This window comes from Xiphophorus couchianus, chromosome 22 (genome assembly GCF_001444195.1).
Source record: "Xiphophorus couchianus chromosome 22, X_couchianus-1.0, whole genome shotgun sequence".
NCBI lineage: Eukaryota > Metazoa > Chordata > Actinopteri > Cyprinodontiformes > Poeciliidae > Xiphophorus > Xiphophorus couchianus.
Genome location: NC_040249.1, coordinates 19,451,787 through 19,523,875, shown reverse-complemented (window position 1 = coordinate 19,523,875; position 72,089 = coordinate 19,451,787). Strand labels below are relative to the sequence as shown.

The 72,089-nt window shown below is 38.1% G+C and overlaps 2 long non-coding RNA genes across 2 annotated transcripts; both read right to left on the bottom strand.

The window, feature by feature from the left end:
* Positions 1-42,779: 42,779 nt before the first annotated feature.
* LOC114138589 (uncharacterized) lies at positions 42,780-43,314 on the bottom strand. The gene is made up of 3 exons (XR_003594240.1): positions 43,239-43,314; positions 42,992-43,059; positions 42,780-42,898 (listed from the first exon to the last, which is right to left on the bottom strand). It is a non-coding gene; the product is annotated as an uncharacterized LOC114138589 (long non-coding RNA).
* An 11,278-nt stretch (positions 43,315-54,592) lies between these two features.
* LOC114138588 (uncharacterized) lies at positions 54,593-71,489 on the bottom strand. The gene is made up of 3 exons (XR_003594239.1): positions 71,046-71,489; positions 67,273-67,278; positions 54,593-54,603 (listed from the first exon to the last, which is right to left on the bottom strand). It is a non-coding gene; the product is annotated as an uncharacterized LOC114138588 (long non-coding RNA).
* Between the last annotated feature and the right edge of the window lie 600 nt (positions 71,490-72,089).

Below are 72,089 nucleotides of genomic sequence, written 5' to 3'. Positions count from 1 at the left end.
ATGAGACGACTAAGAGGCAAGGTTAATGAAAGGGCACAGCACTTTGGGGCCGTGGTAATCCACTGAAACCCTCTCTTCATGACTCTAATGCCCAGTCCACTCACATACACACACACACAAAGAGAGGGAGAGACAACGCCATGAGGCTGCCTCTGGAACATCCTCGGCTTAGCAAAAACAATGGGTATTAATTTAAAAAAGTGAGTGAGAAAAAAGCTGGTGGAAAAAGCTGGTTGATTACCAAGCGTGAGATAGAGAGTCCACCAGCTCCTAGTGCATTAAATAAATTTAATCTGCCTGGTGATGTCCACTCACTGAAGAGGTCAGAAAATGAAGAGGGCAGAAAATGCTCATTTTCAGTGCACATATGGGACCTAACTTCATACAACATTCTAGGACACCTGGCACCTTGTTTGACTTTTATTGAAGACCAATTCATTCAAACACTGCAAGCACAGTAATTATGAGGATGCAGCATTTCAGATATAACCCCTACATAAAGAAAAGAGGTTTGCAGCTGTTTTTGTATATGTTGTGTTTTTAGTATTTAAACATAGCATACATAGACAAATGTTGCTTTTTCTTTACAGCTCCATATATGTGCACATACAAGCAATTCTTAAGCCTTACCACACCTGCATCAAGATAATCTCTAATTTCATTACCCAAATTAAATAAATAACAAATAAATGTAGTAATAAATGTTTTCAAATGGATCTCCCTGGAGTTTAGGGAAAAAATAAAGAAGGCAGTTGTTAAACTTCGTGTCTAAAACACATATTCAATACTGAATTCATATATTTAATGTCAACAGAAGGAAGGAAGCATGAATAGATATATGATGGACTGATAATGGCTGGAATCAGTTTCCAACAAAATATAAGTAACAGAGCATCTTTCTGTGCACATAAACCTAATGGTAAAGATATACCTGTACAAAAATGAAAACAAAGTATTTTTTCCAAAAACAGCAAAAAGCACCTCAGAGGCAGTTTTTCATTATATATTTTTAAAACTAAAGATTAATTTAGTCATTTAAATTACAGCAAACTGCTGCGCTACTAAACTTTGCTACTGGACCTTAGCTGATGTATTGATTGCTTTATATGGCTATATAAGCCAATTTATTCATCATTCATTGGTCAAATAAAAGACTATTTTGTTCACACAAACTGCTGACTTTGGATTCTTGCCTGGACTGTCAGGAACCAAAAATCCAACAGAAATTTAAACATTTACAGAATTTCTTGCTTCCTTAAAGTCCTCACCACTTAAATTGCCTGTTCTGCACTGAACATATATAACTTACAGCCCCAACACCTGAACTCAATTCATCTTGCCACTTTTAGTTCCGATCCTCTTTTGTCCAGAAAACTTCTCCATTTACTTAGCCAAAGATCCTCGGTCGAGTGAACCATTTCAGCTCGGTTGAGATATTAATGAGTTTACAAGGACCTTCCCGATCTAATTATGTCGAGCAACTGCTGCCTCTTACTGGGCCATGGCTCCCTGGGGAGAACACAAATCTACCAGGCAAGCAAAACTTGCCTACTTTTGACAAAACACTCGACAAGCGAGGATGCAAATAATGTTGAGCATTCTTCATAAACACCACTGGAACGTCACAGGCGAGATTAATATCACCGCCTTCCGACGCCACCCCAAATTTAACCTGAAAAATACCCAACTTTGGCTTTAAGACAAGGGCTATTAGTGAAGGGAGGGTTGCTGAAGCTCAGGGAGGAAGCTAAGCACCCTTGAGAGGAGACGGTGAAAAAGAAGAGAGAGAAGTGTTGTAAACAGCGTGAATGTGATTGGATGTGACCTTTGTGCCGGCTGAACTATTTAACATGTTCGTGAAAGTTTCTCCACCTTGCTGACATTTGAACAATGCTGATGTCAGTGGAGTCTAAAAACACTGAAGGAGACAATCTTACAATCAGCATAAATTAACATAAAAGACTAAGCTTTTCCTTCTTGATGTTTGATAGAGATAAAGGCTCATTAACCTGGCCTTTTTAAAAAGACTAGTAATTCCATATACAAATGGAATTAAACTATAGAAGATTAATTATTCATTTTCTATCTAAGTTTTAATATATTTGCTTACTACAGTATATTCCATTTGTTTAAAGCATGAAACATATCAGGTTTTTCAAAGAAGACTGAATATACAATGGTCTAACAAAAGTTTGCACTTACCAGTTAAAAATCCAGATTTCATCATTTCAAAATGTATTTCACAACTTCACATCCTCAAACTAATATTTTATCAAAGTAACTTTTGTTTAGCATTTTCTTTTCCTAAAAGGTGCATCTAAATCTCTGACAGCCCACAGATTTTTTCTTGCTAGGCCATTCAAAATCTGACTGAGATGCAGAAAAATCAAATCTTTAGTACATTCATGCCTTGCAGTAAAACTATTCTGATATGGAACAAATTAACCAGGCCATGATACTTCCATCACTATGTTTCTCTTTGGTCTTTTGTGATTGTAATTGGGATTTGTGTCCAACACACAATATTATCTCCAAGAAGTCTGGCTTCATCAGACCATAACACACTCTCTTACAAGGTCTATGGAGATTTCTGATGTTTTAGGTTGAACACAAGCAGTACTAACGAGACATTCCAGCAATTTCTTCTGTTTTGCTGTTGGTTTCTCAGGCTTCCTGAGCAGTTCTTATTTTTGTCTTGTCATCAGATTTAGAGAAATCTCCAGTTTGTGACTGTTGTTTCATATGATTATTTTCCCTTTGTCATGATATAAAGTATGTAGTGTTATTAAAGACTGAATGATGAATTTGAATCAGACGATGCTTGGAAAAACCATAAGTTTAAAGATGAGCACAATATTGTGAAGAGGATATTAATGCTTTGGTGCTTATAAATTTTCCTTTTAACAGATTGATTTTCTTAAATTGCAAAAGATATGTCATTTTAAGGATAGAAAAAGTTATTCATTAGACTCATTATTTTATCTTCATAAAAATATAAGTTTAGGAGAGGTTTGTACACCTTTAAGAAAAACCCTATAAACATAATTCTTACTTAAAAAAAAGAAACAATGTATATGTTAATTCTGAATTCAAAGCTTGGTGTTCTGTATTGTACACTACTGTCATCCATAAACTACTAAATCCTATTTGTGATTCATTTTGCTGCTCTTGACACTCTCCACACGAGAGCGTCTTTCATCATTCTGACTCAGTCCCACTTTTATCCTCTTCCTGCCTTCTAGTTCTAGAAACCCAAATTTATAGAGTTCTATATTTATTCCTAACTGAAAACAGTCTGAAGCAAACACATTCATATGTTGTCTACATTTACCAACTATAGTTTAAAAAAATGCCCTTACATTAACTAGTAAGGCTAGCCAAACCTGAAAATATGTTGTAGTTTTGTCTACTTTTCAGATGCAGCACCATCAGAATGAGAGCTTGGACATTCAAATCCTCTGTATATGTTTATTATAAATGTGGTACCTTATTTTATCTACTAGTTATTCAATAACTAGTAGATCAAATAAAAATATTCTGCAGGAGGACAAACTTTGTAGCAAAAAAACTCAAAGATGCATAAATGCAGACAGATTATTGTAAACTGTCATCCTCATTAACTGATCTTTGCTCCTTTGTTGTGGCCTCATAATGTTCATATGTATATATATATGAATAATATATGTAATAATTAAACTATATTTAGCATTATGAATGAAAGTAAGGACATTTCTCACATTGATGGACATATTTAACTGAAATAAAATGCTGCAGGCACAACTGCAGCAGCCGTGCAGGGTCAAAATTTAAGTGCTCGGTTTATTACTTAAACTCTAAGTAATAAACAGATACTTCCCTCCTCTGCTCTGTCTTCAAAAGCTACTCTTTTTTTTTGTTCAACTCCAGTTCATAAGAATTAGCATTTATAGTGTTGCAGAAAAGTTTTCCTTTGAACCTTTTCACATTGGCTCATGTCACAGCTTTGTGTCACAGGATTTTATGTGGTAGACCAACACAAAACATCTTTAAGCAGAAGGAAAAATAAACAAGTTTTTATTTTTTATGAATAAATAATGATATAATTTTGGAAGATGCTAAAGATCAGTTCCATTCCAGTGATGGTAGGAGATAAAAGTTTGCACAGAGATATAAAGTGATGCATATTTTCCAGAGTGTGTCCATTTTCCCAAAAGTCAACTATCATTGAAATGCAGCTCAGAGGACCAAATGACATCACCTCCACATACGCTATGCAAATATCCAGCAGGATCCATTACACAGCAGGAGAGATAAGTACGTCCAGAACAGAGCAAGGCCCACTCACACTCACAGCTAACCTCTTGTACGATTTATTTTCGTACATACACACACAGACGCACACAAACGGTAGGCATAAGTTTGCTTGCTCACATATACACACACATTTATCTCTCTTGCTGTAATACAGAAATAAGACACTTGACATCGCGATGACTGCAGTGGCTCTGTGCGTGCTGGAGGTGATGGAGTATAATGGCCTTTTAAATCCGTATTCCCACAGAGACACAGACGGAGCAAAAGAGACAGAGGTTAGCATTAAGCCAACTCTGACTTCATCTGCACTTATAGGTTGCTTTTTCATCCACCCCAAGATAAACACTGGATCTGTGTGTTCTGCTTTTTATCTGTGGAAATGTATTTTAAAAACAATAAGTAGCATTTCAGTGACACAATTTTTTTGTACGTTTTTCAGATTGCCAGGAAGAATATGAACTACCATTGGGCTTGTACTCAGCTAGATGTTCAGCAACACTCATCAGGTTACTGATGTCTTGTCCTGAACCAGTCTAGCAAGAGCAAACAGATTGGTGCAAAAGCAAAACTGCAAGAACTGGAGGTACTAAAGGAACCATCCAAAGCAACGGGCAGTGTATCATAGATGTGAAGAAAGCAGCAAAGACGGGGTGAAGTGAAGATGATAGTCCGATATCAGAAAAATAACAAAAAGAATGCGTCACATTTCACTGGCCATTTCCTGTCTGAATGCAATGAATAAAGTTCACTAGTGCCACAAAATCTAAAAATACCAGAACGTTTTAAGTAACAGTTTGAGCAGAATCCAAAAATTAAAAAAAGAAAAGACACAAAATTAACCATCTTGCTTTGCCAGTTCAGACATAAATCCTGTAGATAATCTTTGGGGTGAACTGGAGAGAAGAGAGATCAGGACTCTGAGTGTTTCAAACAGATTGTGCAAAGAGGAAAAGTCAAAGATCCCTTTCTCTGTGTGGTCCAACCTAGAGAAATTTTATAGAATAGTATTAATATAAACTTTTGATAATCAGGGGTTCTACAAGGTATTTAAAGCAGTGGTGCTGGTAAATATGGTACTACTGATGTAAAATATAATTATGTCATGATTTGATTTTTTTCCCTCTCAAAGCAAAGTGTGCCCAAATTAAATGCCGTGTTTTTCTAAAATTGTCCAGTGTGGCATTATGCTTCTGCAATAAAATATGAACTCACTTTAAGAACTTTTGACACATCTTTGCACAGTGTGCCAATAATTACAGTGGATGCAGTAAATCAGAAGATTGAGGTTTAGACAACAGTATCACAACATAATGTGACAAACACTGAAATTGAAAAAGCTCTGGCAAAAGCTCCATCTTCCAACCCCTCACACCCATCTTCTGAGATATAAATAAAGAAAAAGGGATGAGAAAGGGGTCAGCACTGGCCACTTTGTTTTTTTCCCCCTCAACATTCAGTAATAGATGTTTTTAAAGTTTAAGTGCTGCCAGAGGGCTGCGAGCCCTGCTGTTCATTAAGCCAGCCGCTGCCACGGAGCAGCATTTACATCAGCGCTGCTCTAAATGCCGGCTCTGTCTGAGCAATTACATCTGCTTTACAGGCTCTGGTTTACAGTCAAGAAGAGCAGAAGAAGAGGAAGAAAGGAGCAAGGAAGAGATGAGATGCCAATTTTAAAAATATTAAGTGTACAGAAACGGATCTACACAGACACAAAACACTGACTCTGAAAAAGCCATTTACAATCAGTTGATTCTGTTTCCACGGCAGGAGGGGGAGGACGGACGGCCCGCGGCGACATATGTATTCCATCATGGATGTCACAACAACACGTTTCATCTGCTAAATACGCGCTACCAGACAACAAATCCAGCAGAACGCTAAGAGCAAAACAAATTTGTTTACAGACAAAGTGACGTCTCACAGAGACATCCAGAGGTAGACAGTTGATAACAGGGACAGATAATACTTGTGCTGCTAAGAACCCGTCTTTCACTCGTAATCCCTTTGGGAACTATTGATAAGCCAGGGAATGGGACATCGAGGACTTTCACTATGCAAATAGGCGCTGTTTCTTTTTCTTTATGTGCAGAATGGTTCATGTTTTATGTATTCGTGTGAGGCGGTCTTTCATTTCGAGTTTGGTAACAGTTTGACATGATTGTGGATTCAAAAATTACAGCAGAGATCATCGTTGTGCAGTGCTCAGACAAAACAGCAAGGAAACTTGATCATTTTGTTATTCTTCAGTGACATAAAGAAAAGCCTTGCATCATCCTATCATCAAGGCTGGTTTTACAAATAACCTGCACAAAGCACATTAGAAGTTTTTGTACTGGTAGCATTCTCTTCCAATCTGAGAGTAAACTCATATTTTTAGTAAATGTAGTGATTTAGTACAAAATTTTAAAAAATATGAGTAGAATTAGGAACCTCTTTAGGTTGTTTGGTGCTTTTCAGTAGCGCCAAACAAACACCAGGCATTTAATCAGTAGTATGAATTGGTGAATCTTAAAATCCCAAGAACTGATGTGATTGCTTTCAAGAAGAAGAGTTATCATCTAGACTAGGTTTCCAAACTTTTTGTTTTTTGAATCAAAATAGTCAAGTCAAATGTACCCAGGTTGCCAATAAAAAGATTTTTAAAGAAACTAAAAGCACAAGTGTATATGTATCCAGCATTTTCTATTGTGAGAAGATCTACATTTTTCAGTAATAATTTTCCCCTGGTTAGAAATAAAGGTCTGTATCAACCACCTGTCCTGGGTAAACCAAATCTGCAACCTTCTTGAATGAAATTAGAGTCCGCATAAAATTCATCCACGGCCTGGAAATGGTCCCTGAGCCGAATTTTGGACACCCCTGATGTGGATATTGCTGAAACACTGTCAATATGGAAAGAATGTTAAGAAAATACAACAATTTTTATACTTGATGTCCACATGGAAACATCCTTTAATGTTTAAAGGATGTTACAGAAGGCTGTTACAGAAACAGATTCCAGAGAAACAAAAAATTCAAAATCCCACCCTTGCATTTCTGTGTAGATAACCACTGAGTCACCTTTTGAAAACACTAATGCCATAATCTGCTGAGCAAGCTTTATACAAACGCTCCATCCCCTCTTCTCTCTATGCATTTCAGGAGTAGCACTGGAGCACCACATAAAGGTTTGGCATAGTTATTGCTACTTCTTGTCTTTTGTTGTCGTTTCACGCATGTAAAGTGGGGTAGAAAATGTAATAATATTCAATACAGGATTTGAACATGTTGACTATATGAAAAATGAGAGATAATGGGATACTCTTTAGGGCACATCTATACATTGTTGTTGTATATTGTTGTCTCCTCCTTTTTCCTTTAACTTTTGCCCTACACTTTTTGTAGTAGTTTTAATGGTTACAAAATTAAAATTTATTATCAATATTTAAATAGTACTGCCATACTTAATTGATAACATTTACAAAATTATTGACTATATCTGGTCATGCCACTATTAAAAACATTGTTGTTGTTTTTTCTTAATTATCCATCAAACTAATTGTCTCATGCATATTTTCCTTGTGTGGCAGGGTGCATTTTGAAACCAGTAAGGATCCGCCTGCCATATGGGAATGTTGTTGCCATGGGAGAGCATATGATCTGCAACAGTGTTTAGGTGGGCGGTTCATGTCAAAGTAACATCCGCGTGAATGCCAGGGACTGAAGTTTCCTACCAGAACATAGCAATGTAATTAGATGGTCAGTGTTATTTACAGTAGTTCACTTGTCAGTGGTGTAATTAATGGGGTGGAGTCATCAGATTCAAGCACGAAACAAATCAAATCTGTTCTTTGTTCTAAGATAGCTACAGCTCCAATAATGAGAAACAATAGCTTGGCTTAACTGGGTGATTAAAATCCCACTGGCCAATACTTGCAAAAGTATTCATGCCCTATTAACATTTTCCCATTTTGACACATTTCACCAACAAACATCAGTGTATTTTGTGACAAACGTAAGCAAAGTAGCACATACATGGAGGAAGAATTAAATTTTTGTCATATCTTTTAAAAACAAAAATCTGAAAAGTGTGGTGTGCCTTTGTGTTCAACCCCAGTAAGACAATACTTCTTAAAACTAAATCCTTATTCAATTACAGCTGCAAGTCTTTTGATGCATTTCTTTGACAACCTTTTCTTTAAATTTATGTTTAGGCTTTAACTGGACCATTTTAACATCTAAATAAGCTTTGATCTGTACTAATTTTCCTTCCACGTTACCATTATGCCCTTTACATAAAAGCCACATAAAATATGATCAAGTTTGGAGTTTTGGGTCAAAATGTTCAAAAAAGTAAAGAAAAAATCCTGTAATTATGATACCAGATGTTAAATAAAAGATAAGTGATTATATTAATAATATTATTAGGTGATGACATGTAGGAACTGCGCTCAATCCAAAACAATTGCTGTCTCATGTAAGATAGCATAACTTAAAACTGATCCAATGTAACTGATGGTGTGTTTTTTTTGTCAGGAAATAGTAGCTTTAGGGTTCCTACTCCAAAACATTGTAACACTATAGAAATTTACTGCAGTATAAAACTCATTTGTCCGTGGTGCTTCGACTTGGCTGTGAGCCTGAGCACATTTGAAAACCCATTTGGAGACGGTTTCCGAACTAAAATAGTACAATGCTTAGGAAAAAAAATCCTATTTAGCCGGAGTTTGTTTTTGCGAGCATAGCGTCATGCTAAAAAGCCTATTTTCACCAAGAACGGCCACCCTATCAGAAACTCTGCAGGGGAGCCACATTAGAGGTAATGTCATCCACAGTTTAGCCCTGCGCTCCTCATTCCCCCATCTCTCCCCTAATGAACTCCCACTGAATTACCAGTTCAGCAGCACCCTGCCTTTTTATGATTCTATTTGTTTATCTGTCTCTAATTTCCTCCCTCGTCTTCCTCTGCCACCCGGGCATGCACCGGCTCTTTAATTTTATTGGCCATCGTTAGGGAGCGGCGAGTCGAGCCGTTCGCCTCGTCAGATAAACCAGCCGCTCGAACCCACCTCCACCTCGTTTGGTGAGCTTAGCATTAGCAGATTAGGTTGCTCATCAGTCACAGGAAGAGAGGCCCCCACCGTGACAGCCGCAGCCAAATCGCATAAACATCTCTGGAAGGCATTGGGCCATAATTGAAAGCACAATAATTTCCCCACCATTAATACATCTCTCATATCTCAGCTTACGCTTTAGATGTCCACATTATCTGTTGCACTTTTCTGTTAATGTCTTCGGTCCTCAGCAGTAACTTTTACAAGAAATGGAATTCGGAGGAATAAGTGAGCAATTGAGTAAAATATCAAAACCACCAGTTTACTGAAAGAATATGAAGAAAACAACTCTGAATTGTGTCTATCTGTGACAGCTGGCCAGTGGTCACCACTGATTGGGGTATTTCAGGTTCAGTTTGAAAACTTTTTAAATATTAATTTTCAAATCACCTCTAACAGATTCAACAGTTTTATCATAAAACTAGGAATTAATTAAGATAAGAGTTGCAGCTGTACAACAGAAAACATTAACTTTTGTAAAGAAATAAAGCAGACAAATGTATAACTAATTAATACATAACTAATCTGTCTTTGGGCTCTTTTTAGTTAAATTAGTTTTTTTTTTTTTTAAATGAAAAAGACTCATTAATGTTTCTTAACATCCTTTAAAATTCTCCTATTCCAGGGTTTTTCAGTTGCACAACACATGAAAGCTCAGGAATAAGCAGGCTGGAATGAAGCCAGCTGAAAAAGTTTTGATATAAAAAAACTGTATCTCATTCTCAGAATTTTGTGCCAGAACCATGTCAGTCACTCAGAGTTCTCATGACAAGCGACGAAAGTAGATATAATTGGTTAAAAGAGAGAGAGAATATATATATATATCTATATGCAAAAGCAGACTCAAATTAAATGCTCCTTAAGGTAACTTAAATTCGCATGAATAATATATGGTCATTAAAATGATGGCTTGTGAACACAATACAAAGGGATTTATTTTGGGTTATTAGATTAAAAGGGGCATCAACTCTCCCCAGATTATCTGATGAAGGTAAGGATCCCCATGTCATGATACTGCCACCACCATGTGTCACTATGAAAATGAAATATGAGTGTCAAGAAATTTCAGAGGAAATAATAGCAATCGACAGCAGAAGTAAAATAGTAAGTATATGGCATAAATGACAGTCATTTAGATGTTGTCAATTAAAACCAAATAAGAATAAAAAATGTACATGTGTAATAAGTAGTGGCTAAAATCACAGAATATTTCTCTTAATTTCTAGCGTTGTTTTTTTAACCAATCAAGTTAGAATGAGCAACATAAAAAGATCAAAGGTCTCTCCCCTTTCAGATAAGCCATTTTTCTAATGAGGCATGGCAGAGCATCTAACACGTAAAGCGATCAGAAATCAGCTGTGAAACCAGTTCCTCTCCTGTATCGGCACCATGTTTTCCTGTCTTCTGCTCTGTGGCCAACTTACTTATTGTGTGAAGTTATCTACAGCCTCCATGCTTCAATGTGATCACAAACACACACAGCAGAGAAAACTGAAATCTCACAGTTGCCTTCATCCCTTGAATGTTGCTATGGTTTTGCAGACTAGCGACCTGCATGTGTGTCTGTGTGAATGCAGATCATTTGTACACATGGTTACCTGTAATTCTTTACCTTCAGGAGCCGGCAAACACTCAGGGATAAGTGCTTAAAGTGCTCGCCAAACAACGGACACATCGGCTCTGGTAGGAGAATCGGTGTGTTTGTGTGGATGCATTGTGAGCGTGTGTGCAAATGGTAAAATAACCAAAAAAGAAAAATCCAGTCCCAGATCTTAAGAGATGGCAAAGAAGAGAAGTGGTAACTTACAGTTAATGCATTTTCTTTTCTTTTTTCCAGACTGGGATATTTTTTTTCCCTAAACTAACCAAGAACTTACCAAAAAAAATTATAAACATTTTTCTGATTCAGGAAGCTTTGACATGCAGCTCAATTAAAGAAGTGTTTTCTTTTTGTTAGAACTGTGGACTTTCCTATATGGCTAAATATTGATAAACAAAAACTGAATAGGTAGGAGGAATGGTGTTTGTGAACATAATTTTTTAAGCTTGCCACATTTTCAAGTGCGTTTTGGTTTGGACTTTGACTGGGCATTTCAAAATCATGAATTTGTTTTGATCTAAATCATTAATCTAAATCACTAAAAGTACTATTTGAATATTATAACATATTGTAATTTTCTGAGATACTGGCTTATGGATTTTTATTAACTTTAAATCAAGATTACAAAATATATTAAGCATATATGTTTGATGAATCCATATATGAATATATGAACTACTAAAATAAATCAAGTTTTGGATAATATTCAGTTATCATGAGATGCACTTGTACATAAGGTTTGCTGACAGCTGTATTCTGTACTTCTTGTTCATTTCCCCTCAGTGTGAGTGAGCTTTTCAGCATAAATTATGTCTGCACATTTATGTATTTGGTTGCATGTTTTATTTTGGTTGTGCTTTTTCACTGTTTGTTACTGTGTTGTTTTGTGTGCGGCACATGTGTGCGTGCCCATGCTCAAAGAGGCACACCGCCCCGCGGATGTCACTCAGAATGCATTATAACCATTAATGAAAAAGTTAATGGGGCATTTTCTTACATATCAATTTACATTTGACTATTTGGGCGCACAAATGATGTCTGGGCGGTCGCGACCAACGCCATTCGGCATCAAAACAGAGGTCTAATGTGTTTTTGTGGACATCAAATGTTGTGAATAATGATGCGTCCACTGAATGCAAATCAGATGCTACTTGATAGGCTCTGATCAACAGTGCCTGCATGGAAACTTTCACCCACAGACACAATAAAAAAGAGGAAATGGAGAGATCTGCCATCAGGAAGACAAAACATTTCTTTGCTGCGTTACACCTTTCAGATATGATGTAAAGCCATATTTACTATCTTGCATGAACGCAGCACACAAAAATGCAAAACAAGCCGATAAGTATGTGTGAACCAGTATCATAAACCAGAGGTAGAGCACTTCGAAAACACAAACAAGGAGTCACAAGCCCCAAAATTTCTGATTAATGATATGCTTCCTATAATCAACTACCCAATGTTGCATCAGAATCATATAGCGTCAGTATTTCTGTGAAAAGCCTGTAGACATTGTACTACGTTTTTCATAGCAACTGAAAATTGCTATGACAAGGTAAGAAAAAATTCCTTAGTTTTTGTTCTTGATTACCTAGAGCTAAGTTGCTGATATTTTCTCCCCGTCTTCTGAAAAGTATATAAACGTGTATATTTCTCATGACATATGATATATGATATCACATGATAAATATAAAAACTGCAGGATTTATTTTTACCACAAGGTATAACCAGATCCCAATTGGTGGTGACAATCGACTAGTTTGATGACTGTCTACCTCTAATAGAAGAGTGAATGACACTGTTGTATTCACTGCAGTTCTTCTCTTGCGCACCATATGTGCTAAATTATTGAAATGTAGATTCAAGGAATCTTTCTAAAAAGTGTCCATGTTGTTTCTATTCCAGTTTGATGTTTGTGTTGGTCAGTTTTTGCATTTTAAGGTCCTGTTTGCAAAGATGTCCAAGTTTCTCTTATACCAAGTGAGTAATATTTTCTTTTGTGCTCAAATTGTCTTTAGACAAAAAAGCTTAAATATGATGCCTGCAAGACCCTGTGTAGTTCCCCTGGCTGAGGTCAACTGATATTAATAATATGCCCGTATTTCAAAGATTAAAAGTTTTTATTAGACTTAGTAATTGGTATCTTCTCTTACCCTTTAGCAAGGAATCAATAAATTTGGATTATAGTGTCTGGCAGAGTCAACAAAGATTCACTTTTCTTGTAATAGCTACCATATTTTTATTCTAAGTGTTTTTGGTTTAGAAAGAGTTCAAGTTGTCATGAAGTCTAACAAGTATTTTCAGGTAGTTGTAAAAAATATTTACCCACAGAATCATTCTGCAACAAAATTCAGTTTAACTCGAGCAAGAATCCTTGATTCTGATGTCTAGTTGATGCGTGATTAAACAACTATCACCATTTAGTGTAATTACAATTTTTTAACTTAAAATACAAAGATACATTTGGGTATGCATGTTGTTTTGTGTATACACATTTCCTAATCTTCTGTCCCCAAACTGTGACTAGATAAACCGAGAAGAAGAACATTAAGTCAGTTAACTTCAAGCAAGACAAATGACCATTTCTTGATTATCCATGTTCTGTTTGTGACATACTGCAGTTCAGTCCACTATTTTTCAAAGATGGCCATGTTAACTTTAAACCCAAATAGTTTTGAAATCATCTCACTTTCATGATTTTTAAAACTTCATATTGCTGGTTATTTCTCCAAAATGTGGATAGTAGCTGATGCTTCACACAAACAATTGCAAATGTAAGCCACCCTGCAGTTTCTCTTTTTGCCTCTCATTGCACCGCTCCCACTCACTTCTTCCAAGCTCACTCCACTTTCATTATTACATTCCTTCACTTGTCGCCCCCCACCTCTCCTAATCCTGTTACTAGCGAGTGGGCAAGAGAGATGGGCAATAACCCAGCACGCCACTTTTTGACTTAGCGCTACCTGCTATGCTAATATCATTAATCAATGGAGCTCAGATTGTCTTTGCTGCGATTCAGAGGATCTAAGGGTCCCAGCGGTGCACAGGTACTTTTTCTTTTCTTTTTTTCCGCCCTCTCCCCTTTTCTTCTTGTTGCTTTTTCTCTGCCATTAAAAAAAGCTCATTTGTGAAGGCCCCCAAGATGGCTGACTTAATGATGGCCACAGAAGTTTTTCCAACAAATTTCATGGGGCATGATCCAAAGATAATAGCTTTTCAGCCCCAATGACAATCCAATTACCGTGCCAATCAAAGCCCTCGGCATGCTGTCTAATTATGATCAAATCTGGCTGTCAGCTCAAACACTAAAACAGCAGCTTTAAGTCTAACAAATCACAGTTTAGAGCTGCGGCCCTGTCTGTTTGTCCAAATGTAGGATTTAACTTTCAGTTTGACAAAAGAGAAAAAGAGAGGTTGAAATGTTTTGTGAGAGTCCACTAATGTGATATTTGACTCACAGCTTTCCATAATCTTATGAATAACATTTTTAATAGATGTCTTTGTACATTCATTACTGGGAATATAAAGTAAAGAGATCCCATCCTCAAAAGAGAAAGGAAAAAAAAATAACACATTAAAAGTATGTCTGTTCCTGCTTCACATGCACAGATGGATACATAACATGTAAAAATAGACACATAAGACCGTAACAGTCGCTCACACTTTCCAACAAACAAAAAGGCGGCATCAATAACACAAATGATTAAACATTCATGGCCTTTTCAGTGGAACATCTGCTGTGTATGGGCTCTAGCCTCAGGGACTGGGCTGAATCAAGGGGATTTCTCCCTGAGAAGCTCAAGAAAGCAATAAGATGGGGGTAGCAGGAGATTTACATGCGCTTTCCTCACACACGCGTGGACACACAATCGTACGCATGCCTGCACAAGCGTACGCACAGACTGAATGCAATACCTCATGTAGAGCAGCTCAGATAAGCAGGTTTTTGCAGAGAATGATGGAAAAATTCACATCTCTCACCAACATCTGAACACACATAGATACATATGGCAACTGTGTGCTTTTAATGTCTAAAGAGAGACCTCTAACAATTCCTCCCATAATTTCCAAAGCTTTAAACTTTGAATTTCCCTGTTTCCTGAACACTTATTTTAAATCACTGGTGTCTTTGACACATAAAGGCTTATCTGAATCTATGCTACCTATTCAGTCTGTTTGATTCAGTGACATCTTGTGGCACCTGTTCCAGATTGCAATTGAGTACAGCGCACATTCCAGTGCTACACCTATTGGCACCTCTTCTATTTCCTACAGAATACAGAAAACTTTACATTTTTATGTTTATAAAAATTTCTGGGATCCCAGTTTCTCTTCTTAGCTGCTATTCAAAATGAGAAAGAAAAGACAACGTAACAGTTCAGCAGGTATGTGCTCATAAATCTCCTCCCATCAGTTGCAACAAGGTTCAAGGTACCACATGGAGTTAACTCTTCCTGAGCCAGTAACCTCCATCGAAACTCGTAGAGCGCTCTAAATTATTTCATTCATAAACTTGTCTATATCCAGATTTCATTAGTAGCGCATTAGCTTCAGTTTTATGCTTTATGTTTATTACAGGCCTGACATGGTCTATAAATAACAAGTTAAACAGGGAAGAACACTAAGAATGGCATTGGCTCTAAAATGCTAAAGGGATTGGTCATTACTGCTGACAACCGCTAATAGACAACCCTCTGGGTCAGTGTCTGCAGCAGCTAAATCACATGCAGTCATTCCCAGCCATCCAGAGACAAAGATTATGGTAAAATCTCTCTCAATTAAAAGACAAGTGTTGATGACGCAATCTTGTTCATTTCTAATCAGTTGCAATTTGAAATAAAAAAAGCAGCTATTTTACCGCATTCCTAACATTCATATGTATTTCATTTTTGTGATTGTAGTAAAGATAAATCATAATGGCTTCCTTTGGGGCATATGGCTTACATGTATGAACGGAGAAATAAATAAATACATTTTCCCCTAAAAATCATCAAAGTACATACCATCAGAGTCTTCTGTCCTCTTTACATGTGGGGATTTACTGCCATAATCTGATGATCTGTCCATCCGGCCTCCAGAGAGGGTTTTCTGTTCAAAAAATACACACAAAACATTTTTAGTTTGCAACAAACTAAAAGTTGAAGCAAAGATTAGGTATTATGTGAATATAGATTTATCGTCATAACACAACGACACTACAATGAATTTTGCAGAGACATATCGTTGCTGACTCCTGTAGTACTCGGAAAATACAAAAAATTACTGTGATTATGTGAATATGTAAATATGTGTCACTAGTGGAGCTAAAAATAAACTGTGCAAATAATATGATGGATTAAATATATTTGACCTTTTGCACGGGAGCTGCAATGGAAATTTCGTTGAATTCTGTTCAATGACAATAAATGCTATCTATCTATCTATCTATCTATCTATCTATCTATCTATCTATCTATCTAAAGATGGATTGGGGTGGAAACAATACATATTGCACAGACTGAAGGTATGTAAAGTTTGGAAGATAATATTTTGAATTGTGAAACATAGAAAAAATGTCAGGTCTGAACCCCCTGATGAAATGCTGAGTTCATCTATTTATATCAATAAACTGAAATGAATTCAGCAGATCAAGTAAAGATTTTGTCAGAGGGTTGTTGCAGGAACATAGTATTCCAGGGATGCTGGTAAGAGTTTTCAGAACCTAGTTTAATCAAAGGAAGTGTCAGTATTCTCAGCACAAAGTTAATTATTTCCTGGTGCTGTTTAGCCTCCATCAAGATTGCCCATGGTCACCAGCCTATTTAAATATGGAAAGGATCTCCTGATGTGGTCAGAGAGAAGCAAGTGTCAGATTTGGGAATCTCAATTTTTGGTATCTTTAGGACATGATTGTGAAGTTGCTGACATGACAGCCAAGGTTTTTCACTGGACAAATGTGGACTGTTCGCTGAAGCTCCTTATCTTCTAAAAACAGAGATCACAAATCTTAATCCATTTCCCTATAGATGTGAACATTTGTGATAGTTGCAAAATAGTTTGCAGATGGCCCTATAACCCTTCCCTGATTGATGGGCAGCAACAGATGTTTCTCTATATGCTGATGTCTTTCCTTCTCATCATAATGTTAAGCAGCAAACTGCTGAAACACTTGCTTTCAAAGAGACAGTCACACTTGCTAGTTACTCAGCTGCATTTTTTTAGTTGCACCTGACTTTTAATCTTAATTCCTATAAAAGATTAATTTTATATGGCTCTAAATGTTGACCAGGTATTTTTAAAATGTTCCCTGGCATTAATGAACTGAATGATAAACAAATGGTTCTTTCAGTAGCATTTGGCTAACACCTCACTGTAATTTCATGCTGTGCTGCTTATAATCATATTTCATATAAAATTCTGATACCATAAAGCAGCAGAATGTCATGGATTGGGATAGCAACGCAACTAAGCTTTCTATATTTTGACACATGATGTGTATAATGGGCAGATTAGGAGCTTTCCATTTCAGCTTTCTCTGTGTCTCAGCCATCTGACACACGAAAAAACACCTTTTAATAACGTCACAATCACAAAGGTGAGGAGGCCAAATCCACTCCCACACACACATAAATCTTCCTTTAACACATAACATTTGTACACAGTCACCAATGCTTTTGTAATTTAAGCAACATTTAGATTCAGCTTATGACTGAACATGAGTAATCACTAAACAAGCACATCTTCCCCATACACACATGGTGGCAAAAAGCTTGTCATTACAGTAATGTGGTAAACGCTATGTGCTTGATAATGTAGCAAATGATAATCAGATTCCAATGCAGGTCCACCTCTGTGAATATGACCGTTACAATCACAAAGCACTAAAATAGTCTGAAACTGTAACCCTGGAGATATTTAGCCTTTAGTGGTATTCAGAAGAAATTTTCAGAATAATTATTTCCACCGGTAAATGTGAACAGATTAACAGTGATAAAGTGGTAGATAACCTTTGAGCACTGACTTTGGACACCACGGAAGTAAACCATGATGTGAAACTTGCATTTTACACAAATTGAATGAGATACAAGTTGCAATAAGTACAAAGTAACTGTTTTTACTCAGACTGCCCTAAGGTTTTATATGTTAGGGAGCCATATTGGATTTTGAAGTCAGAGTTGGTGACAACCCTCGGCTTGAATTACACATAACTTTCCATTAGTTTTTCAGTTATCAAATTTGGAAATTTGAAATGATAAAACATGTGAAGCTCAGTTACTTTTTGAAAATCCTGCCTTTCTTAAGGTTTAGTATATTCTACATAAATGATGGAATCTCTTATAGAATTAAGGTATTTCAATCAAGTTATTTGTAAGAAAGGTTGTATGGCATGCATTGTAGGTGTGTTTATGTTTAGTTTTATTCAGATGCCCTTTAAAAAAAAAAAAAAATCTCTATGTGTTTTTCCAAGAGACAAACATGTTATTTTGTGGCTGATTGTTTCAGATCTAAAATAAAAACCAACCTACCCAAATTGTGCACGGGTTTACCATTAGCATGCCCTACTCCTTTTACAAATCCACCTTCTTTATTATATTCTCATTAACAGAAAAGGAAACCAGTGGTTAAGAAATGTACATTTTAACTTGTAAGATTTCTGGGGGCTGCTATCATTATCAATGTCATTTGATAAAAGTCACTATAGCTGCACAAATGTCAGGTGTAAGCACAAACAAGCAGTCCATTTATTAAAAGAATGAATTATTTCAGGCAATGAACTTGTTCTCTTCACTAAATCTACTCAAATAAAAAATAAAAGAAGTTGTTTTAAAGGGCCGACTACATCTACAGTGTTGAACTAACAATTTGAAATAAATGGCAAAATGCTGTTGAAGTGCTCTAAGCAGCAATTACATGGAGATTTACCATGTCTGAGTATATGATAGCACCACCGGACCACTGGTGCTGTTTCTCATCTTCATCTACCAGTGCAATTACATCATGTTATTGTGTTGTCTGTTGTTTGTTGATGGGAATAAAGTGGAATATTTCTGTGTGACCACCCACACAACCTGTTAAATTGCTCTTGAGTGAGTCAATGAAACTGAACGGACTCAAATTTCATTGTTTTTTGTATGTATGTGATAATAGCTTTAGTGGTGAGCCGAGTATTTTCTCAACAACAAGAAGCCCCTCGGATCTGTCGGCTCAATTCAATGGCCTGATTGTCTGAAGGGTCCACCGGGGAATACACGGCTCTTCTTTCATATCTTTCTCAATATTTCACACTAAAGTTCATATGCTTCGCTTTAACGAGATCCCCCCTCTCGATTTGATTTAAATGGAAAGCTGATGTAATCAAATATGTATTGTAAAGCATATTTGTTGCTGATTAAAAACATGGCTAAGTTTTTTTTTGTTGAAATCATTCTTTTCTTCTTTGTAAAGTTTAATACTGTATGTTTGCTCCCACCCTAAATGTGATTGGTTTCAATACTGCTAATAATTAAACAACTGTATGAGAGTTTAAGATAGGACAACATTTAAACAGAAAGAAAAAGAGACAAATCAGGAAGAACCTGGACATGAACACAAAATTAATGCAGTTTCAACTAAATCCAAATGTGACCTAAAACTTCACGAGGTATAAACACTTTTGCAGGGCAGAATTTACAACTTTTACCTGCTACAAGGGGGGAAAAAGTAATCTAACCATAAAAAAAAATGTTATGATTATTTTTGAGTTCATGGTTCATAACAGTTTTTCACTAATACGTTTCTAACTTTCTGCACTAACTAGCTGTGCTCCAATTTGTACGTAAACAGCTGGGATCTTTCCTTTTCTATTCTCCTTTAAACTTGTTTAGACAAGTTTAAAGACATCATGAAAGTTTTCATGATATTTAGACATCATGGGGTGAAAGAAGAACTGCAGCCCTGGCAGCTTCTCGCTTCTTGATTTTTATTTTAATCAGCTAGCATTCATTATTCTTCTTTCATATCAGTTTCAAAAGATGCAACTTTTGTCTTTATCATTTTGCAGAAAAAAATACTCTAAATAGCTGAGTTCAAAAATTTGACTGTATTGCGAAGACAATATTTAAAACAAAAGAAAACTTTAACTGCCAAGTCACACATATACTTTTAAATATGTAGTTTGAGCCACTGTAAGGAATGTTATAAGAATTCAAATGAATGGTTTTCCTAACCTCAGCCAACAAACAAAAATCTGTCTGCGAATGAATATATAAAATATAACTTCATTTAGAAAATTTTAAGTTATTGATTTACATTTGCATACTTTTGCATCGACAAAAAGTTCAATTTAATTTCATTATTTTCGCAAAAAAAGGAAAAGAAAATCAAATATTTGCCTTTGAGGTTCCTGTCAATTTATCCATTCCTCTAAATCACACTTCACTTTACCAGGAGTTGAACTGTGGGCCTTTTGTCTCTTTTTAGACATTTTTTAAATTGGATAAGGGCCATTAAGAGAAACGGCACCAATCAGCCTTTAACGTCATTCATCTTTTTCAAACACGGCCGCGTTCAAACAAAACCCTACTCAGGTTGTAAAATGGTCGAGATGTCAATTAGAAAAAAAAAAATCATCACTGGGTTTATTACTCAAATTAACAGTTCCTCTCAAGCATTTAAATAATTGTTGGTGTTCGCTGTTAAAAGGGAGCAGATTTTTTTTTCCTTTTCTTTCAGCCTTACTAGTCAGACACATCTCCCTTCGGACTCTGACGGAGTGATTTTGGAGGTATTATATTCATGAGGGGTTCCAGTAATTGGATTAAATTGGTTCCAGAATGTAGCAATTTATATTATAATATCCCATTACTTCTAATACTGTTCTTAATTAATTAGCCTGTTTTTTTTTCTTCCTTTTTCTTGGTTGGAGTTCCTGATAAGTTAAGTTGGCTCAGGAGAAGGTTGGTCTTATGGTGACAGCTTGCAGTTCGCCATCAGTCACACACACCTGGACAAAGACGACAGAGTCATGACCCTTTATTGTAATGTGGGGGTTGGATGAAGATTTGGACTCAAACTCACCTCTGACGGTGGTATTGCTTTAGGATTTATGTCTTTAAAAAATAAATTACAGTTTTTATGTGTGCGTGTATGTGGGGGGACGTGCATGCGCGTGTGTGCACAAGATTTTCCTGACAGGGCCGTCTGAGCAAAGTTTACTACCATCACCTGTCAGCCTCTGTCTGCTTTAGCTTTAATATAAGAAAGTAATTCTCTTTTGAATATAACAAATTAATATAATTTTCAAACAATTTCCATATGCAAATATGATTTAATCAAGTAAATGGAACTCTCAAATGCTATGCCTGGGGGCTAAAAGCAAACTGTGGGTGTGTGTGTGTGTGTGTGTGTGGACGGGAATCAGAGACATTACTGTGTGCGTATGTGTAAAATAGGAAAGAGTACAAGAATGTTTCAAAGCAATTTTTATCTAAATATTAAGTTTCACGTTGCTATTATTTAGGAAAAATGCCTGAATTTGTGCATTTATAAAACTAAACAAGATCCTAAGTAAATAGAGTAAACAATGCATCCATCAGCAGTTCTTCTTGGTAGTAAAATGCCTAAAACTGTGACAACAGATAGGTTATAAGTTGAGACTAAACATATTTGGAACTTTTTACATGGATTTAGGGAATCCAAAAAATGCCTTTTTTTTTGCTTCTTCTATCGTTCATATTTATATGATGACATATCTGCTTGTCTTGCTCCTAGGGGGCTCTAAAGCAAAAAAAGCTGGTAATTTTGTTTAAAGTTCTTAAGGTCTAGCGCAGGGGTGGGCAATCCTGGTCATCGAGCCCCGGTGTCCTGCAACTCTTAGATGTCTCCCTGATCCAACACACATGAATCCAACAGCTGACTCACCTCCTAAGTGCAGTCAAGTTCTCCAGAGTCCTGCTAATGGCCTGATTATTTGACTCAGGTGTGTTGAAGTAGAGATACATCTAAAAGTTGCAGGAGACCGGCCCTCTAGGCCTGGAGTTGCCCACCCCTGGTCTAGCATATGTTCAATATAGTGTGAACCAATGACAAAAAAATATTTTAAAAGGCTTAAAATCAAGAAAAATAAGAGGCTTTTGAGATTTCTGTTATTGTTAACATTGTAATTTGTCAGACAAGATAATAGTTTAGTTTTTCAGCCTTGATGACAATAAGTAAGTTAAGAGGAATCAAGGTCTTACTTTAAAATCTGGGAAACTGTTTAGCATGTGGGGCTGGATCAGTGCTGGTGGAACTGGTGTACCTCCAAATTTAAATATGCGTAATGCTGGTTGTGATGCTTAATGCGGTGCATTTCTTTTTTTGGTCCAATCTTGTGAGAACTATCTATGTACCCCATCAGGTACAATGGCTACTTTTGCTTTGCATTGTTTCCACCTGATGGCACTGATATAAATTAGCATGCAATTCCACATTAGATTCATGATAATAAAGGATTGCTGAACCAGGTATATTGCACATTATATTGTGGTAAAATCTTGTTATATGCCCCTTTTAACTTTTGAGCACCCTCCCCTCTGTAGGTCTCGGCAGAGTCTTGGAGAGATTCATAGTCTTTGGTTGTGTCTTACAAGTTTCTGGTTGAGTGTTGGAAAGCAAGAAGAAATTGTGCTAGATGTCTGTTGCACCTGCTAATAAAGACAAACATGTCTGTCTAAATAGGTCAAAGATATGAGCTTTATGGAACTGAATTTTAAGTGATCTGAACATTGAAATTACATCTATTGTTAAGTGGCTGCAGGTGTAATTTACATTTTTGTTTCAATTGGCTTTGTGGAAATAGTAAGCTATGTTTCCTCTTTGAGAGTTAATAAAAGGCTATAACAAGTTGTCTCTAGCTTGCTGATAACTGTTGCAAACTGCTGAACTATAGGTTGCAAAGTTCAACATAAAAGTCACACATTTTCCTTTTACATCATGCCCTGTTCCATTAGCACTATTAAAAGGAAGTTCACGCTGTAAAAATAAGAAAGGTATTCAGATGTGCATGTAATTATCATTCTTCACTCTTTTTATATTGATATCAGCAATTAATATACTAATGCAGTTATTGATATTTCTCACCTGCAGTGATGTTAACAGTTAAAAGACAATCCATAATGAATACAGAAGAGATGTATTTAAAAGTTGCAGGATTTGAAATTTGTCCTCCGTTTTATAAAACACGAGGTTCTGAAAGAGAATCTATGAGGGCAGTTGGAGATTAGGGTGATGGCAAGGAGACCTAGATTAACAAAAATGAGTTTTAAAAATTCCAGTGGAACCATTCAAAAAGCTGGGGAGCAGTTGTAGTGTTTGATTTCTGATGTGCCAATTAGGAATTTTGTTTTGATTATTGTCGAGGATATAAATAACTTTAGGATGCTATTAAAAATATTTTTTTATTAATTAATACTGTTTTTACAATGTTGTATTTCTTTTAAAGAGATGATTGTGACATCTATAGCAGCAAACTTTAGGATAAAATTTTTGAATTGCAGAGGGATTTGTTTTGCCAAGGTGTGTGAATAATTTGTGCATAAATGTACCTATTTTTCTTTCTAGGTTCTCGTTTCCCTTTTTTGTGTCAAAATGCACCATTTTAACTTTTAGCTTCATACATTTTGGATTGAAAAACTCCAGCTGTCCACTGTCATATTACTGTTGTTTCAATTGTGGCTACCTAAAAAGTGAATTGTTTGAGTAAAACCTTGACAGCTATGCTGATGTGGAGTGGGGGGGAGGGTGGATGCGAGCAGCAGACAAAAATAAGAAAGTACCTCAGTTACACATGACTCTTTGAACCGTTTCCTGTTGCCTAGGAGAAGCTTATCTATTGTCACGCCGATGAGCAGCAGGAGTGTAATTCGACATTACATGAGGTCGGACACTGGCGGCTTACGGGTGTGACACATCCGTGACATGCTTCAAATTAACATGCGGCGGTGTCAATTAAAAGCATGAAATGCACTTAGGGAAGGCGGGGGCTGGGTAGCTGGGAGGCCTTCTTGAGCTCCGGAAACAGCCTGAGACAAAGTGAGTGAGGACGTATTGTTGCACTGTTTACAAGGAGCGATCAGCAGAGACACCGTATGCTAATTGAAGTATTTCACCTGCTTGGAAAAGAAAAAAAAAATCAAATAGGTGAAGTGAGATTATAATGAAAAAAATAAGTTAAAATAAGTTAAGCGCCATATAGATTTTCAGGATTATGTGCATTTGGTTAGAATTCCTCACCACAGCTTTAAAGACAGTGTGAACACACGTTTGTTCTCTTGCTTTTGTTCCCCCTTCCTGTTGTCGCCGTCTCTCTGCATATTGGCTCACAATATGCAGACCTGCTTGACATGGGGAATAGAAACAAAAGCAAAAAAAACAAGAAAAGGAAAAAAAAATGAATTAAAAGTAGCTGAAAGGACGGATGGTAACAGACATATAAGCAGGTGATGTGTTCGCAAAGGGAAAGAGCAGGAGCGCCTTGCACCGTCTCAAATTCTGCTGCTCATCGTCGACGGTGTAATAACAATATCACTCATCTCATATCCTCAGCTTACTTTGCCCCCCTTTTTCGTCCCCTCAAAAGCCACCCCCTCGCTCCACATTTATCATATTCATTTGATATTCAGGAATAAATGTAGCAGAAAGAGAATAATGCACCTCCTGTACGCGCCGTTCATTACAGATACATTTACATGGGGGTTTGCCTTCATGGTTTCTAATGGAGGACTGTTCACTGGTGTTCCTCACATTTGTTGGGGAAGGGGTGAGGTGGGTGGCGGGCGGGGGTGCCGGTATAGTTTTCCTCACATTAGCGCTATCTGTGAGCAATGATAAATGGGTCGATCTTTCCATCTCTGCTGTCACATTCATAAAAAAAAAAAACGAAAAGAAAAAAATGGTGTTCGTCAAGGGAACTCGTAATATCCGCAACATGTATCCATCAAGTCTTACTTGAGACATATTGAAACGATATGGTGTATATACCTGAGTGAATAATATTTCATCCATGATAATGCAGCAAATACCAGCTGGGAAAAAAAAGAATCTACGTTTTCTTTTTCTTCCCCCCACCATCCCAGCACCAGAGGACGGCGAAGGAGGAGGAGGGCTACTGATCATATTCAATCTGGAGGCGATCATGTAAATAGCCCTCCATCTTGGGGAGGCGATATGCAAAGCAGCCCGTCTCCCCTGTGTCAGGATCAGATTAATGGAAACCTAAAAGTGGGAATTACGGGCCTTATCCGGCGTGGCATTCCGGGGAGGGGCTGGGATACAGGCCCTGGGGGAATCTGCCTGGTTCAAAGCCCATTCCTCTGGTTAAGGAACTCGCTAAGATCCATGCACCGAGGTGAAGGGTAATTTCCTTTGATATTCAGCAATGCATTACTGTATGCAGTGTGTAAGCTGCAAGCTCCACTGACACTGAATGTATGCGTGTATCATGCAAATGTATGCACGCACAAAAAAGCTTGCATAAAGAATCCGTGGACACAGACATCAATATAAAGAGCGGACAGAGAAGTGCATGGTCACAGTCTTATGGTGAAGCACGCAGATCTTTGCCAAGACTGTTTGCTTGTCATGCTGAGGAGAATTCAGCATGATTTTTATGACTGTTGGTTGGTTGGGGACAAAGCCACAGTTACAAACAATTCAACTGGGTTCTACAACAGTATTAGCCAGCTAGCCTTGGAATATTGGGTTGGATCAAGATAAAAGAGAATGAGGGTTATTACCAGAAGTATATGTAAATCATAAAGACCTTAATAATTACAACATAATGATGAAATATACACACTAAGATGTTTCCTAAATTCTTACAATTTTAGTAGTTTTTATAAAAATAACCAAACATAATTAAATAAATGGATAAATAAATGAACATATTTAATACTAATATTCTGATAGCATTTACTACATCAAAATACCTAAATGAAAATATTAATATGGCTTGGTACACCAACAATCTTAATTCTCAAAATAAATGTACATTTTTTCTAATATTTGTTTTAAAATCAATGGGTACAAACTTTCCACATTGCTAACATGTTTTCATATAGCTGAACATGAAATATGTTGCTCCAAAATAATAAAACATTATAGTCCATTATCATCTTCTCCAACTCATGTAGATATCTTTTTCTTAAATTTGTTACATTTATACTCCAAACCAAATTAAAAAAATAAAAGAATAAAAAATAAACAATACTGCACTATCAAATGTTGCAGCACCTTTCTTTTTCTATTACAAATAAAAATAACCACATAGGCATTTTTATTGTAATACTTCAAATATATATCTAAATGCTCCTTATGTTTTGTTTTGTTTGTTTTTTGTTACAAAAAAAATTATATTTCCTCAGCATTTGCAATGCTTTATTTAATAAATGTTTTTGTCTTTAACATTCATAGTGTTACAAAAACAAAACATCCTAAAAAGAAGGTTAATTTAAAGTGTTAAATCACAAAGTGCCTACTTTCCGTCAACCACATTATCCTGCTCCAGGTCACAGTTGAGTTTTTGTTTGTTTTCCTCCGTGACTCTGAATGCAGCCTTGGGTTTAGCATCCCTTCAACTTCCATTTCTTTTATTCACAGGAAACTATTTGGTCTGTGTATTTTATCAGGTACATAACAGTTTAGATGTTAATTAGCAACATGTTAATTGCATTACATTGAAACTGCTGAGTCTGAGCTTCCCATAAAACAACAAAGAGGCATCCTTATAACCCTGAACCTGGTCAATCAAAAACAAACTATGAGCGGGATGCCCCTAAAAATATCTTGCATATGAAGAAGGATTTGGGAGAAGGGATGGAATAACCAATTTCAAATGGCTGCTTCTCTTCTGGCTTGATCCACAGGGTTGCAGGTTTTGTGATCTCCACATGGATACGACGATGAGCCCAAATCTATTACCTGCCTGGCATGTCAGTCTTATTGAGGCCGTCCACAGTGTGAGGCTCTGCAAAATGCACGGCAGTTTTCCCAGTGAAGATGGGTGATATGTAATCAAACAGCTCATACACACACACGCATACATACCTACAAAAAAACAAAACAAAAAAGAAGCTCACAAATGCACTTCATAATCCGGTAAACTCCAACGGGGGATGGAAAAGGCCGCCGTTGGATTTCATTAGGATGTGCTTGAAGTGCTACAGGAGGATATTAAAACAACACACCCACACTTCTTTTTTTTTTCCTCGTTCATGCCGGCTGTCTCTCCAGGTTCCTCCACCCTCTTCCCTTTCCGTCAGCCTTCTTACTATTCACTCAGATCCAATCAAGACTTTGGCACTCCTCCAGCTCTCCCACTCCTCCTTCTATCTCTTCTCCCTCCTTCCTCAGGGTTGCTTAAATTTGAATTTTAATATGTGCCCTACCCTGATGGTGACATCACTGTCTAACACACACACATACTCTAACGACATCAAATAAACAATCTGACCAGACGATGAATCCTCTTCATTGGTCGCACAGCTGCTCACAATCTACACTGTCAACAATTTATCAAGGAGGGGCCGAGTGTTCCCCGCTGCCTGTGTTACTCTGCATATTCTTTGTGCATTTAACACTCTTCAAAACCTCCCCCAATTGCTTTCCGCAATAAAAACTTGACCTGTGCATTTGCACACCTGAGTGTCTATCTGCATCCGTGTGTGTTTTTGCTGCAGTTAGAGCATGTGGCTCCCCTCTGCTCCCCGACATTAGTCCAGACAAGAGAATCAGTGGACTATTGAATGCAATTACAGCACACGGGCCAGACAATAAAGATTGATAGTGGCTTCGTCTTTTATCACGCACCAAAGGTAGCAGAGGTTAAAGCCTGCGAGCCTTAAACTACCGACATTTTAATAATGATTGAAAATATGCCACCAGACTGAGAAGGAATGCTTCCAGAATGCTTACATACAGCTCAAAGCGAAACAAAACAAGTTTTCTTCATTTGTCTTTCATTATTCAAACAGATATTCAGCAATTGCATGTCTAAATAATAAGAAAAAATTTCCTCTTTGACTTTAACGCCTTTAAAAATGTAAAAGATTTTAAGCTTCAAGTAATAAGCAAAGTAATGTTCAATATCCATGGATTAAAACAGCTTATATGTGATTTCTACTATGACTTCATAAGTATTCTCACCGCTTTAACACACTCAAATTTTGTAACATTTCAAACTTTATTGCGTTTTATTTGGATTTTAAGTGATAAAAAGTAACACAATTTTCTGCTATATTGCTAAAAATCAGAAGCACACCCCTAATTGGTGTACTTCCACCACCACCAATTAGGGGTGGTGGAAGCTGCCACTACCACCATATTTCAAAATGTTCAGAATTTGACAGGCGAGGAAAGGAGAGCAGTAATCAAAGAAGTAGGTAAGAAGTAGGTAAGAAGTGGTAACACGTAAGTACAGATCCACAGCTCAGGTAGAAGACTCAATTATTTGTCCATTATGCAAGAGTAAAATAAAAGATGGTAAATGTTCAGAGAAAGTCACAAGAAGCCCCTTTTAAATCTAAGTAAAAAAAGAAAAAAAAACATGGAAGATGCTAAAGCCACAGAGCTATTTAGAAGATAGATGGAATTAAATGGAGGGTAATTCAGGAAGAAAGTCTGTAAGAGGATGAGGTGGAAGTTCTCCTACCAGGACAACAAGCCTAACCATGCGACAGACCGACAGCTGAATTTTATTAATAAAATTAGTAAAATATTGGCATGTTAGGCTACGGCTTTTATTAAAGCAGTGATAGGACAGGAAATGCAATCCAAGGGGTCCAGTATACTTATCAAAATTTTTTCAGGTTTACACATAAACCTAAAAAATGGCCATTGGACTAAGGCTCACATAAAACATTGTACTAGTAGATACTATTTTTCAGCTTTTATGTTATGTAAATAAATGAGGGAAAAGGAGCTGTCACAAGGACAGAGTCGTGTTGACATGCAGGCACACATGCACACAGACACGCAAACACAAACATACGCACATCCGACATAGGGTAACCCTAACCCTTTCAATTCTCGTGTCTGATTCCTCAATAAAACTGTTTGACAACAAATTGCCGCGGTTCGTCGTGGGTGCACCCTCGATGCTCCTGCCTCAGTTGTCAAACATTTTCCTGGTTCAGATAATCAAAAAAGCTATTTCCGGATTATTGAGCGCTGGGAGGAAGTCACGTGATGACATAATGACGTAATGAGGACGTTGTATTAATTGAGTGTTTTCTATGGACCTTACCAGAGGGGCCGCTTTTCATTGGCTGATGCCCATTCTACGTGGTCACGTGCGTGGCCATCTCACAAACACACTTAGCTTCCCGTTAGCTAAGTACAGCATAATGGCAGAACTGATACAACTTCTACACCTTGAAGCCTGTCTGCTACACAGTCTTACGTTAGCTAAACAGATCAATATCCAATGTGTCTGTATCCGACATACACTAAAGATTTTATTTTAGCAGAAAATACTTTGGACTAAACTGTTACTCGTGTTAGCCACGTTAGCACCAAGTACAGCTAGTCAATCAACCATCGCTGTGTTCAGGGAAGCGCTGATTAATAATCGATAAATAAATATCAAGCCCGGAAACTTGATATCGTAACTGACTGAATGTTATGTTTTTAACGTAATCTTTGCTCGTCTTGCGGGGGGGGGGGGGATTGCCACGGGAACAGGTGTGCTTAAACTACAAAGAGAGAGAGAGTAAAAAGGTACGAGTGGTTTTGAGTTGATCACCTGTTCGGGTTATTTTACCTATGTTTACCTTTGCTGTGGCGCATTACAGCCGCTGTAGTTTCTAAATGTTGGACTAATTACCTCGTTAATTTGTGAGTATACGTCGTTCACAACAAACATCAAATAGAACAAATATATTTCATAAAATTTTAGCAAACAAATGGCTTCTACCGCGGTAATTATGTGAAATTAAATTAATTATATCCCAGCTTCAGAAGATTTGCCTTTGCCTTTACAGAGCTCTTTGGTTCCTCCTATCAGTCTGTAGCTTCTCATATTGACGTCACCAAACCAAATTTCAGATCTACCATAACTGACTGACACCTGCTGGCCTCAGGTTTGCAACCAGCTTGTGACTGAGAAACCAGTAACCTCCTCCCTGATGATGACATGAACTTGTTAGTTCCTCTGTCCATTGTAGTAGCTGATATATTGTGAAAATCCGGTAGAAATGATGCACTAATCCAGTCATGTTTACATAGAAACAACGCTGTGAGGCTTTGCTTGTGAGACTTGCGGTCACGTGGGTCGGTTGTGGGCGGAGCTTGGTAAGGTCCATTAAATTTAATATTATATTTTTTGTCACAGGTTTGTTTTTTTAGTATTATTTCAGGATTATCAACCAATATTACTATTTTATTTATTTTGTATACTTTGATATGGGTTTACTTGGCATGCTTACGTGGAACAAAAAATTTACTCTTTGTTTAATTTCTTGTTTGTCTTCTTGTAGGTGGGGCCTGTGAGTATAAATGAGTGCTCTGCAAGTCACAGTGAAGGTGATGGACTTTTGAAGTGCTATGAAGGTACTGCTGTTTTGATTTTTATGTCGGTTTTTTAATCTGACTGGACATCCATTGTAAATACTAACAGCTTCTTCAACTTGTTTTCACCTGAAGATGAACACAATAAACACCATCTAAAGTGAACTATGGCACTGGCCTATCATTTTTGGCCAAGTCATAACAGAGCCCTGACTTAAAATAACAAACCAACCATTACATGCTTTATGTAACATTATGAAATGGATAACAGACAATGAACACAGACATTCACAATATATCTGCCTGCTGGACTTAATTGATTTTGTCTTTGTCATTTTAAGTGAATTTATTTTTCTTCTTCTAAACTTTCACCTGACTTGACAATATCTCAAAGCATCATAGTCCCAAAGCTACTCATGCTCAAATTAAGCTACATAAATAACTGACTGCTTTCATCACTGTTTGGTGATTCATTCTGATGTATCACACTGCATTCTGTATAAACCAGGTGTCCACAAGACAAAAATGAGCTCAGAAGTGACAAAGACACTTTAAAATGGTCACGTGCCAAAAACCTACAATGTGTCGTGAGGAAGGAATAAAGCAGAACGCTGACCGAGGACAGATTTGAAACAGGAACGCAAAAAAGAGTGGGACAGAAGAGACAAAGATGACAGGAGAAGAAAAAGCACAAAAGAAAATAAGATTTTGCATGTGTGTGTGTGTGTGTAATTTTAAAATGGAGTAACAGTCACAGGAATAACAGAGGATGAGTGACAGAGTGATTGTTCTATTATGTGGCTGACTGGCCACAGCCCTCTAACATATGAGCATGCATGTATGGCAGCTGTCTTCTGTTGATTATTTCTGTCCTATTAGTGACATTCTTGTTCAGTCACTCATCTTTTCCCTTCTTTTTAACGCTAAGCAGAATAAACGCCTTTGTCTAAATCAACATTGTATAACATCACATCATACAAAACCATTTTTTTTACTCTTACAAAAACATTAGTATTTAAAGTAATCATTTATTTTATACATTTTTATCATTTTTATATAGTGTTTTTTTCTGTGTAGACTTTTTGTTTAAAGAAAATCATTTACAGAATGTACTGTATGCCATGTCCATGAGTCTAGGAAGCCAAGTTTAGTCACATGTCAATCAAGGTGCTAAGAAACAATTATATATAGGTCTCTAGAGACTCCTTTATACTAAAATGTAGATGATGTAAGAAAAAGTTTCCTTTCTGCCTTCAAATTAGCCTTCCTTAACTGTATTATAATATGCCATGTAGAACACCTTGCAAATGTATCCAAACTCCTTATAATTTTCCATATTTTGTCACATTATTTAACCAAAATTTGTTCTATTTTAGTAAGGCTTTAAATAGACCAGCCCAAAGTAGTGTACTACTGTGAAGTGAAGGGAAATGAAACACGGCTTAAAGTTGTGGAGAACCTATAAAATAGTATGTTAAGCTTTGAACTTCTCACAGAGCACTGCTGAGTCCATCGTCTGAAAGACTATGGCACAACTGTAAACCAACCAAAACATATCACTGACAGCATGGAGAGCATTAATCAAAGAAACAGGTAAAATACTCACAAAGGCCACAAATCCTGGCTTTAAGACGGAGCGACTGAATACAAATGCAAGCCATAATTGATTTGGAAAACAAAATGCACTTTACAGTCTGCACTTTACGGTCACAGTTTGTATGATCTACACCTCAATAGGTATCAATACCTTTACAAGGCACTGTATGTTAAGGCACCTTTATTTGAAATTAATGCAAAAATATTGAACATTTTGGCATATCATGGCCCTGTCCATACTTAACCAAACTGAATACAACTTTAGTTTGAGTCATTTGGATCCTGTGTCAGGTTGAGTAAAAAATAGCTGATAAAGAGGTGGATCAATAATGTCCAGGGAATTTAATTGAATTTACTTGCAGCTAAAACCTGGTACAAACAGGACAACATCTGTTAATGAATACAACTAAACAAAGGACATTGATACAGTCACATATTAGAAAATGAATCAGCCTCTTCAGGTAATACTTCAGAAAAAATATAAACTAGTTAGAAGCAAACAGAACTAACATATGCTGGTATGCAATCTTTTGATGCATTAATTGCATGAGCTGATGCCATTCGGTGGAAACACATGCATGCACCCCTAACCCCTGTCAATAGCCAAGATATGGGAAGCGGATGGGATGAGGGTTCGCAGATTGCCCGATAAAAGCCAATATCCTGACACATATTTAAAAGGCTGATATTTTAGTAGTAAACATGTAGGATTTATGCATTATTTGACAACTCCCCCGACTGCCTCGTTGGGAGCTTTCCGTTAAGATCCTTATCTGAAATGTCAAAAAGAATTATGCTGATAGCAGTTGGTATGAATAGGGCCTCCGCCATCCCCCGATAAGGACACGTGTGGACTCCAGCGCTCTACTCGCCGACACTGGATTTTCTGCACATCTAAAAAGGCGCCTAATTCCACACTAATATGAATATGCCACCCACCCCGCCAACCCCCGCCTCCCTCCACACACTGATGGAAAGAACTGCAGTCCCTACTGAACCGATTCTTACTCTTCTTACCTCTGCCACGACAAAAATGCCACCATAATGTCAGAGGAGATGTAACGATTTAGATTCCGGCGATTGTCCCGTGTCAGGCGCACATCCCTCGGCCCCGGACAAGTTGATTAGAGTTGGGACATCAAAAGAGGCTTCGGATGGAGATAAGAGGGAAAGGGTTTAGGGTAGGGTGGGGTGAAGCGATATTAATGTGCTTCCCGTCAGGAATTAAGGCGACAGAGGAGTTTCAGCCAAAGTTCTGTCTGTCTCGTCTTCTGCTATCTTGAAAGAGATGGCAGTGACTCCAGCATTTTTTTCTTGCACAGGAGCAGAGATAATCTTAGCCTTGTTTGGATCAATTAATGGGTAGACAGGGAAGCCAGAGAGTGAAATGACGAGGGAGTGCAAAAGTCATCCCAGCGTGTGAGTGTGCTTTGTGTACTTTATAAGTAAGAAAATCCTCACTAAGAAGGAAAGAAAACTAGAGTCAGCCATGTTGGGTAGTTTAAAGTTCTATTATACCTGTTTTACTTGGGCTCAGGAGCGGAGCTTCAGAGGGCTGGGGGGGCGGCAGGCTGGGGGGCCCAGCGAAGGAGCCGGACTAGTTACAGGTAGCAACTCTGACATTATTCAGAAAGTGTGAGTTAACTGTAGACTGTAAATTGTATCAGCCCAGCCTTACATCCCCTTTTCTCTTTGTCTGTGGTACAGCGGTGATGTCAGGGACTGAAGGCTGAGTTGTAGTCACTTTCAGCAGATCGGGTTGAGCATGTTTTTGAGCCAAGACAGCAATATGCCGTTTATAGTTACGGTTTACATTGGAGCCGCCTGGAAGAACATCTTCCAGATCGTCTATTTTTTGTGAAAGGCGGTGCGCGCGATCCGCGCCGAGTTACAAACATCCAGAGGTGCACGAGGTGCTGCGACACGCTGCGCATGCGGTGTGTGCCTCTACGTACTCGCTTCAATGTGCGCTGCTGTGTGCTCGGTTCAACGAGTCAACCGGGCTTCAGGCTTTGAGTTGAAATTGATAAAGTGTCAAAATCATCCGATCGCTATCCGCGGTTCTGAACTGATTTGAATTTGTGTTGTTTCATCATTAGTGACCAGTAGCCTGATGTTTCTGTTGTTCTCTTGGTTTGTTGTAGTTCATGTCAGATGGATTTCAGAATGACATAATTGCTCTCTGTGGTGGTGAAACAGGTAAGCTCCGCTGTTGCAGGCATATCTATGTTGTAAAGTTAAATTATCATTTATTTGGGTATAAATTGCCCGGTCATTAGCCCCGCTCCCCAGCCCGACTCTGACTTGTTCCACTAGTGCTTGAGCTAAACATATATTTCAGACAGACAGGTTGTACATATGCCTTCTCTTGACAGTCTGCCCTTTCTCTCCCACCTCTGGTATCTCAAGTTAACACTGCAACCCTTAGAGGTCAAAAGAGACACTGTGGCGCCAGCTGTCCATCCCGAAGAGGATAGAGGGGTTGTTTGCAAGAGGGAGAAAAAGGGAGAACATTAATTATACATAGGTCGTATTTTCCATAGCTCCCCTCCTTTGCCCCCTTCACACCACTGTCAGGCCTTTGTAGGTTCAGAAGCGAGGGCTGCATCCGTTTCACGATAGCATCTCCAATAACAATTAAGGTGGAACCATGTAATTTGCCAAGGAGAAAAAAATGTCGATATGTTCTCTTTCCTCTGCATACTAAACACTACAGTTACTGCAGACTTCAGGCTACTGAATTGAAGTCACAACTTTTGTAGTTTTTTGCCACACAATCGGCTGTGTGGATCATTGCCATGTGTTTTCTGATGTGAACAACTCTATTCTCAACAGAAGCTCACAGTGTGATCGTTTCCTTGCAGTGTGGAAAAAAAAGAGAAAAACAGGAAGGTGTTGGGTCTTCAATCAATCAATCATCCGTTCATCTAGCCATCCATCATCTTCTGCTTAGATCAGGTTGCAGGGTTAACCTTCTCCTCAAAAGCAACAATCTTCAGATCCTTTTGGGGAATCTTAAGGCGTTGCAATGCCAGTTTTGAAACTTCCCTCTATGCTCCCTCTAGGGTGCTCTGGGTCTGCCTTGACAGCCTCCTTTTGATGTGGAGAATAATCAACAAGGGTGAGTCAAGCCATCTTACAGAGGAAGCAAATTTCAGCTGCTTGTTTTCGGGAATTGATTTGGTAACGATCCAGCTCTAATAGGTGAGAGTTGATAAGTCAAAGTGGTGATAAATAAACAGTTTTGTTTTTTGCCTGAGCTTCTTCACCCCTGCTGCAGACGGGAGCAGCGCTCACATTACTGCAGTCAAGGCCCCAGCATTTGAGACAATGACTGACATCAGACCCAGTGACAGGGATTCCCATTGTCCACTCCCCTGTAGTACATGCTGAAGATCATAATAAGTAGATGCCATCAGAATCACACAATTTGCCAAAACTAGATACAAAACCCAGACATTCGTAAGCCAAACATCCTTCTTTCCACTATTAAATCTAAAGATCTGTCAGAGTCCAACTCACTTTTTGCCAATTTGAGGCTTTTACTTTGGTCATACAAGGACAGAACAGCCCATTTGTTTGACAGCCCTTTGTTTGATTTTAGCAGTGTGACCAACATTGACCATAGAACATAAAAAAGTAGAGGTTTAAGTTATAAAAAACAGAAAGTTCAATGTTTTTTTTCCTTTAATCCTTGTCCAAATAAAGCCACAAACCAGAATGATCAAGGATAGTACAAGCTGATCAGGAGAAAACCAACTGATTTTAATTATTAACTTATTTTCCGCACTATAAGGCGCACTGCATTATAAGGCGCACCTTCAATGAATGGCCTATTTTAAAACTTTTTTCATATATAAGGTGCACCGCATTATAAGGCGCATAGAATAGACGCTACAGTAGAGGCTGGGGTTACGTTATGCATCCATTAGATGGAACTGCGATAAAGGGAATGTCGACAAAATAGTCAGATAGGTCAGTCAAACTTTATTAATAGATTACAAACCAGCGTTCTGAAAACTCCGTTCATTCCCAAAATGAACAGCTGTTGCTTCCTCCACTCCCACACCATTGATTGTTCATGTTAAATTCTCTCGCTGCTGCTCTATGGGCTCTTTGCACCTCAGCTTAATGATGAACATCGAGCCAAAGCCCTGACAAGTAGCTGGAGAAAGGTTTCAACATGTTCGCCTTGTTATACACAGATACAAAGGTGAGTTTTACTTTCTTTAAACTTTGTGGCTAACATTAGCTTTAGCTTATGCCGGTCATTTTTCTTGTAAAAATGTGCTATCTAAGTATCTAAACATTTTTCATCATTCATTAACGGACAATGTTTTTACCTTATGTTCAAGTATATTACGTGGTTTATTGTCGTCAGTGTCAGAGACCAAATAACGGGGATTTTACGGTTCAGGCTTTTTGCTTCTGAAGCACAACGAGCCCATAGCTTAGCATTAGCTCTGGTGTCGGAGTTCTAGTTCAGCTGATGGTTCAGGTTCAAAGTTGTTGCTTTTAGAAAAATATAACCGTGTTCCTTAAGGTCTCCGTGTTATTTCGCTTTATTAGTTTAGCATGCTTCTTGTGAAGCAGGACGATGTTTACAGCAGTGTGTACAGGCAGATCAGTTGCTCGGCTGTCTGGCTCTGGTCTGCTCTCTGGTTCCCATAAACTCTTTCAGGCTGAATACAGAAGTGATTCCATGGAAATAACACAGGAGGCTACTTTACCTTCGTCTTTAGGCTGAAGAAGTTGATCCGGAGTGACGTGAAGGCTGTAAACTTTGCTGTGCAGCGTTAGCTTTAACTGGTAGCCACGAATATTTACAAGCCACCGTCTTCTTAATTCAGGATCGTTTGGAAATCCATGAAAACTTAAAAGCCCATTATATTAGGAAGACAGCAATGTTCATAGTATTGTTTTATTTGCGTCTGAAATAAGACTTTGTCTTTTCTAGCTGTCATGGTAACTCAAAGCGAAAAAAGAGAGCCGCATTTGCGCATGCGGTTGTGATGTCAGCGCGGCAGGTGCGAAGAGCCCATTCCCGTGTTCTACTGTGTGACTGATCGCCTTGAGCTTAAACTCTGCTGTTGTAAGCATGTCTCTTAATAGGAGCCATTTTGGGGTCTTTACACAAAACCCAGCTTGCACCGCTGGCTGCATCAGCGGCTGCTTTCCCCCATTTCTTCTTCTACGGGGAAAATGAAGTTGGCGTCTGCTTTCCCGTTTCTTCTTCTACAGGGGAAAATGAAGTCGGCGGCTGCTTACAGTAGTTGCGAGACCTGTTGTGGCTCAATATTGGTCCATATATAAGGCGCACCGGATTATAAGGCGCACTGTCGGCTTTTGAGAAAATTGAAGGTTTTTAGGTGCGCCTTATAGTGCGGAAAATACGGTAATTAATTACTGAATTGCTGATTCTGACACTGGATTTTTCTAATGACCTCCAAAAATGTAGTTTCTTCATGCAAAATGAAAAGAAAGCTGGATATAAAAGGCAAAGTGAGGTTTAACTAGAAGATTTGAATAAAATTGACAATAGATGGACAGGTATTATGACACTTAGAGATAATCATTATGCCTCTGACATTATATAAAATGTCTCTTTAATATTTTCTTTGTAGCAGTTGTTAAAAGTCACAGTTGACACTTCCTGACATCAGATATTAATGTGTTTCTGATGAATACTGATACCAGCTTCATTTTGCCTTTGGGTCATTGCTACAGTCTTCTACCAATATTTCTGAAGGACCCATTGAATGCACCACTTTTTTTCTTGCGAAGATGTCAAAGGCCACACTCTAAAAGAGGTTGACTTCTTTTAAACAGATGTTTTTAAAACAACAGCAGTTTGACTTATGTCTAGACTGTTATTTCAACAGCATCCTTGTTTTTCTCATCTATTTTTATTCCAATAGGAAGAGTAGTGGAATCATGCTACATTTCATCCAGAAACTATAGGTGTTTTATCTTCTCTCCACTGGGAAAACAACCAAATCCTTTAAAGTATGTATCCAGGCTGACCCCATCCTTTCATCAAAAGTGATAAAAGCTTTCCCTTTACCTCTGATGCTATCTTTACCCCCTTAGCTTCCCACCTTCCTACCTACAGTCACCCCATGACTGCGACTTCTGAATCAAGAATGCAAATGGGGCTGGAGCCTCACAAAGCCTGGGGTGACCTATATTACAGCTAATGATGGGCCACAGTGTCGGAAGAACTGGAATGAAAGAGAATTTGAATGAAGCTGACCCACATACAAAGGCACGACCAGTCGGAAAGGCATGTTCCCTTCCCACTAACTAGGCCACAATGGGCTTTAGGATTATGCACAAGTCCCCCTTTTTCTCCTGATGGAGGGAAATCGGAAAAGTGATGGGAAGCCCCTGGCCACAAAAGTCATTCCTAAGACACACTTCTAACAGGTTTGCGGGAAGGTGGGAGTCCCAAGGGTTTACATGGGAATCAGTTTTCTTTTCCCAACACGGCACGCGATTGACATATACAGCACGTCGAGTGGAACTGCACAGAATTTCATTTGAGTGTTAATTTACAACCAGATTAGTATACAAGAATAGAAATCTATTGTGTTTGCCCTAAATGGAGTAGAATTATAATATTAAATTTTAAACCTTAAGAGAAAAAAGCTAAAATATTTTGTAGTGGAAAGATGATCCAAATTATGAATGAGTTATTTTGTTGTTAATTATAACAATTTAAACATCATGATATCTTGTTCATGGACATCATGAACAAGATATCAAGGTGATAAAGGACCTCAGTCTCATCGTTGCTTTAGGAGATTATGTAGTTTTGTGCTTCTTCAACTAATGATGTTTGGTGGACATGAGCAGTTTGATGCAATGTGACGCAGTTAGGATGAGAGTCAGTTCCTTTAATTCCAAAGTCAAAGTTCTCAACGAGAAATATGTGGATTGCTTCCGTAAAATAACTTTACTTGTGTCTTGATTGAAGGATGTAGTAGGAGATCGATAGATGTACTGAGCCCTAATGTGAAGTTATGTGATGTGTTGCTGTAGAGAAACAGCTGAGCTGAGAATCCCACTGGTTTGTTGACACTCTTACCCTCACCGGGCTTACAACCAGCTGCCATCTGGGCAGAGCTATTGATGTCTAAATGTGGTTGAGACCTGGTTGTGGTAGATCAAACAGGCCAAACAAGTCTGGCTTTAAACATCTCTTCTTAGGATCTGTTAAGATTTATGGGTTGAAAATGTCAAACTTTCTGACAAGGACTTGACAACCTTAAATGGCTGAGACAAAGGTGTCTGTTGAGATCCAGTGTTTACAGGATACTGTACATGAAAACCCTGTAGCAAGGTGACGAGGAGACTTTCTGACCAGATGCCTGACTGCTTCAAATACAAAATAAAGCAGCTCTACTGGATGTCCTGATGTAGATGTCTTCAGCACATCATCACAATTCTTCTCCAGGCTCCATTGATGCTGTTTATAAGCATTCTTAGGAGTATTCTAGTTCCTATGAGATCAGCAGAGGTGCATTTCCACCAGGTGTCTGCTAATTGCTGCTGCTGCTAGTCTGGTGGAGTTGTGGAGGAGGGGGCGCCGTAGGGCAGGATCTCAGCCGGAGACTGACTTCACGATAGAACCTTGGGGAAATTTATGTCCCCATTATATGAGCAGCTTTAAATTTTCTTTTGTGTGCTTTGTTTTTATTTTATATATATGTGCAGTTTTATTAACTATCTATTCTGCAGTACTTCCAATTCCTACCAACACCTGGGAATATTGTGACCACTGATCTCTAAACTTAGTTTTTTAAGGATATCTTGTATTATCACAGTGCATCTAGAGAGAACAGAGGTTCTGCAAAACAAATGTTGGATTTATTTGCTATGCTCATCTGGGATAAAGTATTGGTATGTGTGTTAATCCTGGAATAACAAGTGTTTTCAAAGGAGAGTCAATGATTGTCTTCCAAGGTCAGTTTAGACCTGTATGCTACATGAATAATAAAGAACAAAAAGGCTAATAGGAACATAATCACGTCACACTCGGGGAGATAAACTTTCACACATAAATACACGTGTTGTAGTCTGATTTTCTGACTTCAGTAAAGACCCAGTTTGAACTTTATGTGCCAACTTCCCACTTTGGAAACTTTCCAGTGGAAGACAGCCAACCTTGTGCTCAAAGCAGCGCTTTACTGACATCATAGCAGGGGACCCTTCCTTGGGATTATAGCTGGGAGGTGGCGGCCATGCACCGTGACCCGTCCGTTTTTTTATGACTTCATTATTTTCCCTCCCTGCCATGCTCATTTTCATTTGCCAGAGCGGGGGTATAATGACTGCGCTATAAAAACGCTGCTTTAACGTTTGCATACTGTTCTCATTTGGTCCGGCCCTCAACCCTTCAGCTAGCATATGGCAGGTAATCAGGTCTGCAATCAGAGCTGCACGTTACACAGGGCCCCGCTCTCTGCACAGGGGCCATTACCCATCTGTCTTTTGACACACACATACACACACAGATGCACACGTATTTATGTGCAAGCATACAAACACACAAAAATTCACAAATAGATACTTGTATGCAGTTCCCTTCTCCTCACAGATGTAAATGCTTAGAGACTCACACACATAATGAACACACACACAAACGCAGGCCTTTACCTCAACATCTCACCTCCAGGAAATTTCCCATCTCAGACTAATGATATTCTCAATGAAATGTGCAGAAACTATAAGTCCCCTGGCTTTTCATACCTCGGGTGCCATTAATAGCAAGAAGCCTGGTGATTTCATGGCTTCATCGCTGCACATGGCAAAATGTCTTTGCTAGTATGTGGTTCTTACTTAACTAAACCCCTTTGCCCCTCACCTCCATGCTGCCTGGAATACACATTTAAGCCACATCAGGACACCTACATATGTTTCTATCATTAAACATCAAGTGCAGTACATAGAAAGCCTGTAAAACTGATCAACCAGAGACCCCTAATGGTAGGCACAACCCGTCAGTTTTGTTTCTATTTCTCAAACAAAGCTCCATTGTTTATTACTTTAATGCTAGCGTGAGAGTGGAGCGGGAGAGTGATGAATTTTAACGTTTTTTTATGTAAAGTTCTGTTAAAATTATAACACACAAAATGTTGATGAAATTCAGTACTGATGTAGATCAGTGATGAGTATGTGAAGGATTTGGTTTACAAGTAGATGGCAGTATTGAGAAAACCCCTGCCAACCAGAAACCGTCTAGCTTGAACCCACAGGAGGTTGGAAGTGACACCAGTCTTACATGTATTGAACTTTTTACAACCTCTGCTGCAGACTTGGACAATACAATCATAAATTGTTTCCAATGAATGTAGAAAATAATTCATGAATGCATTTTAGCATTTGTCCAAACATCAGTGGCTCAGAAAAAAACTTCTGCATGGGTGTACATTTGATTTAAGGCAAAAGAAGAAGGCCTGTGTTGTCTTGAAGCGCCCAAAGTGATTGGCAAACCGCTGCGCAGTCAAAAGGTCACCGTTGTTCATATGAGGGGGAAACTAAAAAGCTCTGTTTGGCTTGGCAGGCAAGAATGAAGATTTCCAAACTCCAAGACATTTTAAGTCAGCATAAAATGCAGCAAAGGCAGTTCTGAGGGCAGCCAAGACGAAAGGCAAAAACATGGCTGTCAGAAAATCTTGTACAGTTGTGTTGACAGGATGAACCCAATCAAGCAACAGGGATGGAAATGATTACTTCCAAGTGGACTGAAGCTTTAAAGACTGAAGGAGTCTTGTGGTGGGAACACCACTACCCAGACACACCAACAGAATCCAATACCATTCTCTCATTTGGACAGATGTCCAGCCAAATAATGTGCGTGTAAAACTGTGACCCATCCTTTAAGAGCTCACACATCCACACACACCACATTCTCTTCTGCAGATCTCCCATGTTTCATCCTATCCGCTCTGCCCGCGTTGTGTTTGTCGAGCTCTCAGGCCCAAAGCCGTTATTACCTCCTGAAATGACAACTCATTTCCACGAATGTAATCCTTTCCTTTGCCTGTCTGAAGCTCTAAAGTAAACACAGTCTCCTCTTCTGAAAGCACAGCGGAAGAAGGGTAGAGGGACGCTACTTCAAATTTACAAAAGACACTCACAAAGGGAAAGCAGACCCCAGGAGTGGGATGATAAAGACCAAGAGTATTTGAAGTGAATTATGCCAATGAACTGCAGTCTGTATAGATAAACTGTAAAAAGTAAACACTGCTGTAAGGACTTCACTCAAGTAACTGAAGATCAACTGCACCGAAACAGTTGAATTTGGGTTTTTTCCCCCATCATTAATTTTTTATATATAGAGTCACAACAAGCAAGCACAAATTTTCTATTTACAATATTATATTTTAATACGTTAGTGATATTGAGCTGAGATTGACTTGATTGGAGCCGTCTTTTCTCTATTTCATTAACTGATTTAGACATTATTTTTTTCCCTAACAACATCAGAAAATGCTAGTAATTATTACCTGATTTATGTCACAAAGAACAAAACTCTACATGGAAATCAGTATCTTTTTTCATTTTTAAACCCAAGAGACTAAGGATGGGTAATTTTAAAGGCTTGGTTACCTAATGAACCTACCTATTGAAATGACTAGATGTGGTGCAGTGCTACTACTCATTTGTATATAAACAAACAATAGAGACAAAAGTAAATGAACATAAAAATATTGTATTTGTCAATATTTTTAAGTAGTTTCTCTTGAGAATTTCAAACCACAACTGTTGTAACTTTCTTTGGCTTCCATCTCTGAGGTGGTAATGGTAACATCTATGTAAACCAAAGCACAGACAAAAAGTAAACATCGTCAGTAAATATGAAAAACAAACACTTTTTTAAAATCGGCAACTTTGAAGCAGTTACCAGTTTCAAATGTGTACTTTTCCAACTTTCTGTAGTGTTAGATGTGCTGTAGTGCTGCACCGGCTTGACTGTAAACATGGAGGGTAGAAAAACTAAATTTTGGAAGAAAACATGTACTTATTTTTTAATGTTGCTTTCAGGAAATTTAACCTAGTACCTTTCTAACTTTATGTAAAAGCTAGATGTGCTGATATACCATTGACTGAAAAACAGGAAATAGAGAAACATTTATAAATCATGTATTTACCTGCATTGTGCAAGGAATATCTCAAGGGAGTTTTCAGTTGCTTCTCATCAATGTTACGCACTGTTCTTGCCTCCTCTACAACAGAAACAATGTTCTTTTAAGCTTCTTTATTTTTCAGAGGGAAATTTCTATTTGCTACATCTGTCATCCACTGCAAGGGGGTGGCTACAGCCTCCCACTTACAAAATAACATGTTGGATCACTACATTGCAAAGGAAAGGGCGAAATTAGATTTATTTTATTACAAATTTTAAGATCAAAGAGAGACATTATCTCCATTGCCTGTGTTCAAAGATGATGCATCATGCATATACCACGCACAAACCTATGCAAAACTGCCCCTGTTTCCCAGATGCACATTCACAGCCATTAAAGAAAAAAAACAATAATATTAAAAATCAAAAGCTTACCGTTCACCAGCCAACCCAGCAATCCATCCCTCACTCTCAGCCACATCATATGTGACTGCTTTAATCGCAGGCCAATCACTGCTAGGTCACAATTAATAAAAGCCACAACAGACGCAAATAAACAAGTCCAAATTGCTGCCTTAATCGAATGATGCAAACATCAGTGAGTTACAAAAGTTCACCGCCGCCACTGACAATTTCCTAATTGTATTCACTCATTCATGGGAATTTTATTAACATGGAGCGGATGTCTTCTGCCCTTCCACTGTCACAGCACTAGGGATCTAATTTCATTATTTTCCACAAGATTTGCTTGACTACCGCTGCCATGCTAGTGGCGCACCGTGGCCAGATGTTTTTGCTATTTAAATGAGAAAGCAAAGCCTGTTGGGTAAACATAATTAAAAAAAGTTGGAAGCTTTCAGCATGTTTTTTTAAACTTCTTTCCTTTCTTGCCCTCTCTCTGTCTTCTTGTTTCTCCTCCTACATCCTTCTCCATTTCTTAACTTTAGTTCATTAGACATTTCAATTAACATCAGAGCCGTATGTTTCTCTAAGCTGGGGCAGAAGGGTGATTTACAAAGAAGAGCGAGACACAGTGGACAACACACACTAACAGAGAGAGAGAAAGAATGTTAAAGTTGCCTACTCATGCATATATGCAAAGTTTGTGCAAAAACATCAGGAAAGAAGTGGATGACAAACAGGTTACAGGTTGTTATTTTAAACATGGTGTAAAGTGTGGTCTCATCTTTTTCAGCATCATCACCAGATCTTTTCTACCTGTGCACAGGATGAATCCAAACAGTGTTGACCTGTTGCCTCCTCATTGTGTCAGTTTATTAAAATCATCACCCACTGCAACTCAATCATGCACGCATTAATGTCCATGCCTGCCACATGCTAAGTAACAGCAAATAAGGAAGGGTGGGAGGCTAAATTAAATCACTTATATCAAAGTACTAATCGGACAGCTTCACTTTACAGGGAAAAAGTGTCTGCTCCTCTTTGGTTTACATCTATTTGTGTTTTACATAATCAAAGAAATCCTAATTTTAGACAAAGATAACTCACGCAAATAAAGAATGCAATTTCTAAATAATTATGTTAATTAGCAAAGGAGCAGAGCTAACCAAACCAACTTCTCTTGTTTTAATTTTAAAAGTAATTTTTGCTTAAAACACAAATTAACAATGATAAAGCATTTTTTTTGGACAGTTGAGTTCAATTCCACTTGTCACATTACCTAAACAGAAGTGGTCTGACAACATGAAGTAGGCTAAAAGATTTCACAAAGCAAAGCGTCATGTGCATATCACAAGCATTTGGATTACAAAGCCATTTCTGAGGTTTCAGGATTCCAGCAATTCCTAATAACTCATCCAAATAAGGATGAGCTTATTACAACAGCTGATGTTGTAATAAGAAGTGAACTGCAATATGTGAGCACCTGTTGTAATGACATGCAGACTTTTTATTGCAACTTTTTAGATGTAAAGTAGCCATTTTGGGTTTCAAATTGTCTATTTAAAATTTCAAACTTATTACAATATTAAACTTTAAAATTCCAATTTCACTTGCTCACCTGATGACCAAAGCTTAAAATCTGCAGGGATTTCTGATAGCCAGATTGTAAGACTACTCACACTCACCCTGCTGTGGCATAAACGTAACCCAAAACCCCCAAAAAACTTACAGTCAGGTTGGCTATGAGCATGTTGAAACACAACATATGTCATTTTTCAATTAGAAGGTTTTGTGGTTTGGCCATAGTTACTTCTGTTAATTGAAAATGCAGCAGAATGAAACAACAGTAGCGTGACGGTTGTTTTGCACCCATAGGAAATAGCTCAAAAAGTTTCAACAAGAGGCAGCTGATGTTGTAGTCATTCAATATTTTGACCAATGCATATCGCCTACCTCTGTTAATACAGGGAAAAAAATGCATTAACTTGTTAAAAAGGGTGTCCTTTATTTTATAGCCAAACTCACCCCGGCACCTCAGGTCCAGCTGTTCAAAGCTTGGGTTCATTTTAGGATGCTCATCTTCTCCGGTGTTATTTTGTTGCCGTTGTCTCATTTATGAAAGCTTTCAATCGAACTACCAAAGGTAGAAGCATTTATTTACTCCATTTGATCGAAAACACCCCATTCTCTGCATGCATTACAGCCCTGCGTGGCGGGGCTTGATGGCTGAAATATGCTTTGGGTGCTCTAGCCACACAAGCACTTTTTTAGCATGCAGTGCGCGGCACATTTGATACCCTTTAGTGCACACGAACTGAGTAGCTGTCAAAAATACAACAGGCATCTCAAGTAATTATGCAGATTTATGCAAAACATTAACAAGAAGAATTAAAGGCACAAATGAGGTGGCTACACTTGAATTGTTAAGATTATGAATAATTACCATGAATCTTTTTGCTCTTAATATAACTTGTTTTTGATAAACAAAGCCTTAATTATTGGAATACTTTGGAGGATTCCGGTGACCTTCATTAATCTTAGACAACAAGTCTCCGGTGAGACTTGAGATGAGGCCTTAACACACACATACACACATGCAGGGGCACCCCCATGTACACCCTCACCCCCATGCAGGGTAAATACACATGCATGGAAGCATGTATGCTAACTAGCCACTTCAGCCCGGAAGGAAGCACACCGACAGGTAGATCTTCTAGTTAAGCCAAGCGAGTTCCTCATGCTCCCTGGTGTGCCCAGGTATGGTGAGCCAATGAGGACAGATGCACACAAACACACCCCTACAAAGACTCACACTTAAAACCGGTACTCCCATTATAATTTGCTGCACCGTGTATTTCAGTAATCAGAATTACATCTCCATTTCTTCCCCTTTCCACCTTCTAACTTTGGACAACATTCCAGTGAGATACTGTGCATTGAACATGCTTCTCAATATGGTCTAATATTAAAGGCTTGATGAGCAAGATAAAAATACAAAAGGCTCTCAAACTGTGAGTTTCTGTGAGTAAAAAAAGACCCTAAAATAATGTAATTTTTTATAGGTAACCTTCATGGAACATATTGCAACTCCAACTTTGACTGAGGTTCTACAACTCTGCCTAAGTGACAAAATTTCCCTTGTGTCATCATATTTACATGATTTGCTTGGCTAATAATGTTAGGTTGAGTGTAATTATGTCTGTTTAGGACAATAAGCAATGACTCTGCATCAGTATGATGGGTTGACAGGCAGACCTGTTCCCATGGGGACCCGGCACCCAGGGGTCCTGTCAATCATATTGCTGTTGATTGCTTTTGTTTTAGCTGACAGATTGTTTCTATTTCCTCTTAAAGATGCCGTGGTTCTGCAGAGCGACAGTTCACCTTCATCAGCATCCAGTCTGAACGTCACTGGGCGCAATCGAAGGCACTAGGGTTATTACAAGAGCTTCCCATATAAAAGCTATACAATATCTCTTCTCAATGTCAAGCCTGTCTTGGGAAGCACCATCTAATTGCTGTAACAGTGTAAGCTATTATTAGGAGCCCTGGATATAAGGATTAGTTCTTTATGCATGACATACCTAATACACCTTTACTGTGTGAGAGAGAGTAAAAATAATGATACATGTAATGAGATGTTTACATATTTTTACTATGCTGATTGACAAGACAAATTTAACTAAACTTATTTAACATTTGGGTTTTACAGGCTCTAGACTGACAAGAAGATGCTTGCTCGATATCAAAACAATGCTTTGCTTCTATAAACCAGACTTTCTAACACATTATAGGAATTTGGTATTGTATAAATGTATATTTTCTTTGTCCAGTGCAATAATGTGCAGTGCTGCACAGATCAAAACGATGACATAATTTCTCTAACATTTACAGTGAAGTACCTCCTGCTGATCCATAACAGATTCATCTCTCTCTCTCAATAGCTTGATGAAAGAACCTGTGCATTTGGACAAAGGTTCATGTCCAAACGCAGGCGCCGCCGATATCCTGCTGACAGGTACACCTGCCTAAACACTCAGCGTGGAGAGCACCTGTACTGTTTTTGGAGCACTAGGTTACTGCTCTTAAATGCTGTCAAAAACTATGTCTCTGCAATGACATCTATTTGAAGACAAAAGTTGACATGGACTGATGACTGTACATTTTTTAAAAATCATATCGCCCTTGGAAATCCTCATGCCAATATACAACTTTGCACTGGAGATCCAGGGCTGCAGTTGTTTAAATCTCCTTACATATTGTATGTAATGATCTATGCAAATGGTCAATAATTAATAACAAAAACATTTCCTACTTTAGCAACTAAAAGCTCCTCCACCCCTCACCCCCATATTTCTGTTTGATTTTCACTGCTGCATTTTAAGTCCACACTGACATTAATGTGGACAAATGAGCTGAGATTAATAAATTGAAACTGGTAATAAAGATGGGCTATGATATGTTTTTATTGCACTACAACAGATTCTTTACCCACTATGGTTGTTTAGATTAGAAATTAACAAACTCATGCTTCTTTTCTTATTGTTATTCTCTAGTGTAGGTCACAATATATTTGTCATTTTTCACAATGAGAGATGCACTGAAATAAAATCATATTTAAGCATCAGACATGGTTGACACTATAGCTTTCTCTGCATATGTTTCCTTAGACACCACCACTGGACCAAACCAAGGCTTGATGAGATGATAGGTCCACATATCAGACTTGTGTGACTGCTCTGCTGGCCTCACAAACAGCATCTTGAACAGTAATTCTCTGCTGCTGTATTGATCATGAAAGCACAGTATCCTTCATCTTGATGAGACCAAAACAAGCCAATATGCTTTCAAATGCTTTACTGCCCTCTAGAAAACATCAATGAAGCAATATTGGCCCAGTTTACATAAAAGAGCAAAGGATGTGAGAGGAGAAAAAACCAAAGGAAAGGATGTTGGTAAGTTGTTAGTCAAGAAAGCCAGGTTTATCATTTCCATTTTATGTTCCCACCACCCGTGTGGATCAATGGGGAAGAAGTTCATTTAGTCTGACATCAATGTCATGGAGCAGTTTGCTCCCTAGAACACTTTTTTTCCTGGAAGGAGACCCCAGCCTGAGAGTTGAGCAAGAACTTAGCGTTTCAAGCTCAGAGTCTGCTCAGACTCACCCTTCCACAATGGTCCCAACAGCTCCTGATAACCAGTCTGCCTGTGGGTCCAAAAAATAAACCTGCATCTTTAAGCTCCCTCAAGCTTTCACAAGGTATATCAAAAAGGGAGGTATTTTCTTGCAAACAGAATTTAAGGAATGTTATATCTTTCCTTAAGTTAATTCTGGTCATCTAACAATCCTAAAAACTAGGAGATTTTGTGCTTTTGTCATTGCTCATCATCCATCAAAGCTAGATCTGTGGAATACAAAATTGTGTAAACTGACCTGAGCTGTGGGTCTATCCAGTCCTCCAAACTTATCATTTTTGTCTGCTTCTCTAACAATATGGTAGTTTGTGTTTTTACAAAATACCATTCTGCTTCCATTGTAGAAACAGCCCATACAATCGACCAACCACAGCATCCAACACAGTCAACTCATTGGACCAGAAAAAGTCATTGTGCATTATGTTTATTGTTACACTAATATGATGATGGGCTTAACTCTGCCTCCCCAGTGAGAGTCCAACTGGTGGTGCAAACACTTCCTGAATATGTCAGTCTGAACTGCACTGACCTGTCCTCTACTGTTCAGTCATTAAAGGTCTTTACAAAACATTTATTTAAAACTCTGTAGCTGGTTGTATTTTCTCCTAAAATGAAGGCATGTTTAAAATATGTGAATAACTTTCCAAGACATTAAAGTTAAATGAAGGACCAGTGAGTGACAGTTGTTGATCATATTAAAGTAGCCACCAAGTCATTAACTTGGTTCTGTGACTACACCCTTAATGGCTACAGGGTTTCCTTTAAGCCCTACAGAACACATCTCAGCTCAGACCTGACTTGAAAGTTTGTTGTTAGAGGGGATTAACCTCATGCTGGAGCTGAAAGATGATTTTAAAAAATCAGGGAAAGACTAATGACCTCTCCTGAGCGGTTTGGGAAAATCTTTATCCCCTTTGTAGTCAACTTCAAGAACTTTTCAGAACATTTTCTCACTTCCTGCTACACAGAAAAATCCTAAATGCCCCAGTGTTGGAATTTGGAGGTAACTGGGGTTGTAAATGCCTTTGGAGGTTGGTATTGCCCTCGCCAGCAGCTTTCTGCATCTTCCCCCTATAACCCTGGATCGAGCCTTTAGGAGACTAGAATGAGAGAAAGATAGTCTGAGTCAAAGCGCTCAAGGGTAGCCCCAACTTCTCACTAGGAACTCTGACCTCCTTACCAGGATGAGTTGGTGGTCGTTGAGGACGCCTGTGGAGGAATAGATCTTGGAGGGGTTGGAACTTGGCAAGGAACTTTGAGTGTGCTAAAGGTGCTTACAGGAAATCATGCCCCAAGACAGGGGAAAAGCCAATGGCAGCCAGTGAATAATCTTGGTGGGGTTGATGTGCCAATAGATTCACTTCCTAGTCCAGCATAAGGATTCAAATGAGTGGTAGTAAAATGACTACAATTATGCAATAATATAACATTCTTCAAACAGCAAAATAACATGAAAAGTTAAATTAGCTAAAAGTAAAAAGTCTGTTCAGTAACTTAGAAAATATACAATATTTAATCATTTAATTGGTTTCAACAGCTAATTGAATCAGACTCAAAACTGTGAAAAAACCAAATGTGATTGCCTAGAACTCTTAGCAATAGGCTAAATTATATTAAAACTGAATATATTTTTTCTTACAAACATGATACAGTTTCACAATCAAAACAGAGGTTCTCAGTGACACAGCAGATTAGCATAAAAAACATAAAGATCTACCTTTCTTCCAAAAATATTGTATGTAATAATATCAATAATTCAGACCAGTGTCAAAATTAAATATTGATGAAAACTGGTTAGTTTAAACTAGGTTAAAATGACTCTAAAATGGTTCTTACAGAACAGGAAATGTTATTTTTATTCTCCTAAATAATAATATTTTTTTTTTGCCCATTTACAAGAAGTGAGTGAGTTTTAACATGATACATACTCATGGCTTTATGTTTGGCTGTGTCTTTTTTTTTTGGAGCTACTGCTAGCTAAAATATTTTCTATTTCAAAAACTAATAGTATTTTTCCCATAGTCCCCTCTAATCTACCATATAGGTAGGGAAGGACATGCATTACATTAAAGTTTATGCTTTTAAGCAGATATGCAAAGCCGATTTCACATTTCTGCAACCAGCCTGGTTAAAGAAAAGTCATTAATCAAATATAACCTATAATAAACATATCGCTTCATATCTTGCCCTGCTTAATTAACATCATTGGCACAAGTATGAACAATTATTTTCTTAACACAGTTTGATTTTTACACTGCTGCACTGCAAATCCTACATGAGTTAAACTTGCATACACGGTCTAATCATGACTACTTGCACCCCACAATTTAATCCACAGAGGGTCAGAAATATGTTCACAGGCTCAAACATTTACATAATTCACTTCTAATATTTAGTTGAATATCCTCTAGCAAGTTGCAGGGAAACAAACACACTTTTGTAGCCGTCAACAAACATCTGCTGTTGTCCAAAAATGTCCTAATTTGTTAAGACTGGAGCCATTCCAGAAGCTCATTGAGCCTAAAACATTTTTTGATGTGTGTTGGGACACCTGTTTAAATGGGAATTTCACCACGTCAGTCTAATTTAATTTTAAATTCACTTTGCTATGGAAAGTAACACTGGTATATTATATACAGCATATTCCAGTTTATTGTAGCCTTGCTTCCTGGGTTGTTCTTATGCATTTTGATCTATTGCTTGAGTTAGGTGAATGAATTTGTGCCTAATTTGGATGTCCCAAATGGACAATGATCCCAAACACACATCAAAAAAGGCTTGAATAGGGATAAAGAAGGCTAATTTTACTGAAATACATGAACTATGGTTAAATGCAGCTCTATTTCCAGAAATTAATCATTTTAAAGGATTTGTACTATTTCTCCTAAAAAGCATGGACCTTAATAATTAAAGGATAAGTCAAAGGAAGATGTATACAATTGCTCTAAAATTATGCATTATGCATAATTAATGCATTAATTGCATTAAAAATTATGCATTTTAAATGCATAATTTAACATTTGTGTGGATTAGAGAAAATCAGCATTAAATTCACACTTGAGAACCAAATATTGAAAAGCATTAATTTAAAAATAATTAATAAAATGCTTAATAATGCTTACCATGCATTATTCAAAGAACCTTTTATGAGCACTGAGCCAAACAACCAACCCAAAGTCCACTGTGTAACCACAGAGGCGTATGTGCAACATATTGCACAGATTCTGACCATGCCAGTTCCTAATTAGGCCTAAGTGAAGTGTTGTTGTTGTCTTTGTGCCCTCCCTCCGCCTTCTCCTGCAGTTACCTGTTTCAACATGGACTCCAGAAGATGCTGCCAATCCTGCTGCCATTTGGGCTGCAGTGTGTTTGTGACACAAACACACACACGCACACACACACAGCAAGATGAGCCTGCCCCCACCTCCAGGCAAACAGATGTCCTCCCCCCGCCTCTTCCTCAGTTAGCTAGGAAGTCTGCATTTATACCCCAGTGCACACACACAAACATATGAGGCTGCACGGATGTTCACAAAAGAAATGAAGTCCTTGGTTGGTCTCTGCTGTTCACACTTGTGATTAGTTTTCCTCACATGTGACAGAAATCTCGTTCGTAGTTTTACTACAAGGACACAGCGTCATAACACATAATTGAAGTTTGTCACATTTGCAAAGACAAAAAAAAAGAAAAAACTTCCTGACATACACCTGAGACCATTTTTGTTTCATTTGTTCCCTCCTTGTCTATTTTTGGAGCAACGTGTGACCAGCATTAGCACGGATCAGGCAATAAAAACGCCTGCAAGCAACCAACATTTGATTGCTTCAGTCACATTCTCTGTCAAAACTTGAAAAGCATGTTGATTTTTTTTTATCATTTTCACTCCATGCTCATGTCTTCTCAACACTGCTGTCAGCTTGCTGCAGTGTGAGACGGAGGTCACATCCCAAAATAGACAAAAGTGTCTCTTGTATTCTCGTAAGATGGACATTTTGCAAAATGTGCATTTACTTGGGTCACATGGCCAAAACTTAAAACAGATGCAAATCTGGAATTTTTTCCATTTTTAATATCTGTAGGAGTGTTAATGCTCCTCACACTGTGTGATTTTATTCCATCATTGCATAAAGTGTGTGAGTAAAAAAAAAAAAAGATGATGCATTTGTGAGAGAGGCTCGACCTGACAAATGTATTCACAGCCAAAATTCATGTAAAACACCAGTAACTATCTCCTCATGCTTTTAAAAAGGTTCGGATGATTCGGGATAATGATGCAAATTTCAGCTTTATTATGGATATTCTATCCCCTTTTTTCCACCCAGCACCCCAGTTTGGACTAAGAAAAAGGATGAAAGGGAGAAAATCAGGCGTTTCTCCCAGAGACTTTAGCATAATTTTATGAAACTCATAATACGAGAACAGTTCGCCCACGGTTTTCCTTTAATTCTTCACTTCTTAACTGTGTCATCAAAGACAGAGGGGTTGTTTTACAATTTTAAATCAACAAACATTACAAGAATTTAGTTTATTCTTTCTAGATGAAAAAGGAAGGCTGATGTCTTAAGCAGAAATCTGAAAGCGTACAGTGCCTTACAAAATTAAATGAATGTTTTTGTATTTTTTTCATGTGGCAACCACAAATTCCAGTGTATTTTATATGAAATGTTTGTGATAGAACAACACAAAATATAGTATAATGGTGAATGGAAGGGAAAATATACACACTTTTTCACATTACTTGGCAAATAAAACCCTGAGAAGTGTAGGATTCATTTGAATTCAGGCCCTATGAATGGACTGTGGAACAACTTTTCACTGCAAAAGGTTTTTCATTGTTCGTCTCCACCAAGACAAGAGACTGAACTTTTGCCCATTCCTCTTTACACAGTCTTCCCAGAGATTCTTAAATATATTTACATTGAGCATATTCATATATTTAGGTATGAATATGCTTGGATTTAAACCCTTTCATTGTAGAGCTGGATAAATAAGTAGGTTCACTGCCTCTATTAGGTGTTATTTTTGCAGGAATACCTTGTGTTTAGCTCCCATTTTCCCATCAATCTCCCTTTCTCATGTGAATAAATGTCTTCCCACAGGCTGATGATGCAATTACAATGTTTCACCATGGGATGGTTTAGTCAGGGTGCTGTGTGGATGTAGTTTCCCCCAAAACACAGCATTTTGAACGTGGAACAATAGTTCAATTATTTGAGAAGAACAATTCTTCCATGTCTAATCTCCCATTCAAATGGAACTTTCTATAAACAAGCGCTTATTGTTGTCATTTTACAAAGACCTAGGGGCCACAAATAAACATTTAAATAGCTAAAATAAGCAAAGATGTGAGATTCCTAAAAAAGTGCTTATAACTTCCTTTTTCATGTTTCCAAACATAAAATATTTCCTATTATGCAATAATATACACAGTAGAAACTACCTTTGAACTACCACAGAAGCTAGCATTTATAATCTCATTTTCTCTGTCCTTTGGGTTACAGCCAATCAGCATCAAGGAAAATGATTGAGGCTCCTGGATTGGCTGTCTTCCAAACACCAGCCAATGTTGTGTTAAGATGCATTGCACTTCGGCATTTCAGCTCCCTAAGCTTCATTTCCTAATATTTTAGATATACTCTACAAAATAAATAAATAAATCAACAAATTTTCAGGAGGATGCCCCACAAATAATTTGGAGTTACATTCCACATAAGAATCCATGAAACAGGTGAATCCGTGAATACTGGCCAGCAAGTAGGTGGGGGCTACTGTACATTTAAACACTTTTCGTCTGCAATTCTGGCAATAGAGACAAGAAGCATCTGAATGAAAGCAGATGAACTGTGGATTCAACCATATTAAAATGACTTCATGTAAACACAGAGAATGAAAAATAAAAACAGCACAATGAGCAACACATTTTTGACTTATTTTGCATAGTTTGGACACAGCTCTGCACACCTTTGTGCCACAAAAAATGTGAATAATTTCTAAATGATTTTGGAATCTGCTCATCTTTCTTCAATCGTCACCTAAAAAGTGGCAACTGTATTTTTACGTTTAACAGCTCAAGAACCCATTTGATTCAGTCTCACAACCCCTGGAATAAATACGTTAAAACATCTGTCAGGGAGAACGAGAAGGTGACAGAAAACAAGGAAAGAATGAGGTAAAAAGAATGTGGTGCAACAGGCACACATAATCACAAGTTCCCCGTAATGTGCACGCATTCACCCATTGGACGAACATCTTTCACTTTATTAGCATGACAAAGAGCACAATCATTTCGGATATGCCTGAGTGCTGTTTTCATTAACTTTCCAATGAGTTATTAACAAAAAGTGTCAGGAATGCTGCGAATGCTGCAGGCTTTGGCCAAAAGAAAAGAAATACTGAGAAATTAAACAAAAAACCATACAAAAATGTGTAAACCAAAGAAAGAAATGTCACATTAAAAAATATATTAATGGGCAAGTCAATGAGGTGATGGTTTGACAAGTAAATAGAGGTTAATAGGCTGGCAGTTTTGTAGCACTGGATTCCATTCCAAATAAAGTATATCCAATTAATTGTGACATCCAGTATTTCAACTCATTAAACTGAGCTATCTTTTTGCATCCATCAGTCAGAGAAACGATTGAAGGTTACACATGGTTATTGAGATGTTAAACAGATTCTACATAGCAAATCTATTTAGAACACAAAAGCAAGCATTTACAGAAAATGGCCATACTTTGCATTGGGTACTATGTGTAATTAAGAACCTTATTTGTTGTTGAGGCTTTCATTATTTAGCACTTATGTTCTGTTTCATTCAGAAATTAAATGTTACAGTTACTGTAGTTTCATAGATGCAACAGCTGTAGTTTTGCAGCCAGTTTTCTATAAATTTGACTGGTCAAAGCCAATTTCTGCCAATTCTACTAGGGAATAGGCAATTCATGCATTGCGTTTATCATCTGGGAAAAAATTCATATCAATAAATTTTAATTTGTTTTACCAAATCTAACTGTGTGTTTAGTCTGCATCATATATTAATTACCGATAGTTCTATGGAAACATCAAAAATTGAAGTTATTTAAAATTCTGACCAATTTCAGCCAATTCTTTGTTCTTTTAAAATGCAGTAAAATATTGCTGAATTTATGATTGTTTTAGATCAAGATGCTAAACATTTTTGTTTTACTGAGGTGGGATGCATTTCTTTAATGTCTCTCAAAATATGTGCTCATGCCAGTGGAAAACGTTGCTGTTTTGCAGTAGCAACAGTGCGTTGCAAATGTATTCAGACCCCTTGAATCTTTTTCAAATGTTGTCAGGTAATGAACATCATTGTATTTATGTACAAGTCTATTGTAGTAAAACATTTTCCAAATGTTTTCCAGATGAAAAAACATAAAAAATCAAGAGTGGTGTGCATTTGTATTCATCCCCCTTTTACACTTTCACCCCTAAAATAATACATTTTCTTTGGAAGTCACTTCATTGGCAAATAGTTTCTATCAATGTAATTTAATCTCAGTGTGAATCCAGCAGTTATGTGAAGACCCTTAGAGGTCTGTTGGTGAGCAAACAGCAACAAGAATACCAAAACAATTAACCATCTCCACAGTGAAACATGCTGGTGAAAGCAGCATCATGCTGTGGTTTACCTTCAGAACAACTATTATAAGCCTTCATCCAGAGCTACAGTGGATTGATATCAATCAAACATCTATATATTAGAATGGCCTGCAGCGAAATCTATGTTGAGAGTGTAAAAATCTCAGTTTTTGCAAAAATCTCAAATTCAGTGCAAAGTTGATATACACTTCCCAGACATATAAGTATGAAAACTGTAACTTAACATGCATTTTCATTTCAGTAAATACTTAAAATTGAAAGGAGTGTGAGATCAATATGTGGAGAACTTAGCATGAAATCTAGCAAAATAGGGTGCATACAAATAAAGAGAGGAAAAGAAAAATGGATGAATACAGTAAGAGCTTTAACCACAAGGACCCATAAATGTGTCTTAGAAGTGTGTTGCTTGGAACCACACTGACTGTGATATACTTTAAAAGGATTTTTCTGTTGCTGTTTTTGGCTGTGGTAGTGTAACCGCTCATTCCTCAATCCTGAAGGCCTGCTATTAGGTTCTACTATCATCAACTTCACAGTTGTACTAGAAAAAAAAGCACATCTAACAACTATATAACAAAAAATCTGTCCCCCATTGAAGTGATAAAACAGCCTCACTCTCTTCTACCGCCTTTGAAAGAACACCGCCAGTGAAAATAAGCTCAACAGTGTAATTTAGCGAGCCCTATAAATCAATCCTGGTGAGTCCACATATTTCTGTGAGGGGAGAATTTATATGTTTAATTACCGAGCGCAGGTGCCAGGCCCTGGCTTTACTCATTACAGAAAGATATATGAATGGCAGCAAGAACCCGGATAGTGCAGGACAAAAAGTGAGGACAACGTAATTAGCTAGCTCTTATTTAATGGGACCCTTCCTCAAGTCGTTCGTGGCTCCCTCCGCGGCTCCTCGTCCATATGCTTCAATTCAGAAGTCATTTCAGAAATCACTAGTGGCAGGTAGCAGAGCAGCAATTAACAGTGGCAGAGAATGGGATTGGCAGGGATTGAAAATGAAGTGTTAAACACTGCGATAGTTGATTGTCCAGCTTTACATCGCCCCCTCCCTCCGCTCCTTCTTTCCCGTTTCTGTCTCCAAAGGATTGTTCCAGAAAGGTGAAAAGCTAAACAAGAGGATTCCCGAATGAGTGGGTCTAGGATGCAAATGCCTTTGGCCATGAAGAGGCTTAGGATGGTTTTGGCCATATCACCGTGTATATGGCCAAATTGAGTGTTTATTCTCCCATGGTCTGTAAGTGGACTTGGCTGTAAATTTGGCTTAGCCTGTAGAGAAGCAAGTGTATGCTGTTTTATTTAGCTTGATGGTACCTGTGCTATATGTTGAGGTTGGCTGAAGATATTAGCTTCTACACAGTCAGTGTGCCAGGCACACAGAGCCGAGCCAAGGACCTGTACTGACCATTAACACAAAACATTGTCTGCTTTCCCTATCATGGGTTTAAATGAGCAAAGAAGAGTAGGAAGTAAATAAGTTCAAAATATTAAAATGTGTTTTTTATGAAAAAGTGATCTATCTGAAGTGATTAGAAGTAGTTATTTTCCATATGATTTATCACTATGGAGAAACTATGGTCTTCTTTTCTTTGCAGTTCTGGTTTTAGTTCATTGCTTTAGTTCTTTAATGTTTATAGACTTCTTTTCTGCAAAGCTCAATCAAGTTACCAACACAACATTTCAATCAGCTTAAGATCTGGACATTAACTGAGCCATGGTAACATCCTGATGTTCTTTTTTCAGCCATTTCCTTGTGGATTTGTTGCTGTGTTTGGTATTATTTCCATGCTACTTATACAGTTTGGATCAACCTTCGCAAAACCTCAAATTTGACTCTTGAATCTGTCTGCAAATTGTCCAGATCCTATAGCTAGAAAAGATGCCCGAATTGTCACCACTCCACTACCATGTTCCAGGGGGTTTCATTTAAATAAAACTTTGAAAACCTAAGTCAAGCTGACATATTCCGAAAGGGGTAAAGACAACCTCTGTTTCAAACTTGTCTGTCATTTTCCAACCTGCCCTGTCATTCATTTTACCATTTAATATGCTAACTGAGGTTTGTAGAGTCTAAGATAGAGCTCTTAGCTTTTTGTCATTCCTCTGAGCATTGCATAGTCTGAACTTGGGCTAAATATGCTAAAACATTCACTGCTGAAAAGATTTCCACTCAAGGAAAGCAAGTGCAATTTAAATTGTTTGGAAATGTTCTTATAACCCTTCTCAGATTGACTGGCAGTAACTCATTGCTGATGTCCTTCCTGCTTGACACTGGGCTCAAACACACCTGTATTCTCTAAACCAATGGCAGCAGCAGGAAGTGTACAATTTGTGTCTTTTATTGATAAATGTGTAGTCATTTAAACTCTTAACTGATAAGAAAAACAAGAAAGCAATACACCATAATACACCCCTCATGACCAACCCTGACAAATAAACAGCGAAAGAAAAACCCCAGAAGACAGGCTTTGACTCCTATTTACCCAGTTTATAAACTCAGAAACATATCCAGTAGTGAGCTGGTCCATCCCACCCGGAGGCTTTGTTTGGCCAACACTAAGCCGTGGGACCCTCACTGGACACCACTTGGCTGCTCCTGAACTCTCTGCACTCGCCGTCTGGCCACAGGCTTGTTGCAATTGGCAGGCCGTGTGCTCCATGTTCCTTGGCAACTGCCCACTCTTGAGTTCATAGCTTTTGACCTGCATGTTGAGAGGATCGCTTGGCTCTCGCTGAGCCGTATAAACATTGGAGCGTGTTAGCCGAGGGCAGTTTGGCCAGAGCATTAAAACACCTGATGTTCTTAATCTGTCTTGGAGCCAGTTACAGTGACTGTCCTTTGGCAGCGTCAAAACCGTGTTAGACTCCATGTGGGCAATAATGTAGCATTACCCTGAATTAACATAAATAAATAAGTAACAAGTGTCGGCATATCTTCTTTATGAAATCTTTATCAAGTCTTACAAAAGTCTTCGTTTCAGTGTCATTATACTGATTATGGCCAAAAATGAACTTTTTTGTTGTTTTTCTTTCCACAGACAAACAGCTACATTTCTTTTTAAGCTTAAAGTTAAACCGGTCTGAAAACACATGATCTACGCTACGTACATCCAAGGATCAGTGTTATTATTTTAGTACACAACCCCTTAAAATTGTAGGAGCTAGCGGAATAATAAGCAATCTCTCAGAAAGGGTTTTAGTGTGTTTAGGTGAATGAGAGCTAAATGGGCTGGTCAGAGAATTTCAGAAAAAGCTGATTAACTGTATTTTAACAAAAAGTGTGGATAAAGATGCAATAAGGACCTGCATATTTATTGCCTGGCTACCTAATTGAAAGTTTTCTGTTGACAGTTCATCTGAGAAATTGAAGTGTGTTTTTTTTTGAGGGCATCAGAGTAATACTTCTGGTCGGAACTCCAGCAGAGATTGCCACATTTAACCGGAGTAATTCCTGAATTTATCCTATCAAACAATGTTTTCAAACAAAATCTGAAAACAATGTTTTTTGTCACACGTCGTCACTCTCACTTACAGAGAAACTGGGCTCACTGCGGAGCACTTTTAAATCCCTCAGCACGGTGCTGGTTTGCTACATCTCTGAGCTGAAACAGAGAAGATTTCTCCCAAATTCCCCACCAAAAAAATAAAAAAATCCAATTTCCAAACTCAACGTTAAGCTGTAGACTGATTGTCTTCTTAGGTAATCATATTGTTATGTAATTAAATCCAAGTTTGGGATTCTTGGTGCCTAACTAATACTCTTTTTTTCTTTAACACTTTCTAATGTACTTGCTTTTAGACTTGCAAACAATGTAAGCTACAGGCCTTAGAACACTGAAAGGGAGAACTTTCAAGAATGATGAAATATTCCCTTTATTGCACATTCTCCCTCTCAAATATGCACGTCTTTCGTCTGCTGCTGGTTTGAAGCTCATTACTTATATGGCCCACAATTCTAACTTGCATTTGCATTTTTCTAAATATTTATTTTCGCGACTTAGCACATTAAAGGCATTTCTCAACGTTAAGCTGAAATTAAAGGCATTTCTACTGCTCTGTTCTATGGCATTAAGCTTATAATTGTTGCATCTTAAATGGTAAATGATGTGGTAAACAATCAAGATTAGGGTCCTTGGGAGAATAAGCAGCATTTTAGATTTCAGTAAAGCCAATTAAGTTAAATAAAAACCACACTAAAGTGAATTGTTAATCTTGTTTATCGAATCAATAAAATATAGATGACTTAAACAGAGTAAGAAAAAGATTTGAACTCATTAAGGTCTTCCAATAACTTTCTTTCAGTGTAGAATTAATGGTATTATCTTTATTATTTACACTGCTGTTTAAATGAAGTCTAAACCATTTTAGTGTTGTAATTTAATTTATTTCAGCCCATGTACAATCAATCAGGATCTGTAAATCGCTCTTAAAAAGTTTACTCAGCTTTAACACACTCACCCACCAAGTCAATAAGGTCTGGGTCAACTAACACTGCTTCTGTATCAGACTGTGTGTGAAGGGTGACTGATAAAGTAATGGAAACAAAGCGGTGACTCTGTTCTGTGGGTAACAAACTTTGAATGTCAGCCAGCGTGACGGCCACTGACTCAGACAGACACAGGGAGGAGGGTGTGAAACGGAGACGAAGCTGGCACCGATCCCTACCTGGTTGAGAGCAGCTGGCGCTCCTCCAGTCAGAGTGCCACCCTGGCTGCCATCTCTCCTCCCAACTCGTGGCTCCGGGCCCCGTTTTCACTCACACTGAGGACACGACCAGAAAAACACCCAAATGAGACAAGAGGACGGGTCGTCACAGTCAGATCTCTGGATGAAAGAAGTTTGGCTTTTTATTACTGCAAGTTGGTGTGAGCGAAATATTCTCCTCATAAACAACCATACATTATCTCTAAAATAGGTCAAATGTTATAGATGGAAACAAACCTGTGAAAAAAATGATGGATGTATTGACTAAGGCATTATCAAAACTGAATTCAGTTCAGTAGTGGTTTAAGGGAGATGTACAGTGAGAACTGTTCCCGTATTGAAACTCCATAGCTTTTCTTTTATCCTTCACACTTTGCACATCTCAAAGTTTTCAAGCATAAGCCTGGGATTGATTTTAACTTTAACGAAGTATCAGACAAGAGCAGGCTAAATTTACTGTTTGGCAAGCTTGTGCAACCAGAAAAGTGATGTTTGGATTATGTGTATTTTATAAGTATTTTTTGAAGCAGTATCCAGTTACGGGAGATCCACCAATCAGGGTTTTCCCAGCTGACAGATTTCTGATGGCCTCTAAAGTCTAATATGCTAATTCCACCCAAGGGCAATTAACCAGAAAAACAGTACTGAAACAGTATTTTTTCTGAACTTTTTACTTTTTACAGAAAAATTGAAAAATGCTTCAAATAAACTGGTGATATACTTGAAGTACAGTAAAGTGCTTCAAGTAGATGACAGAGGTAGTAGATATGAACTTACAAGAAGGTTATAGAATTACAAGAATATTGGCATTTAAGCCTTGCAGATTCAGAGTGAACCTAAGACTCTCACTTTTAATTAATTTCAGAAAAGTGAATCACCGTTTGTGTATAGGCCAACAATAAGGCATGCAAAGCTGAGAAATCGCTTGTTAGCAGCTGGGATGAAGATTTGCATCTCCAAATCTAAGACCATGGACTACAGATGGAAAAGAGTAGAGTCCCCTCTTTGGATTGGGGGCAAGGTCGTTTTCCTGTTGGAGGAGTTTAAGTATCTTGGCTACTTGTTCATGAATGAAGGAGAAACGGAGCAGGAGATTGACAGGCAGATTGGTGTAATGACTGCAGTGACTGAGCGCTGCACTGGTCTGTTGTGGTGAAGAGAGATGAGCTCTCAGTTTAAAGTGTTCGAAGAGTTTTTTTTTTTTTTTTTGCTTCTTGAAAAAAAAAACATTCCTATGTTTTCTTCTATTGTCTGACTTACTGGCAGCTAAGAGAGATAGGTTAGCGGTTCTGTACTTTTTTTTTGCCTTGTAGTCTCATTGTATTCATTTTAAACCTAATAGATCCTGTTTGTTCCATCAATTTATGTACTTATTTTTGTTATTTAATTAATTAGAAGTAAATAGATTGAAACATTTCATGAATGAAGATAAAAAATTAAAACAAAGTCGACTAAAGGCAAAAAGCAAATACAAGGGATAATTAAGAGGACCTGATTAAATCTTTTATTGCAAACAACTCCACATCGTATAGCCCAAGAAAACAAGTGAAAAAACAATTACCACAATAACAGTCACACATTCACAAGAACAACTGAAATAATTAAGAAAAAAAAATTAAGTTATGAGCTGAGCAGAAAAGCTCAAAGTTTAATTGAGATGAGAACAAAAGAAAGATGCAAATTCTCCAACTTGGAGTGATTTGAAACACAGGAAGTCTTTCAGGTGAACAGTTGTAAATAAAGACTAAAAATACAACCTTGATCTTTCTGCTTATTAGAGTCCAAAAAGATGTAGATCATTTGTATTTTTTTATTGAAAGCAGCAATATTAAATCCAGTTTTCCTATTCATCTTAATGTCTATCTTTCAATATCCTTTCTACTTTATCCATTATAAGTTTTAAGTTCTTTGAAAAGTAAATGAAACGGTGGGTCATTGTTATGAGACACTCACAAATGTTACATGGTGAATGTAATGTCAAGATCTGTGATATTCCTTGTTTCTTACATAATTTAAGGTTTTTCTTGCATAATTTACTCACATTTGGTGTGTACCTTAGTATTTAATTTGTATTTTGTATTCTTTTGCACTTTACTTACTGTGTGTTATCTTTGTTTTTTGCCTGGGAGCTGCTGGTAACTTCAATTTCCTGAGGGAGTCTTCCCAAAGGATCAATAAAGTACAAGTCTAAGTCTAAGTCTAAGTCTAAGTCTAATATATGGTGCCAATCACTGGCTCACTTTACTCTTTAGATTTTTGGTGTCTTTATTCAGCGAGCTGCTCTGTGTCGTTCACGTCTTACAACTGAAATTTTTTGTCTATTGTGAAGGAAGAAGAAAAGGGGGAGAAACCTTGAGCTTGTGAAGCTTTAAGAGTTGCTTCATCTGTTCCCATTGGTCTTTATTCTATCATGCTTGTAAAAACTTTCTCTAGAGAAACTCGCTTAGATGGCCTCTGGGTTTTTTTCCTGTTGATTACTTTCATCAAGGAAGTTGCCAATGTTATGGGGAAATGTGAAAAGACTATTTTTATTATTTGATTTTTGCACAAACTTAACCTGTTGTGGGGAAAAAAGTGTTTTCATATGCAAAAAATACTGAAAGAGGAAACATGCTATAGAAACTACCTGCATATTTAGATCTGTAAAGCAAGAGGGAGCATGAACAAAATCTCCATTATAACCGTCACCACATCGTATGGACATCATATTATTGACAGCAATGAATCACATGCAGAAGCTGCTTTCTTTGAAGTAATCCAAGAGATTGGATTTCCAAGATTCACACAGAAGAATACTCCACTAGACAACCAACAATTTTTATCAAAATGAATATTTAAAGGACTTTTGTTGAATACGACATTCTTTTTACACTCTTTTATTACATGGTGAGAACACCTGACTCAGCAGAACTTCTTAGTTGATTAAATAGAAACATTTAAATCTATGCCATGAATAATTTTGCTCTTAACTACATGCACTTACTCTGGATTAGCTGAGTAAGGTGAATGTTAATCTTTTGGAAAATCTGACAGAGCAGTGGGAGGTTACAGTAAATAAGAGGTTTGAAATTAGATGGAAACAATTTAGGAGCAGGATCTAACATTCTGATGCAAAATTCTGACTTGCATGTTTTTAATAAACCTAATGCAAATGTATGGATACATTAAAACATTAAATATGTTGTCTTACACCAGTCAATGTGTAATTTTTACCTATTTTGGGAGGATTAAAATCCTATTTATGGGGTTGAATTTCCCTTACTCCCATGTGAAGCACCATATAAAATTTTTAATAAAAAGGGTTTTCTATTAGGGATGCCAATAAAAAGGTAGATCCAAATAAATATGTGTTCAGTCAAAAGTGATAAATAAGCTATTTTAAAGATTGAATTATCACAACAATACAATAGAAAAAAGTGAAACTAGCAATTCTTTAAATGATGAGAAAGGAATAGAAATGGGGGGTGGAGCAGGGTTGGGGTGGTAAAGCTCAGATGGAGGGGAAATGAATTCCCAAAACTAATCTTAGCATAATCAGGGCACTGCCCCAGTGTCCTAACCCCATCTACATGCACACATACACACAGTACAACACATAACCTCCACTGTGTGGGCGGCGTTGTTCCCATGACCCACTTAACACATCTGGGTCAGCTGTATTCAACCACCAATTTACAGACACACACACAAATCCAGCCAGGTGCATTAAGACAAATGAACCCACACATACAGAATCAGGAAAGCCGGACTGTTTTCTCCTTCCTCTGCCCAGTGAATATTGAAATCAGTCAAACGCTTGTTACTGGAGAAAGCAGCAAACCTCTAACACGTTGCTGTAATCTGATAAACTCCACTTCTGTTCAACAATTATCTGCCCCTCCACAGCCAAAAACTACCACTGCTGGTTTCTTCCTCCATTTACTCATCTCAGTGCCAAGCTGCAGAAGAAGAAGAAGAAGAAGCAGCAAGGGCCGAATGCACGGCCCCTCTTTACTGCATATAAAGAGCACTGTGAGATGAACACCTTGGAAAGCCAAAAGGTTGGCTTGCCAGTTGTACAGCTGGATGTAAACTAGTAAGTTTTGCTGCCGCACTGGGGCCTTTTTGCAGAGGCAGGAAGCAAGAAAAGGGCACATGAAGAGAGTGCTTAGGCTCTTTAAACGCAGGGGTAGCACTGGCTGCATCGCTTCCAAAAATAAAAAAAGGGAAAAAAATGAAAGAAAAAACTTTTGAAGTGTGTTTGTGTTTGAGGCGAGGGAGCAAAGGTGTGCTTTTGCGTTAGAGGCAAAAGGCAAGAGTATTCCTCCCAACTATATGTGTGTGCGTGTGCGTGTGTGTGCATGGAAGTCCCTCTTGCCAGTTTTAAAAACCATGCGTAGCCCAGGTAAATGGCACGCTGTCGTCTGTACATGCCCAGTGGCTTTTCCTTTCTCTTCACAGGGAAGAGTTCAGAGGGCCAGTTAGCACCGTTCACAGCGGACCCCGAGGCTTCAGTCAAACACACATGTACACGCAAGAAAACACCAATGTGCAGATATGCTGGAAATCATGCACAAAGATGTGTAAAGTGCACACATACACATCTGCACATGCTCACAGGCTCTTGTTAAATCATGCAGCAGCTGTACATGCATGTACACACACACATTTGCACACGCAGCTGGCCCGTGGCTAAGGCGTTCAAACAGCCATGATATCGAAAACCAGCAGTTGGGAAAACAGTGGATTTTGTCGAGGTCCATAGCAGGTTATTGATCAAGGTTAGCTTAATGTGCAAACTGCCTGTGGCCAAGAGCCGTTCCCACTACAGATGTGTGTGTTGCTGCAGATGAGTGTGTAAAGAAAGGGCTCTGTGTCAGTGTGTGTCTGTTTATAGGTGCCAAAGTGTTGTTGTTTTTTTTTTACTTACCTATGCAGTATGTTTATGAACTAGCTAGCTGGAAGCTAAAGCCAAGAACAATGTATATTTACCCACCAACATGTTGAATTTAATCTCAACAACAGAAAATAGTTTAGATGCAGCATTATAATGGTCAGATCTGGATTTAATTTGGAAATTACATGATTTGTAAAGGGTTGGTATGTGTTGAACAGCTGCAGGAGGGTTCCAGTGAATGGATGGCTTTATCAGACGATTGTCAGAGCATCTAACAGTGAGTCATAAACAATGAATGAAGTTTTCAGAAGAGTGGCTTTCCCCAACCATACAGAAGAGCAGTGGGGGATGATTAATAATTTGGGCTTTTATTTGCAGCCACAGAACCTGGGAACATTTGCAACTATAGAGTGGATCTCACATGGATCTCAATTGGACACCATGAATAAATAAAGGTGAAAAAATTTAATTAGTAAAAGCAAAAGTACTTAAAGTGGCAGAACATTAAAATTGAGAAGGGATAATTGCCCAAATATTCAATGCCTCAACTCAAAGAATTATGAACAGAAATCTACAAAAAGAATAAATCAGAAGTAATGTAACAGATCTACTCCAACATGCTGCCACAATCTAGAAACTCTGACCAACTTCCCTTTCCCTGCTGAAGAAAAGCACAGCATGATGGTGCCACTACCATGTTTTACTGTTGACAGCTTTCACATAGTTGGTTTTGATAGCTTTTCTATTTCATGTTCCCAGCTTAAGTGGACAGCTATGTTTTAGTTGGTCTGTAGTTATGGTATATATGCCTTGCATTTCTCGATGGTTGAAGCACTGCTCTTTCAGATGTTCAAAGCTTGAGATATTGTTTGAGTATAAAAGTCTGAGGCCTTTTCAATCAATAAAACATAAAAAAACACAGTTTCTCTTGGGCATGTATAACCTGTTCCTTCCCTGTAGGTTTACTTCTGTTCTAATAAATAAATCCAAAAATCCTGAATCGTGCCTACAGAAAACACAGGAGAGAATAGTGGGATTTAAAGCGCAAGGAAAAACAAAATTGTGTCATAGCAGCTGGAAATGTCTCCCTGCAGCTTATTCCTTCCTGTGCTTATGGGGATATGTTATCTCTGAAGCTTATATCCATTGAAACCAATATTAGCAGTCAGGAGAAACACAAAGATTAGATATTTTACACACACATATGGTGCAAAAATAACTGCTGCTATGAGCGGAGGCGAGTACTGGAAACTGTACTTGCAAAAATCACAGCACAGCAGATAAATATGCGACTGCCTGCTAACATGACACAGTTCCAAAACTAAAGCTGGCAAAAATAAAATGCCTTAACACTGAGCCAATATGTGCTAAAGAGACAGAATGGAGCCTACTGCTAAGTCTCCAAATGGTTCACAGGTGGAAAGCTTTTAATAGCAGCGTGCACAAGCAGCCGGGGCAGCGAAGATTCATTTCATTACAGCCTGCTGGACAAGTGAATGGTTAGAAAATCACCCTACACAGCAGGCTCAGCTCTTAATCCTCAGAAAACATAATTTCTCAATATAGCTAAAGCTGAAAACAAAAGTCAACACGGAGCTCTGCGGCTTGTGGTCTCTCAAGGATGACTTTGATATCTGTGTTTTCTTCATTTTGCCGAACACAAATTTGCCCTGAGGCTTATTCATCCAAAACCCTGAAACCACACAACTCAAACATCAAACCACAGAAAATGTACAAATGATGAACCGCCAAAATGTCCCCGCTTTGCAAAGAGGCATTTCATCTGATCTGCAACTGGTTCTCTAAGGGGAGGCACACACACACACACACACATACACACACGTATGTCCTCTTTACTTGCCTTCCACTGTCCAGTCAAAGTAATAGATGGTGAATTCTGTTGCTTACTCATGCATACAGCTGACAAATTGTCCCTCTCCGATTGTGTGGTGTGATTTGTGAGAGATGGAGCACGACAGAATGAGCTGGCAGCTCAGACCGAAGGAGGGTTGCAGAGACGCAGACAAAAACTAGTCCGAAAAGACCCATTTGAAGAAAATTATATATCTGAGGGCTTAAAGGCCACCGGAGTGCAGATGAGCTGCTTTTACGTGTGAGTGCATGGACGTCTAGAAAAGATCAAAAGACTTGTGAGACACTTCTTCCTTTCCTCCTTTCTTTGCAATGACCTTGGTGAATCCAGCAGTATGAGCCTTTGTGTGTATGGTCTTCCAACACAAACAGCATCAACAAAAGTAACAAAAATAAATTGTGTACGCATAAGTCACAAAATAGTGATATGATGATAAGTTTTACCTGTGAGATATCCACATAAAGTCCAACAAATCTGCTTTTAATAGTTTAATATGACCCAAATACTGACCAGTAGTTACCGCTTACAGTCCAATGGAACTCTTTAATTATTTCTGCCACTATCATCCACTGACTAAGCATTTAGTTTTAGAAGAACTTTGTCTAATTTTTAGACATTCAGATTTGTTTTCTATCAACAAGGGTTTAAAGGCAAGAGCATTATCATAATTATGAGCAATTTCCTTGTGCAGATAACTGCAGTTAGCTCATTAAATATCCAGCCTAAGAGAGCGCTAAACCATCACTAACAAAAATTGGCAAAGAAAAGAGAATTACAATATGACAGGGTAGCAGCGGTAAAAGAGAAAGCTATATTTTCTTCAGGACACAGCTCATTGTGGTAAGTCTATCTGAACTCTACTCCCGCTTTCCCTTTTCAAAGGATGTGCAGGAGACTGGATGGAATTTTGTAATCATAAATCTGGACTGAACTCGAGCCGTACACATTATGTATTTGTCTACGTTGTGGATAAGCAAGCGAGCTTGACATAAATGTGCTTATCTCTCTGATCAGCTCTTAAGGCCAGAGATGTGGCTGTTTTTGAGACTCGAGCAGCCGAGCCACTGACAAGGCAGCTAAACCTGGCAGAGGCAATGTTTAGAAAGAACTGCTAAGAAAGTAGAAGAAATGAAAAAGAAACAGAGTGGTTATGACTACTAGTGAAAGGAGCTTACTCAGGAAGTGGAGCATTTTAGACAGGGCCAAAATGGTCGATTGGGAAGGTCGATCAGCTTTGATTCAACACAGATGTAAGGCTCTTGCACGGCTGATTTGGGTTTGATAAAACGTTTGCCTTCCTCTGCGTATTACTGTTTAAAGCTGGCTGCATATACTTTGAACATAACATGGTGCGAGACCATGGGGGACTCTAGCAGTCAAAAAGTTCACACATGCAAAGTGCTGACTTTGCAACACTTCAAGAGGTACCACTTTAACGATTCAAAACCATGTGGCACCAGTCGGCCCTGACAGACACAATATGGCATCCACATGTCTATGATACCATCCAGATGAGCTGATTTAAGTGAACTAGATGACAAAGAGTCATAATGGGTCTGCTTAGCCAACTCAAAGATTAACAAAGATGAGTTGTCTTCACTGTTTTAGAGTAAGAAATATAAAAATGTTTTTTGCAATCAATCCCCAGCTCTTATATGCACATCACAAATGATCTCAATGTGACAGTGATTTCTGCTAACATGCATGCAAACCTTTTATGTAAATAATTCGAGTTTCACAAATTCAAAGCGTCCCAGTAAAATTAGTCAGCGGAAGTTATCAGAAACAGCGGGTACCTTGTAAATGCACTATTAACTGTATCCTCTGTTTCCTTTTACAAAGTGGTCACTGAGCTAGTGCCACACTTTTCTGCGGATGGTCTTCTGAGTATAAATAACAGCGATTTAACATCGAGGAGCTTATAGCCATTTGACAGTCTTATTATTGTAATAAGTATTTATTGAAGAACCATACAAACTGCTTCTGATAAACACTCCTCAAAAAGTATTTATGCCTCCTGCAGATACCAAAACTGGATCACTGAATCAGACTAATAGAAGTGAAATATCAACACTGCCGTCCTGTAATGCTTTGTGAATTTTTGTGTAAAACACAGACAAAACGTCTGACCAATCGAACAACATTTTTCAGAGTTCTGCCGAAATAGTTCAACCAGGGCCAGTTATTCAGCGGATGTATCGCTGCGAACAAAGTGACACAATTTTTATCAAACCTCTATGTTAATCAGAGACGATTCCAGCATTACAGATGAAGTACGTGGGAGCCTTTAGGCGTTACAGAAGGACTTTGTTGAAAAAAGTTAATCTAGAAGAAATTCAGCCAAAATGAAGCACTGCAAGTGAAACAGTTTGTTGTTTAGTTTGCCAAATACCCAAACATATCCTTGTCTATCACATAGACACATTTACAGAAACACTTTCCAACATCCCAGGTTATCCTGCACCAATTTCTGACGATCGACATCAGTCAAACTACCAATTCCCTGCTCCATGAATTTGCTCCTATTAATATCAGAGGAAAGAGAGCTTGATTTGGAGTGATGGTGTAACAAGGGGGCATTGACTAATGATGAGTGGTGTCATTACACTCAGTAATAAACCATCTATGGCGACACTAAGGGTAAAGGGCCAGTCCAGCAAGTGTTGTGGAGAGACAGAAAGGTGCTATTCCGGGCATCATGATGTAGGAAGCAATCATATATGACTTCGGGTCACATCTGGTACTAATTTGTAGGACCCCAGAGGTACAGCACCACATCAGGGCCATTCTGTGTCTGCATATCTTATACCTCCTGAGACAGCACAGTGGCAGAGTTTTTTAACAACACCTGTCCACATGTGTGTCTGCATCAATATGCCAAATCTGGAAGACTGGCTACAACAGCTGTGGACAGACTCACTTTAAAAAAGGTGACAGTACGATCCCCCTCTGCACTGAGTCGCCAGGCGTGTCTAGGCCTGGGAAATGCAACCTTGTGCTGACAGAACTAGATATTGCTGTCTCTGAAATCCTTTTATCTGATGTGGATAATGATTTTAAAACAATTCAATATGTAGCATTTATTTGTTTATTCATGTTCCATGTTGTCAATGTGTGGCTTTTCGTTTGCTGCGCGACTGCTGACAGGAACTCGAAAGAGGGAACACGTGACCCCTGTCCTGGCCTCACTTCACTGGCTGCCTGTATATTTTAGGATTCATTTTAAAATTCTTATGTTTGTTTTTAAATCATTAAATAATCTTGCCCCGGCTTACCTCTCTGAGCTTCTTCACCCATATATACCTTATCGGTCTCTTAGGTCTGCAGATCAGCTGCTTTTGGAGGTACCGAGATCAAGAAGGAAGCTCAGAGGGGACAGGGCTTTCTCTGTCATGGGCCCCAAATTATGGAACAACTTGCCTTTGCAGGTCAGGGAGGCCCCTTCACTGTCCACTTTTAAAGCTCGTCTTAAAACCCATCTATTTTATTTGGCTTTCAACTCTAGCGGGATCTAGTTTTAAATTGGATGTTTTTGTTTTTAAATTGTAAGTTTTTATTTTATGCTTTTTATTTTTATGTTGTGTGTTGATGTACAGCACTTTGTATCAGCCGTGGTTGTTTTAAAGTGCTTTATAAATAAAGTTGGTATGGTATGGTATGGTATGCTATTCTACACCCACCACCTCCCAGTTTCAGATTAGGCCACAAAGCATTTACCGCGAGTTCAGTTAATCCGACCTCTGGCATTCCCACCCCCTTCTGCTCACAGTATCTGTGACAAACGTGTGACAGTAATCTTTCTCCGACACTTTTATGATATGTTTCTTCCCTTTCTTATTGAACAGAATGGACATGTGTGTGTGGTGATGTGGCATTGTCGACTACCATTCTGACCCACCATTAGCCCCATGTGCACACACCATACACAGAGATACCTGGACATGAAAACGATTGCCCCAGGAGAAGACAATGCCGACTGCTGCCAGCTCTGGAAAAGCCGGGTTGGAGTGAAGAGCAATGCCTTCCCTCCCTCGTCTCTAAAAATAATTCCACATAATGCACCTGATAATAGGTTTATGCAATAATGCATCCATGCATGGTAATGCATCCTCCCCAACATAGCTGATGGAACAAAATGCCGAAAGTGGCATGAAACCCGAAAGGTTCAGTTGTGACAAAAACAAAAAAC